This window comes from Macrotis lagotis, chromosome 2 (genome assembly GCF_037893015.1).
Source record: "Macrotis lagotis isolate mMagLag1 chromosome 2, bilby.v1.9.chrom.fasta, whole genome shotgun sequence".
Taxonomy (NCBI): Eukaryota; Metazoa; Chordata; class Mammalia; order Peramelemorphia; family Peramelidae; genus Macrotis; species Macrotis lagotis.
Window position 1 is genome coordinate 161,853,042 of NC_133659.1, and position 72,089 is coordinate 161,925,130.

The 72,089-nt window shown below is 37.2% G+C and overlaps 1 protein-coding gene across 1 annotated transcript; it reads right to left on the minus strand.

Annotated features, from left to right (window-relative positions):
• Positions 1–10,319: 10,319 nt before the first annotated feature.
• On the minus strand, positions 10,320–31,323 carry LOC141513400 (uncharacterized). Its single transcript, XM_074223151.1, has 5 exons — positions 31,036–31,323; positions 15,179–15,508; positions 14,196–14,312; positions 13,876–14,002; positions 10,320–13,238 (listed from the first exon to the last, which is right to left on the minus strand). The coding sequence occupies exons 1-5, from the start codon at positions 31,130–31,132 to the stop codon at positions 13,229–13,231; spliced, it is 681 nt and encodes a 226-aa protein (XP_074079252.1). The 5' UTR covers positions 31,133–31,323; the 3' UTR covers positions 10,320–13,228.
• Between the last annotated feature and the right edge of the window lie 40,766 nt (positions 31,324–72,089).

A 72,089-nucleotide genomic window follows, 5' to 3' on the forward strand; every position in this document is an offset into this window, starting at 1 on the left:
CCTTCTGTAAGAAAAATAATTTGAAGAATGTTACTAAATAGATTGCAAACTCCTGGGATTGCTCCAACAGCACAAACTTGGGGATTTATTTTGATCAGTTTTGTAGCCAGAAAGATCTCTCTAATGAGACTGGTATAAAACCTTACCAGTGGAAAAAGGAACAACTTTGGAAATGTACCTATTATCATGATACTATATGGCTTACTAAGGAAGACTTCTTGGAAGCAAAGATGAGTAATATTATCAGTTTGCTTGGGGTCAGAAACCTCTATTCCTGGAAGGTTAATCAACGTTAAAGGGACATTATAGGATTTGTGGGATCGCTGCATACACCCATCTGTGCAAGGGTTGGTCAGGGAGATATTATAGGCAGAGAGGGGATCAGTTGGGGGTAAGATTTTATGACTTAAACCAAGAGAAAAGAAGTATAGATACCTTGCTAACTGCAACTGGGGAATGCTAATAGTTGAGGAGATATATGACCTCCAGGAAAAAATCATTCAGAAGTATGGGCCTGCTAAGTGGTCACAGGATGGGAGTTGGGGCTATAAAACCCCAATTTATATCCTTAATAGACTCCTAAGACAGTAGTAGAAATAATTACCAGACAACTAGGACCTTAGACTTGCTGGCTGACCAAGCCACACAAACAAGAGAGGCAGTTATTAAGCATAGATTACCTGTTGGAAGGGAGAGTTTATGGTAAATTGAACCTGTCAAGTTACTGTCTAAAGATAGATGCCAATAGGCAAATGGTAAAGAGATAACCAGAGATATTAGAAAATTGGCACATTTCTTGCATGAGCTAGTTTACAGGTTCATGGTGGAAACAAATGTTAGATGTTATACTGCTGGTCCTGAGTGGGGTAAATCATACTACCTGTATGCCTCCCATGTATGATTCAATTAATAATCTGAATAAATAAATAAAACTGGATAGATACATGTCTCTGATAATGAGGAAGTAAAAATCTTGATAGAAAAAGTCAAAAGTACTGTTAGTGATGGGGTTGTGATTTGGTGCTAAGATGATTTGAAGGGAGAAACTGCTGGCAGGTATGGAAACCAAGTTCTAACTAAAAAAAGGGGGGAAGTGAGAGAAATTATTGGGTGTCTGTTTTCCACAAGATATGAGAGGATATTGCTAGGATTCCACGATTATCTGTAAGAACAATATATTATTAAGGCAGGTCTCTGGCTATTGATTAGGCTAAAAGGACACAAGTTTCATGCAGGAATATGGAAGTCAAACAAAGAGAAAGGTGATAAAAGAAATGACCCTGACCAATCATTGAACTTGAAGGGGTCCCCTAACCCAATGGGAAGCCAAAAACCAGCTCAAGCTAGTCCAGGGTTGGCCTGGGTCCCTGACCTTTGTAAGTGCTCTTGCTTAATAAATCTCATGCATATTAACATACACTATCCCTGGGACAATTGAGATTCATCAGCATAACATTAGACCTATGACCAGGGAGGGGGAAAGACTTTAAGGAGTGTCATGGGGTGAGTATCTTTTAGATCGTATCCCTAAGGACCGGGGTTTATCAGGACTCAGAAGGGAGGGACCAAAAAATCTTCCAAACCCATGATTGGACATTGCTGCAATTTGGGATGTCTCACACCAGGAAGCACCCCCTTCTTGCAAGAACTGTAAGACAAAAAAATTCTTTCACTCCAGAAGACTAAATTTCATTGTAGTCAGGTGATCCCACTTCAGAATAAGTGGACCCTGGGCTCTTTCATTTCTAACACATATGACTAGCAGAAGACACGATGTGAAAGGGAATTTGAAGGGGGTAGAGGAAGTGCTCTGTGTTTTGATATGGAGTCCAGTTTCTGCACAAGAAAAAGGGAAAGCTCATTTATCAGAGATCAGCTTTAAGAGGGTGGAGAGCGGGGAATGAGGACAATGGGTAGAATGCCATTCAAGAGGTTAGTAAAGAGAGAAGTAATGACATTTCCCTGAGAATTCTGAGGCAGAATTTACCACCGAAATACATCATCAGTGAGAAGCATGGATATATGGTAAAAAACAGTAGAAGGGGGAAAATCGTCTTTATTCCTTCATTATCTTGTGTAGTTCAACAGTCCTCCAGACCCATGTCTTACTCCTGAAACCCCCATGACTGAAGGAGAAAGTGAGGTTGATGAATGCATAGCTCTGCCTCACCCAAATCCCATTCACTTGTAAACCAAGACAGTGCCCTGCTGATGTCATTGGTCTACTTTGAGAAAATGAAGGAGGAACAGCAAGGCTCTATTTATATATTCTGTTGAGTCATTAAAAAAAATTTCAGAAAACCACACACTTTGCTTTAAGGTCTCAAGGGTGCTGATAAAGTATTCTTTTATTTCTGCATTTTTGCCAGAAGTTATTTTGGCATCTGAGGCTTCTGTCTTCATACTCCAGGCTCAAGAGAGAATCTTCATCTGAGTGGCTTCCTCTTTCTAATAGGATGAGGACTGGATTCTGCCATTATTGACTCTTTTAGCTTAAACTAAAAAAACTGTTGATGCAGCATAGCTATTTTAAAAGGCAAACAAGCTCTCAGGCACCTAATCATGATACTAGCGGGGGAAACCTTTGCTCAATTTTTTTTCCTCAATAGGGGGAATACATTTGATTTTCCAGTCTAGGATAAAATGGGAATTTCCTGTCCGGAAGAAGATTTCTTGAATGGTGGCAATCTCTTTGAAACAGAATTATCCTTTATACTTAGATACTTTAAACTTGATTCTATTCTTTTATTTTGATTTCCTGATCAGCGGGGCAAGTTCTTTATCAGAGGCTTCTCTTATTTAGGATTAGAATTTATTGCTGCATAACTTCTGATGGCGCAAATACATCTTATCATTGTCCAGAGGACAGCCTTCAAGAAACTGTCAAGAGCTCTCAGGATTGGAGCATCCTCAACTTTTTAAATCCCAAACTTATGCAAATGAGTTAGAGGAGGAAAAGATAAAGGAATAGAACAAAGACCAAGAGGTAAGAACATCTTTTTCCTGCCTACCCCTTAACAGGCCTCATTCTCTCTCTCTTTGAATACATATATACATCATATATACATATAAATATATACACATATGCACACATTTATACAGAACACATATATGTATTGTATGTATATGAAGGTTATATGTGCCTATGTATAAATATGTATTTCTGTATTTGTCATATCCATGTATCTTCATTCTATGTTTTTGATCTGAAGGGAAGATAGCTAGAAAAGTGGACATCTTTCCTCTAGTCTTTTTTTCCCCCCTGTGGTTCAGTACATTAGTAACTCTGGAGTGATTGTCAAAGAGCAGGCTGGTCACATCCCTTCCATGAAACTAGATCAGATGAGAACATGCAAGGTTCAGGGCCCATCTCTTCACTTCCTTCTCCAAAAAGGAAAAATGTGTTTTTCTGTCCAGTTTTTCTGTCTCACTCACAAGGACTGCCCAAGTCATAATCTCCCATGTCTTCAGATTATCTTGAATTCTGTAAAGGTAATTCCATTGTCTCCAATGGAAGACATATGCTGCTGTCAGGACTACTAATATTAAGACCCCACTCACAAATTCAAACAAAATCTACAGGTTTATAATGTCAAACTCTGCATTTACAATCTTTAAAACAATGTCAGAATCTTTAAGCATTAATATTACTAAGAAGTGAGATAGAGACCTGGAAAGGGGAATATATGAAGAAAGCAAGAGAGAGTAGGAAGAGAATAGGAAAGGGATTCAACACTTCATATAATTTTTTGGATATTTGGGTAACTCAGAAGAAAGAGGGATAGGAAAGTATGGAAACAAGGATAATTAAGAGAGAAAGGGGCTAGAAGGTGTGAACAAAGGATGGAGATACAGAGAAAAACAGACAAGTTATCATTAAATTATGACAATAGGCACTAACTGGAGAGTATCTCTTTTAGAATGCCAGTATTTGCTAAGTTCCTTCAGTTTCTCCCCACTTTACTCCCAGAAAGTCTTCCTTCTCTCCCAGTGTGCACTAGTTTCTTCTAGTGTACCTCTTTACCCCCTGTATCACACCTTTTCTCCCTCCTATGGACACTCCCATAAGAGGGAGACATTTCTGCTTCACTATTTCAGGAGCAGGTTCAGTCCTCAGGGATTGTCCTTCAGTGAAAGAAAATTGCCTGGAGTGGGGGGGGGGGGGGGGGGGGCGGAGGGAGTGGAGGATAGACTGAAAGGTTGACTTTTCTCCAGGAAGGTAGGTGTATACTTCAGTCAGACCTAGTCATTCACTGTGTGTGTGACCTTAGGATAGTCCTTCCAACCTCGGTTTTCTATGCTCAACTTTTGCCTTATGGAAGGAAAAAGTATCTCTCCTCCTGCTTCCTCCTCTAAGAGTCAAAGTTGGAAGGGAAGATATGTGTTGGAAAGGGCTTAGGGTAGGAGAGTAGAGTAGCCTTCAAAAGTGTACAAGTGTGATTGTAGGATGGGGTGGAAAGAAGATAGGTAGTTCATTTACCTGAGACAGTTAGGTCGAACTTCTGAATATATATGTTTTGGCTAGCTTCACCTTGGGACCCACAGCAACAACCTCCCTCCCAGAGGGGAGCTGAAAATAAGGAGTCAAGCCACCACTGCCTTATGCCTCCAGCTCAATTTTATTACTGCTTAGCTTTTACATATATACTGTTAGGTCTTCCAGGGTAGAACAAAGAAAATGGAGGGAATGGGAGTGCACAAGCAGTATATACGTGCAGTGTCTTGCACTACAGGCGTTACTTGGGGGGGAGGTGACAAAACACAGCTGTGTCCTGTGTCCTTGGGCTGTGGGGCAGAATGTCCAGCTCCCAAGGACTCCAGCACACCTTATCTCTCAGGGCAGCATGCCAGCTCCTGATACTGTCCAGGTGGCAGTCTGTTAGAATAGCCTATATACATATATATATATATATATGTATATATATATATATATATATATATATATATACATATATATATATGTCTCTTTTTGATAACATCCATTGTTTTCAGAGATCAGACTCATTCACTTCAGAGACTTATCATCTGAAGCAGTCTTCCATCATATTCCTTCTGGGGAATGATCCAATTTGGACTGGAGAGGAGCATTTGGGTTAACAAGAACCAGGAAAGGGATGGCTAGGTGGTGCAGTGGATAAAGCACCGGCCCTGGAGTCAGGAGTAGCTAGGTTCAAATCTGGTCTCAGACACTTAATAATTACCTAGCTGTGTCCTTGGGCAAGCCACTTAACCCCATTTGCCTTGCAAAAAACCCTAAAAAAAAAAAGAACCAAGAAAGAGGAGGTGGAGAAATATGGAATCAAGAGAGGAAAAAGGCTAGCAGGTGTGAAATATTCTCCTGCTGCTCTCCACAGCCAAAGTCACCAAGTCTGGATTCTTCTCTTTTTTCAGCACCTCTCATATGGACACTCAGGCTCTCTCCACCTCTCACCTGAACCACTGACATAGTCTCCTAATTCATCTCCCTGCTTCTGTTCTCTCTTTTCTCCAATCCATCCTCCACAGAGTTGACAAGTATTCCCAAGACGTAGCCCTGACCATTCCTATTCTTTGCTCAAAAATCCAGCAGTTTTGTTGTCTTTAGGATGACAATACAAACTCCTGGGGCTCCATAATCTGCTTCCTTTCCAGTCTTCACATGTTTTTTTCCCCCTTTATGCACTTCTCATTTCAGACAAACTTGACTGTCATCAGTTGTCCCCCAGAGTTTGCATTTCATTTTCCATTTCCATTCTTCACCCAGGCCAAATGATACACTTTGCTTGCATCTGAGTCTTTTGTTGTTGTTGGGTTGTTTTCCCTGTTCAATATTTTGTGTTTTCTTGGCAGCGATACTGGAGCAATTTGCTATTTCCTTCTCATTTTACAGATGAGAAACCAATGCAGCCAGGGTTAAGTGACGTGCTCAGGAATATTTCACTAGTTAAATGTCTGAGGGAGAATTTGAACTCAATATGATAGTTTTCCTGACTTCAGGTCCAGTCCTCTCTCCATTGCATCATTGAGCTGCCCCATCTGAATGTTTGCTTTTCTTGAAATCTTGGCTCATGTGGTTTGGTGTTATGGTGTATCAGAAAACGGAGTGCAATAGGAATCAGAGCATTAGTTTGGGGGAATAAGGATGCCATTCTCAGTGAGATGGGATGGTAAAGCAAGATCTCTGTGCTGGAACCAGGGTCTAGGTCCAACTCTACTCCATTCTTACTGTGTGACTGTGAACAATATTCCTTTCTAGTATTTCTCTTTCTCATTTCAAAAATGAGGCAGGTGAACCAGATGACCTCTAAAGTCCCTTCCAGTTCTGGGTCTATGATGCCAGGCAGCAACTTGGGACAAGGGAGAGTATTTCATGGGTTGAAATAGGGAGAGGAGCCTGGTAAATTTTGTTCATGTACATTTGTGTTTAACATAACTATATATTAGTCATTTTGTGATAGAGGAATTAGAACTCAAGGGAAAGGGAAAAAAAGCATGAGAAAGGACCTTCCTATTTCTTAATTTGCCTGCTTTTGTAATACTCCCTCCCTTATCCTTTCTTATTACCCTATTTTTTGATCTGACAGTCCATCCCTTATCTATTCCCTTGCCCATCTAGTTCCCCTCTTGAACCCAATTTTGATGAGAATGAGGTTCTAGCAGTACTAACCCTCCACTCTTATCTGCTTCCATAGAAACAGTTCTTCCATTCACACTTCATTTGTATGAGATAATTGCTACATTTTACCTCTCCCTACTCAATTTCATTTTTTAGGATCATGTGACTATGCCATCATACTCTACTCAACCCTAAGCCTTCTACATATATATGTATATATATATATATACATATATATATATACATATACACACATATGTATATGTATGAAGACCAAAATGACATCTCTGTGTAGTCTGAAAGTACTTTAATTAATAAACATGCTTTTTTCCCCCAGGATTACATTAAGCTTTGCAGGGAAGATTAATCTTTTTTTTTAATTTGTCATGTTTTTTTTTTTTGCAAGGCAATGAGGTTAAGTCACTTGCCCATGGTCACACAGCTAGGCAATTATTGTGTCTGAGGTTGGATTTGAACTCAGGTCCTCCTGACTCCAGGGCTGGGTGCTCTATCCACTGAGCCACCTAGCTGCCCCTGGGAAGATTATTCTTAATCCTTTGGTTTTTGGAATAAAATGTTCCATACGAAGTCTTGTGTTATCCTGACTGTAGTTCCACATTATTAAATTTTTTCTCATTTTTTTCCATATTTTTTTTTGACTTGGTAGCCTCAAAATTCATACATAATGTTTCCATGAGTTTTCATCTTGGGATCTCTTTCAGGTGATGATCAGTGAATTTCTAAGTTTGCCTTCTATTTCTAAATCTGCAGTGAAATTTTTCTTAATAATTTCTTGAAGTAGAATATCTAGAATCATTTTTTATCATACCTTTTAGGTAATCCAATAATTATTATTATGTTGTCTCTTTTCCTCAGTCTGCTCTCCAAGAGAGTTGTTTTTCCAATGAGATATTTCATATTCTATTTTTTCATTCTTTTTTTTTTTAGGTTTTTGCAATTCAAATGTGGTTAAGTTGCTTGCCCAAGGCCACACAGCTAATTATTAAGTGTCTGAGGCCAGATTTGAACTCAGGTACTCCTGACTCCAGGGCCAGTGCTCTATCCACTGAGTCACCTAGCTGCCCCCACTGCACCACCTAGCCACCCCTTATTCTTTTTATTTTTAAAAATCATTTCTTAGAGTCTTATGAAATCAACAGCTTCCCTTTGTGCAATTCTAATTTTTATGGAATTATTTTATTCTGTAAATTTTTGGGCAATTTTTCATAATTTTCTTCTATTGCTCTTATTTTTTCCTCCCATTTTCCCCTCTATCTTTTCTTATTTGTTTAAAGAGTCCTTTTTAAACTCTTAAAAACTCTTTTTGAATATGTAAACATTTTGCTTTTTTTTCTTTGAAGGAAGATTAGCTGTTTTGGGGTTTTTTTAGTTTTTTTTGCAAGGCAATGGGGTTATGTGGCTTGCCCAAGGCCACATAACTGGGTAATTATTAAGTGTCTGAGACCAGATTTGAACACTGACCCCAGGGCCAGTGCTCTATCCACTGCACCACCTAGCTGCCCCAAGATTAGTTGTTTTAACTTCATTATCTCCTTCCTTAAAATCCAGATCTTCTCTATCACCATAATAGTTTTTGATTGTCAATTTCTTGTGTATGTTCCTTTTTCTTTTACTTATTAAGTTTTTTTCTCAGTAGCTCATTTCTTGGCTGGTAACTTTATGTTACAGTCAGATTCTGGTTGTATTAGAGTTGCGGAATAATGTCTCGGACTTTAGATTTTTTTCTGAGCTCTACTGGAAGCCTGACCTCAGATGCTCCTCTCTTCTCCTGAGCCACAACTGGGGCCCCCAGCAATGCTGTTACCAAAGATGATCTTATTGTATGTAATACAGTAGCACCTTCTAAGAGGGCATAAAGAGAAAGGAGAGTCAAGAAAGGAGTTCTATAGGATGGGCTTACTGAGGCATGTCTATAATGCCTTTACCAGCCCTGTTTGGACAGTTCAACAACCAGACAGGTCATAGAGAATGACTGTGGATTACAAGAAAGTTTAATAAAGTAGTGCCCCCTATTCATGCTGATGTGCCATACATTATAGATATCTTGGGTTACCTGCCAAGGCACTTTGGTAAATAAAGATGTACTTAACTTGTCTTATGTCTTTTCAGTAGACTTTCCCCCAGAAGTTCCAGTCCTGCCTCAGGGCTGTTACATAGCCAACCATCTGCGATCTCAGTTTATTACATTTCCCTGAAGACATCTCATGGGCCCTCTCCATTGATAATACAGTGTCAATCTGTGAGACTATTTCTCTCTTAATAGGACATACTGCAAACCTAGATAGAATATCTTCAGGAAAGGAGATGGGTAGTGAATCATGCCAAAACACTGTAAAGTTCTTCAGAGTTTAGAGTAAAATGAGAAAAAGATTGTACCAATGACTATCATAGTTAAGACACAAGCTACTCCCTCCCTATCACAGTAAAAGTGGTTCATATGTTCATGGAAGTTTTGGGAGACTGGAGAGCATTTTATCCCCCTGGCTCAATGTTTGTGGTCCCTATTCCAGCTAATTGAAAACAGTGACAGGTGGGAGTAGGGAAAAGAACAGTAAGATACTGGTACAAGAGAAAACCCTAGGGGTCATATAAAAAGGAACCCCATCAGTCTAGATGATACAGTCACTGTGAAAAGAATGAGTTAGCACCTATGGCAAAACCAGAGGTATGTGGCCCAAGACTTAGAGCCTAAGTTAGATGATTTTTAACATCACCATACTAGCATTAAATTCAATAAAAAGAACACTAGTTCTAAAATCAAAATTTGCTGTTGCTCAGTTCTTTTAATTGTATCAGATTCTTGTGGATTGGGCCTCCAAATATGAGGAGGGGTACTCACTGAGTTTTGGCCTTGAAAAGAGATAATTAAATTAAATACATGTTAACCCCAGAGTTTGTCCTAATAAGATCCAAATGTTAACCTCTAGAATTTGACCTAAAGAAAGAGCAAAATAAAATTAGGTTAATACTTGTATTTTTTTAATATTTCTCTAAATTTTATAATTACACAGTCGTATTTAGGGTGTTTAATGAGTCAAACCCTCCCCAAATGGACTGCTACATTGGAATTTTTATCATTTTGACAAAGTGAAGGTGGAATCTGAAACATTACCCCCCAGCTTGTCCAAACAAAAGAGAAAACTGGGTTCTCTTGGGATGAGGCAGGCAGCAACTGAAGATGGGACCAGAAATCAAGCATTTCAGTAAAGGAGTGCCCCATCTGTTATGCTAAAAACCTTCACAAAGCACCTTCCTAGGTGCTATCTTTATGGGATTTGGAAGACAAGCAGGTAGGCTTTTGTTTCTTTAGCTGACATTTTTACTTTCAAATTTGTATCTCTTCTTAAAGGCAAGGTTCACCTTTTATAATTGCTAATTTGATTTGATTAAAAGGGGGCTTCCATGTAAAAGGTAACATTTCAATCACTTCTGTTCTTAAAGAATCAGAAAAATAAGTCAAATAATATAAACAGTGAATTTAACTTATATACATATATACACATATATAATTGAATTATATTTCTATATCTTTTTTTTTGGTTTTTGCAAGGCAATGGGGGTTAAGTGACTTGCCCAAGGTCACATAGCTAGGCAATTATTAAAGTGTCTGAATCTGGATTTGAACTCAGATCCTCCTGACTCCAGGGTCAGCACTCTATCCACTGCACCACCTAGCCACTCCTATTTCTGTGTCTTTAAAAGCAGTTGTGTCTGACTCTACATGATCCCATTTGGGGTTTTTTGGTTGAGATACTGGAGTGGTTTGTCCTTTCCTTTTCCAGCTCATTTTACAGATTGAAGAAACTGAGGCAAGCAGGGTTAAGATACTTACCCAGGATCACATAGCTAGGAAGAGTCTGAGGTAGAATTTGAACTCAGGAAGAGTTCAGTCAGACAATTTAGGATAAATTTCCTCTGATTAATTCTATGTCTTCAAGTAACTCACTTGATCTTCATGGACTTTAGTTTTCTGGGCCAAGTGAAGGATTTAGTTACTAGGGTCTCTGAGGGAACTATTGAAGATGGAAGAATTGGCTTCAGGGGAGGGGACTTAAGGATCTATGTGGGTTCCTTTTAAATAAACAAATCACTAGACTCTGAGGAGGTGGAAGAAGTACAGACTTTAATTCTCAAGTTGGAACAAAAGATTCACAAGTTATGATAAAAAGTTCATAAATTATTACAAAATGTTCATAAATAATTATAAAATATTCATAAGTTGTTACAAAAGATGTGGGAGGGGGATTCAGTGTTAACTTAAAAGTTTGTAGTCAATAAAGAGAGAACAGATTAATTATAAATCATATTTCTCATACTTCAGTTTCCAGTTCTGATGAGTTCTAAGCCTGTGACCCAAAGAACTCCAAGTGGGGCTGCTGTTGGCTTATAACAGAATTTTGACTTCATGAGGAAAAGATCATAAAGGTATACAGCCAGGTACGGAAAAAGGTAATAGAGGATTAGAAGTTTTTACTACTACTGAAGCACACTATCAATGTTTGTGAAATTCCTGTATAGAAAGGGGGCCCCTGACATCCTTCTGGGCCCAGAGAAATTCCTTAGGAAATATAACTTTGGCTAGGTGCCTTTGGGTCTGAAAATAGTCTGATAGGACCCAAGGAGTCATGGATATACCATAAAAGATTTACAAAGTACCCTTGTTAGCCTAATTATCTTGCTGTATCTGTTAAACTCCAGGACTCTCCCCCTTCCCCAGATGCGGCTGGAACCATAAGATAGTAAATTCCAGACTCCCTCCATCTCAGAAAATATGTTCAAACATTACACAAAGACCCTGACCCCTTCTCACCCCTATCTATATGGAACCCTATGTTTACATATTTATATGTCAAGATAATATATCTAACTGCTGTCTTTGCTTCTCTGTATCTTGCTTGCGCTCAGTAACCCCCCCCCAAAAGAAAACACTATAAAAACCCTATCCCCTGAACACTCAGGTACTCATTCCCCAGACAGTCCCCAGGAATAAAGATCTCCAACCTTATCAAATTCTGGTTTCCATCTCGCTCTTTGAATACAACACTACTACTACTACTACTACTACTACTACTACTACTAATAATAATAATAATAATAATAATAATAATAATGATGATAATGATAATAATAACAATAATAATAATAGCAATAATAGCAATAGTAATAAATTCATCCCTTAGATAAATTTTACTGACCACAGTTCTGGCTGGATCCTGTAATTAGATATACATAGTGATGAGTGATGATTCATGAGTCAGGTCTTGTCCTTTTAATATATAGCACCTGAGAGTAACTGTCACCTCAACCCCATCATTCACAGTGATCCAAAGAAGGGCACCTGAAGTTTAAGGGATGTTATTGATTCACAGTTACTCAAGATCACCAGCCTTCATAGGTGTGTTGACTTTTTCTAGGTATATATAAAAGCACAATTGGTTCAAAGAAAAGGGAATTAATCATAGAGAGAGGTAAATAGTTAACTTCAGTGCTCATTTTGAGCCACTCATTGCAAAGTGCTTGAGATATCAATAACAATACTGATAGTAATGATAGGTAACATCTAGTAGAACTTTAAGGTTTGCAAAGTGCTTTACAAATCTGTACTTCATATTTACAATGACTTTACATAAAGTGCTTTACATCTTCATATTGATCCAAGACTCAGGGATAAAAAAGGACTCTGGAAAAAAAAATGCTATCCACCTCCAGAGAAAGCACTGATGGCATCTGAATATAGAAGGAAGCATACTATTTTTTTCTGCTTTTGTTCCTTCTGCCAATTCTTTTTTTTGTTGTTCATTTTCTTCCACAAAATGACTAATATGGAAATATATTTGCATGATAATAAATATATAACCTATATCAAACTGTGTTTGCTGCATCAGAGAGAGAGAAAATAGAATTTGGAACTGAAAATTTAAAAAACCCAATTAAAAAACTTTTTTGTTATAATTGGGGGGAAAATATTTTAAAATCCTCAAATATTATAACATTTTTTCCAACTCTGGAAGGTAGGCACTATTATTAATCTTATTTTACAGATAAGAAAGTTGAGACAAACTGAGGCTAAGTGACTTGGTCAAGGTCACATAGCTATTGAGTGCTATGGAAGAATTTGAACTGCAGTCTATGGTTTATCTTGCCCTCAGATCAACTCACATGTGAACAGGAGAACACAATATATGAAGGGAAATTGGAATGAGGCTTTGGATTGGTGTGGAGCTGGTCTGAAATGGTCAAGAGTCCTATTTTTGTACAAGAAAAAGGGAAAGTTTATCAAGGATCAGCATTGAAATAATGCTCCCCCACATCAGGTAGGAGACAAGAAAATGAGGATGATGGGCAAAAAGTGATTCCAGAGGTTAGCAGAAGCATATTCATAGGCAAGCAACACACATGAAGAAGTACATACATAAAGATTATCTCTCAGGTCATGGCCTGGGAAAAATCAGCTTAGGCTTCCAAGAATACAGCAGAAAAAAATATCTTTTGTCAATCTTATTGACCTGCTCTTGTCTGTACTTCTCTCTGTTGCTCTCCTGTGATGTGCAGACTGCTTTCCTTCATTATCTTGTGTCACCAGTTGTCTTCACCTGTGTCTGGCTGCTAGACTTACATTACTCTGGAAGAGAGAGTAAAACTGATGACTCATGTAAATCCAGTTCACTTGCAAGTCATGACATAACCCTGTGGATGTCACTGGTCCTCTCTGAGAAGGAAGGACCAACACCATCACAACCACCACCAGCAAAACAACATAGCTGACAAAGTTCTATTGTACAAAATGTTCCATATAAATGACCTTTCTATTCTGTCAAGCCATTAATCAAAAATTGTGTCCATGTCAAAGAATCACATACTTTGCTTTAAAGTCTCGAGGGTACTGCTAAGGTGATCATTTATTTCTGTATTTTTGGAAGGAGGTAAAATCTTTCTCATAGGAGTAGGACTGGATTCTGCCCCATTGCTCTTTGAGCTTAAAACTCAAAAATGTTTTACCACAGCACAGTTACTTTAAAAAAATAAGAGAACCTTCAGTCACCTAATCATGATATAAGAGGGAAAAAACCCTTTCAGGGGCTCTCAGGATTAGGGCACCCTCAGCTTTTTAAGCCCCGAACCTGTGTAGGTTATACACTTGCCAAGAAGCAAGATCATATTCCACTGCCTACTTCTGACAGGCCTCATTCTTGGCTTTGATATTTATCTGTCTATCTATCTGTCTATCTATCTATCTGGCTAACAAAGAACTGTCTTACCCTTCTGTCTTTGATTTGTGTTTCTTGATCTGAACAGAAGTCAACTGGAAAAGTGCACATTCCTCCTGTAGTCTTCTTTCCTCCCTTTGGTTTGGTACTGGTGCTATATTCCATCTTCTGAGAATATCTAGAGATGAGAAGAGCGGTGTCCAAGAGCAGGTTGGTCACACCCCTGCCATAAAGCTAGGCCACTGATGAGAACATGCAAGACTCAGGGTCCAATTCCTTCCTCCCATCTCCCCAAAGAAAACTCAGGACAAATTATCTGCCCAAGCCCCATTGCCCCAGCATAGTCATAATCTCTCCTGTCTTCAGGTTACCTTTAATGAAAAGGCAATTTCTTGTTTGTTTCCAGAAGAATAGAAGGACCAGAATGGCAATGACAATGACAATGATCCAAATCCATGGGTTCTTGTTAGACTCTGTATTCACAGTCTCTAAAATAATAAGTCAGGATCTTTCATTATCATTCTGTCACTGGCCAAAGGGACAGACACTAGAAAGGGGACCATGTGAAGGAAGCAAGTTGGAATGGGGAGAAGAGAATAGGAAAGAACTAGCAGAGATTCTGCTCCTGATTGAATTTTTGGTGATTTAGGTAAACAAGGACCAGGAAGAGGGATGGAGGGATATGGAAAGAAGAGCAATCAAGAGAGAAAAGGGCCTCGATGGTTTAAACAGAGGGTAGAAATACAGAGATAACCAGATAAGTTAGCAATAAATATGACAATAGGAAATACCTGGAGTGTGTCTCTTTCAGAATGTCAGTATTTACAAAGCTGATTCAGTTCCCCTGTAATTTAATTTCTCCCTAAACATCCTTTCTCTCCTACTGTGAGCCAGTCATCTTCCTCTGATATACCTCCTTATTCTTTACATCACACTTTCTCTCTTTCTCTCTCTCTGTCTCTGTCTCTCTCCTAGAAGGAGACATAGGTATTACTTTACTATTTTAGGAGCACATTCAGCCTTCAGGGATTACTCTTCACTTTAGGAAATTCCCTGACTTTCACCTGGTTTTTCAAGGAAGGTAGATGTGTACCTCAGCCAATCCTAGTCATTCATCTAGACTGGCTCATGGTTGTGTGACCTTAGGACAGTCCTTGTAGCCTCACTTTTCTTTTCTCTATTTTCCCCTTATGGAAGGAAAGAACATCTCTCCTCCTTTCCTTTCTAAAGGGCAAAGTTAGAGAGGAAGATGGATTTTGGAAAGATTTAAAGATGGGAGAGTGAAAGGAAGTTTTTAAAATATACAAGTGTGTTAGCAAGGTGGAATTCAAATGGGGGCAAGTGGTTCATTTACCTGAGACTGTTAGGTTGAATCTTTGAATACGAATTTCTCCTGAGCTTGATATCACATGATTTTCATAGCATCCACTGTCCTCAGGGGTCAAATTTATTAACTTCAGAGATGTATCATTGGGGGCAAACAACCTATCCTCATATTCCTTCTGGGGAATGATCCAGCTTGGACTGCTCTTCCCTGGAGACATGGTGAGGAGAAGTAGGCTCCTAGATTCCAAATACCATCTCATTATCTGGGTCTCATTTCCTATTTGGGAATCTAGATGGAATACAACTTCATCTCCTCGGGTCCTGTTCAGAGAAGATACCATTTCTAGGTTGCAGTTGCCTGTAATAGGACAGAAATAAGACTCATAAAGGCACATGAAGGGTAGCCTCTTACTTACCTGAGGGAATTAAAAAAAAAACAGAAAGATCCCTGCCTGTACCAAAGGTATCTCAGATACATTATAAAATAAAAATTATTGTCTTTTTCTTCAAACCTGATCCTTCTCTAATTTTCCTCCTTTTGTTGAGGGCTCCACCCTGAGCCCAGTCGTCCCCCCCCCCCAGATTGGCAGCCTTGGATTCAGCTTCCACATTCCCTCCTGCTGATCTCCATAGCTAAGGTCACTAAGTCTTGTCTCTTCTCTCATATTTAATCTGTTCTTTTGGCTCACATGGCCACCCTTGATCAGACTCTCAATACCTCTCACCTAGACTACTGTTGTAGCCTCAGAATTCATCTCTTTATTTCTATTTTTCTTTCTCCCAACCATTCTCCACAAAGCTGACAAGTAATCTTCCCAATGCACAATACTGACCATTCCCTTCCCTGACTCAAAAACCTCCAGAGAGGAGTTTTGTTGCCTCTAGGATGAAAATACAACCACTGAGTCTCCCCCATCTGTTTCCTTTCTAGTCTTCTTACTCCAGACCAACTTGACAAACAGTTTTTCCTGAAAGCCTACAATCCATTTCCCATTTCCTTGTCCTCTCCTAGGCCAAGCCCCACAGCTGGAAAGACAGCTACCTTGTCTGCATTCATCTGAATATTTACTTTCCTACCTGTCTCAGCTCATGCGGTGGATGTAATGGTGCATTGGAAAACAAAGTGGAATTGGAGTTCAGAGTATTAGTTTGCTACCAGGGATTCAGGACTCCATTCTCAGTGACATGGTGTTCTGGTAAAGTGAGATCTTTGTACTTGGACCAGGGTCTAGTTCCAGTTCTGTGACTGTGAACAAGTCACTTTCTGTTTTAGGACTCCCTTTTCTTATTTCTAAAATGAGGCAAATTAGCTAGATGATTTCTAAGGTCCCTTCCAGTTCCAAGACTGTGATAGCAGGAACCAGTCTAGGACAGGGTAAAGTAATATTTCTTGGGGTAGGATAGGAAGGAGAGAACAGGGAGACTAGTCGACTTGTTCAAAGTCATACAGACAATACAGTCAATAAGTGGATAAGGAGTCAAAAAGCGCTGAGTTCAAATCCAGTTTTAGATACTTTCTAAGAATGTGGCCCTGAGGAAGTCACTTAACCTCTCTTTGCCTGCAAAATGGAGATCATCTATCTCACAGGGTTGCTGGGAGATACTATTTGTAAAGCATTTATCATTGTGCCTGGCATCTAGCAGGTGCTTAATAAATGCTTATTTCAGAGGTAGGGTTAAATTGATATGACATCACAGGTTAAACTGCCATAATATCTTAGTAATGGAAAGATTATTGACTTCAAAGACCAGATCATGAGGTCATTCATTTGCATTGAGGAGAGATAATAAAATGCATCTATTCCAAATCCCTTCATTTCACAGATGAGAAACTGGAGGATCAAAGTCTTTGAGGTGACTGAGAACACCCAACATAACGGAGGAAGAGAGGGCTTGAGGCAGATTCTGTCTCTGATCAATTCTTCAAGGCTTTGTGCAATGGTAAATAATTCTATGACCTCTTATTTTGTTTTCAACTGATCTCACCCAACTGCTTGCCTGCTCATGATCAGTTCAATCATATATAACCTCCTGCACTGGTTCTCCTTGCATTTACATATATAATTACATATAGTATATATGCCTATTCAGTTAGTGATACTCCATACTAAATGGTGAGTACTATCTCACCAAAGCCCAGTCCATGCCTCACATCCTACCCACACTTCCACAAGACATTATACATTGTGCTCTGACTGCTTTCTCTCTTCTTCCTTCCCCCCTGGAACTCTTTCCTCTTCTCCCCAGAGCCCTTGTTCCTAACCTTCATCTTCTCCCACACCCTCACCTCCAAGACCTCCTACTAAATGGTGAGTACTATCTCACCAAAGCCCAATCCATGCCTCACATCCTACCCACACTTCCACAAGACATTATACATTGTGCTCTGACTGCTTTCTCTCTTCTTCCTTCCCCGCTGGAACTCTTTCCTCTTCTCCCCAGAGCCCTTGTTCCTAACCTTCATCTTCTCCCACACCCTCACCTCCAAGACCTCCTCAGTTAATCTGCTTAGTTTTAGAATTCTGTCTTGGGTCTGACCTGATCATGTTTGGTGATCAGGTGAGTTCAAATCTGCCCAATGACCTGGGGAAATCAGGGAGGAAGCCCAGGAGAGGAAAAAAGAAGAGAAGATAAGCTTAGATCAACATAGATCAAGCCACTGTGGAGATGGGGCCATGTTGTTCTAGCCATGTGGCCAGATCATGGGGAATTAGAATGAGTAAGAGTAAGAGAGATAGAGTTCAGGCAGAAGTCCAGTCAAACACCTATCCTGTTGATGGGACAAACCACTTGAGGATGGGTGGCATATTCTGAAAGGCATATCCAAAATAGCTTAGGAAATGAAGAAAATGGAGAATCATTCTCCATAGTACAGAAAAGCCTCCAAAGACTACAGGGTTTTCTGTGCCTTGCTTCACATGTATAATCATGTTAAACTATCTGTAATCTCATCTTGTAATTCTGTAAACCAATCAAAATGATTAAGGAGGATTTAAATGGGACTGATCTAATCTTTTCATAATTACTGCTCTAAATGAATATAAAGAAGTTTGTAGGTTGTAAAAGTGAATTTGAAATTTATAAATGAGTAGACTAACTATCTGGACTTACTTGAGCTCCCCAGTTATCCAAGTAGCCAAGAAGAGTTCTCTGAGGAATAACTAGATAAATTAAGGTATAGGGTGGTGTGACATACCAGTAGTCCTATGCAATAAGAACAAACCCAACTAGATATGCAGGAAAATCAGCAATTCTGAAGCCAATTAAGCTCATACTGAAATAGAGGAAATATTGGATAAAGAAATATGTTTTATCATTATTAATCTGCATCTTCTGTACTGACCATGCATCTCTCCCCTCCCCCATCCCATTGTTCAAGCTATGAGAGAATTCAATGAACTTTTTTTTTAGGTTTTTGCAAGGCAAATGGTGTTAAGTGGCTTGCCCAAGGCCACCGGGCTAGGTAATTATTAAGTGTCTGAGACTGGATTTGAACCCAGGTACTCCTGACTCCAGGGCCAGTGCTTTTTCCACTGTGCCACCTAGCCACCCCTTCAATGAACTTTTAATAAAGTACCTTGCCCCTCCCAGGCAAAAGATGGGCCTCTATCAATTAAACAATGGATCCCTGTCTTAGTCTGAAGAGACTGAGCTACCTCCCCTCATCTGCAGATCCCTCAATACCAATTCAGAAAGTGGAAGCTCATGATTCTAGGAGACATCAAGCATCAGAAAAGAAAAGAAAAAAAATGAAAACATAGAAGAAAATGTAAAATATCTCACTGGAAAAACAACTGATCTGGAAAATAGATCAAGAAAAGATATGGTTAAGAATTAATGAGGGGCAGCTAGGTGGCACAGTGGATAGGGGCAGCTAGGTGGCCTCAAATCCAGCCTCAGACACTTAATAATTACCTAGCCCGGTGATCTTGGGCAAGCCACTTAACCCCATTTGCCTTGCAAAAACCTTAAAAAAAAAAAAAAAGAATTACTGGATTACCTGAACACCTTGATTTGCAAAAAGAGCCTGGATAACAAAGTTAGAATCAGAGGGTAAAATAGTCATTGTAAGAATTCATTGATTACTTCCTGAAAAAGATGCTAAAAAAGAGATACTAAAGTTCACAATGCAAATTCAGAATTATCAGGTCAAGGAGAAAATACTGCAGGCAGTCAGAAAGAAACAATTCAAATACCAAGGATTGATAGTCAAGATTACCCAGGATTTAGCAACTTCTACATTAAAGGATCAGGTTTGCAATAGGATATTCCAGAAACAAAGGAGTTCAGATTACAACCAGAAATCAATTACCTAATAAACCTGAGCATATTTTTTCTAGGGAAAAGGGCATTCAGTGAAATAAGGGACCTTCCAAACTTTTTGGGTGAAAAACAATGCTCAACAGAAAATTTGATCTTAAAATACAAAATTCAAGAAAAGCAGAAAAAGATAAATGGGAAAGAAAAAAATATTATTCAACATGATTAAACTATTTCATTCTTACATAGGAAGATGATACTTGAAATGCTTGAGAACTGTATTTCTATTAGAGTAGGTAGAAGGATTTCAAATATATATGCAGAGGGTGTGGGTGTAGGTTGATTATGATGTGATATAAAAAACTTAAGGGGTGAAAAAAGGATTGTACTGGGAGAAGAGGAAAGGGGGAGGGCAGAATAGATCAAATTACATTACATGAAGAGCCATAAAAGACCTATTACAACAGAGAGAAAGAAGGAAGGACATGTTTGAATATTAATCTCATTGGATTTGGTTCAAAGAGGGAATAACATACACACTCAGTTGGGTTTAGAAATTTATCTTACCCTATAGGGAAATAGGAGAAGAAAGGGGAAAGAAAAAAGTGGGGGAAGGGATGATAGAGGGGAGGTGGGATGGAAGAAGGTGGTGTTCAAGCAAAACACTGGTGAGGAGGGAAAGGATGAAGAGGAAGAGAAAAGTATAAACAGCAGGGGAAAACAGGATGGAGGAAATACCCAGTTTGTGATCATGTAAATGGATGGACTCTCTCCCATAACATGAAAGTAGATAGAAGAGTAGAAATATATTTGAAGCAAAGAGATACACACATAGCAAAGTTAAAAGGTTGAGGCAGAATAGATTATGATTCAGCTAAAGTTTAAATAACTTGGGTAGAAATTCTGATCTCAGACAAAGCAAAAAGCAAAAATCTAATTTTTTTTTTTTTTAGTTTTTGCAAGGTGATGGGGTTAAGTGGCTTGCCCAAGGCCACACAGCTAGATAATTATTAAGTGTCTGAGGCTACTCAGGTACTTCTGACTCCAGGGCTGGTGCTCTATCCACTGCATCACCTAGCGGCCCCCAAAATCTAATTTAAAGAGATAAGGAAGGAAACTATACTTAGCTACCATAGACAGTGAAGTAATATCAATATTAAACATATATGCACTGAGGGACATAGCATCCAAAATCCTCAGAGGAAAAGTTAAATGAGGTAAAGGAGGAAATAGACAGTAAACTATACTAGTAGGCGATCTCAAACTCTCTCTCAGAGCTAGATAAACTAACCACAAACTAAGCAAGAGTAATGGCTTACATGTGTATAAACTTTTAATTTAATTGGTCAGAAATTGTCCCGCCATGACATGCTGTCTCTCTTAAGTCTTTAAATCAGAATTTAATGACCAATATCCTTAGAATCCAAGATTATACACACACACACACACACACACACACACACACACACACACGTAAAACATCACCATAGAGAAAGAAGAAAAGAAAGATAAGAGAGAAAGGACCTAACTGAGGAGACTCCAACAAGCCTAGAAATCTGACTGGAGAAGTCCTGAGATGTCACAACACGGCCTCCAGGGTCTCAATTGGGAAAGTCCCTTAAGTGTACTCTCCAAAAGGATGGACTTTTAAAACCCACTTTCCCAAGTAAGACCTTTATAGTGAGTGCTCACATAAAAGTGGCACAGGTCCAAGGGTTTACAGGACTGAACTCAATGATCTGGGAGTTTCAGTCAAAACACCCTCAGATTCTGAGTACAATCACTTTCTCAAGGTGACTTGTGGTAAACACCCAGAGACAGACCAAGTCCCTAGGTGTGGATCCCAAAAACATTTTTACTAGGAATGGTCCCCAGCACTCCCTGTCCAAGACATGTCTTGATCAGTCATGCTTGGTTCAATGTGCTCAGAAAGTTCCTTCTCCATGGACATGATGGCTGATAGGGAAGATCTCAATTTAACCTTTTACCCTTCAGCAAGAAAGAAGTTAAGAATGTGAATAGAATTTTTAAGAAGTTATTTAAAATAGATCTCTGGAAAAATTGAATGGGGATACAAGGAATGTATCTTTTTCTTAATGGTTCATAGAACCTATGTGAAAATTGACCATGAATAAAAATGTCACAATCAAAAGCAGAAAGCCAGAAATATTAAATGCATCCCTATCAAATTATGATGCAATAAAAATGCTGTGTAATAAAGGAGTATGAAAGGAAACTAAAAATTAATTGGAAACTAAATAATGTGATCCTAAAGAATGAATGGGCAAGCAGTTCTTAGGGGAAATTTTATGTCTCTAACTGGAAAAAGAAATGATCAATGAATTGGACATGCAGCTAAAGAAGCTAGAAAAAGGACAAAGTAAAAATTCCTAATTAAGTACCAAATTATAAATCCTGAAAATCAAAGGAGAAATTAATAAAATTGAAAGTAAAAAATTATTGAGCCAATAAATAAAACCGAGTTATTTTTATAAAAAAATAAAATAGTTAAACATTTAGCTATTCTAATTTTTAAAAAGAAAAAATTACTAATATAAAAAAGAAATAAATTACTAATATAAAAAAATTAAAGGTTCGATTCACTATCAATGAAGAAAAAATTGAAACAATAATTCAGAGCTATTTTGCCCAAATGTATGCCAATAAATTTGACAATCTAAGTGAAACAAATATTAACTATAATATAAATTACCCAGATTAACAGAAGAGGAAATAAAATACTTAAATAATCCCATTTCAGAAAAACCAATTGAAGAAACTATCAATAAACTCCCCATGAAAAAATCTCCAGGGCTAGATGAATTTAGAAGAAACAATTAATTCCAATACTATATTAGCTATTTGGAAAAATAGATGATGATAGAGTCCTACTAAATTTGTTTTATGACACAAGTAAGATGCTGATACCCAAACCAGGAAGTGTTAAAACAAAGGTAGAAAATTATAGACCTATTTCCCTAATAAATATTGATGCAAAATTGTAAATAAAATATTAGCAAAGCAATTATAACAATTTATTATCAGGATAATATTCTAAACCCAGATGTGATTTATACCAGGAATATTCAATATTAGGAAAACTATCAGTAAACCATCAGCAAAACAAAACTAACAGAAAAGATAACATAATTATCTCAAAAGCTGTGCAAAAAGTTTTTGACAAGGGGCGGTTAGATGGTGCAGTGGATACAGCACTGGCCCTGAAATCAGGAGGACCTGAGTTCAAATCCAGCCTCAGACATTTAATAATTACCTAGCTGTGTGACCTCGGGCAAGTCACTTGACCCCATTGTCTTGCAAAACAAAAAAAGTTTTTGACAAAAAATAGTACCTAGTCCTATTAAAAACACTAGAGAGCACAGGAATAAAGGAAGCATTCTTTAAAATGATAAGCCATCAATGAGCATTATATGTAATAGGAATAAGCTAGCAACATTCTCAGTTAGATCAAGGGAAAAACAAGATTTCCTGTTATATCCATATTATTCAATGTCATACTAGAAATATTAGCTTTAGTAATAAGAGAAGAAAAAAATCAAAGGAATTAGAATAGGTAATGAAGAAACAAAACTCTCACTCTTTGCAGCTAATAAGATGGTGTACCTAGAGAACCCTAGAAAATCAACTAAAGAATCTACTGGAAACAATTAGCAACTTGAGTAAAGTTGCAGGATATAAAATAAATCCAAAGAAATCCTTAGTATTTCTATATATTACTAACAAGACACAGCAGCAGGAGATAGAAAGAGCAGAAATCTTATTTAGAACAATTGCAAACAACATAAAATACTTGTGAGTCTATCCGCCAAGCAGACTCAGAAACTTTATGAAAACAACTATAAAACACTTTTCACACACAAATAAAATCAGATCTAAATGACTGAGCAAACATCAGCTGTTCATGGACAGGCTGACCCAATGTAATAAAAATGACAATTTTACCTAAATTAAGTTACTTATTCAGTGCCATATAAATCAAACTTCTAAAAAGTTACTTTATTAAGCTAGGGAAAAAAATAGTAACTAAATTTCTATGAAGGATCAAAAGATCAAGAATATCAAGGGAATTAATGAAAAAAAAAATGCAAAGGAAGGTGGCCTAGACATACTAGATCTAAAATTAAATTATAAAACATCAGTCATAAAAAACTGTTTGGTACTGGCTAAAAAATACACTGGTGGATAAGTGGAATAGTTTAGATACAAAAGAATCAATATTGAATGACTATAGTAATCGGCAATTTGATAAACCCAAAAACTCCAGTTTCTGGGATAAGAATTCATTCTTTGATAAAAACTGCTGAGAAAACTGTTAGATAATATAGCAGAAACTAGGCATAGACTAATATCTCATACCCTATACCAAAAAAAAAATTGAAATGGTTACCTGATTTAGACATAAAGGGTGATATCATAAGGCAATTAGGAAAACAAAGATCAGTTTATCTGTCAGAGCTATGGAAAGGGAAACAGTTTATGACCAAAGAAGAAATAGAGAACATTATAAAAGACAAAATGGATAATTTCAATTACATTAAATTGAAAAGTTTTTCCACAAATAAAACCAAAGCAGCTAAGATTAAAAGGAATGTAGTAAGCTGGGAGACAACTTTTACAACTAGTATTTCTGACAAAGGACTCATTTCTAAAATATATAGAGAACTTAGTCAAATTTATAAGAAATCCAAGTCATTCCCCAATTGCTAAATGATCAAAGGATATGGAAAGGCAATTACCAGATGAAGAAATTAAAATCTGTAGTCATATGAAAAAATTCTCTAAATCATTATTGTTTATGGAAATACAAATTAAAACAATTCTGATGTATCACCTGAAACCTATCTGGGAAACTATTCGGCCATCACACCCAGTGGGAAAACTAGGGAAAATTAGCCTTGTTGATAGAGTTGTGAATCGATCCAACCTTTCTGGAGAGCAATTTGGAATTATGCCCAAAGGGCAAAAAATTATGCTTACCCTTTGATCCCTTTCTAGGTCTGCATCCCAAAGAGATCATGAGAAGGGGGTTTAAAAAAATCCTATATACAAGAACTCTTTTCATAGTGGCAAAAAATTAGAAATTGAAGAAATGCCCAACAATTGGGGAGTGGCTGAACAAACTGTGGTACATAAATGTGACAGAATATCACATTCTATAAGAAGTCATGAGTCATTTCAGAATAGCCTAGAAAGACTTGCACAAATTGATGCTGAGTGAAGTGAACAGAGCCAGAAGAACATTATACACACTAATAGCAACATGGGTGATGATCAGCTATGATAGACTAGATCGTTTCTGCAGTACAATAATAAATGACAATACGAAAGGACTTATGATGGAGAATGCCATCCACATCCAGAGAAGAACTGTGGAGTTTGAATGTAGACCAAAGTTTACTATCTTCAATCTTTAAAAAAAAGTTCTTATGAATTTTTTTCTCTCTAACTTTCTTTTCTGTTTGGATCTGATGCTTCTTTCACCATATGAATAATATGGATCTATGTTTAACATCTTTTAAAGGCAACAATGAAGTAAAAATTATGTTCAGTAAACATATAAACAAATATATATACTATATATATATTTACTTTGCTGTCTGTTAGAGTGGGGAGGGAAGAGAGGGAGAGAGAAAAATATGAAAAAATGATTGTTGAAAACTACATGCAGTTGAAAAAATAAATAAAGGGGGGGGGGTGGAGAGACTGGTTTGCCCAAGAGCAGACAAGTAAAATACATCACAGACAGGATTTTAACTCTGATTTTATTATTCTAAGCAGAGTCCTCTTTCTAGGCTTTCACATCTCAGTTCCTTAGTTTTTGCAACTATATGGGGAAAAGATGGAAATCTTTCACAATCTGCTTCAGATGAGGGGGATCTTGACCTTTTGGGATGTAGTTTCTTATGACAATGGCAGACATGAATGGGGAGGGAAAAGAAACAACACTTGCCTTACTGAGAACAGAATAAGAAATCAAAAAGATAGAAGATCTGCATGACCCCTTTCATCTCAAATTCAATATACCTCAAAGACAGTAATTATAATTCCTTCTAAACTTTGTCCTCTATACTTTGCTATTTCTGTTAAACCATCCTTCCAGTAATACAGGATAGTATCCTCATAGTTTTTCTAAACTGTTCTTTTCATATCCTAATCCTGCCCTCTATCCCCAGTATGTAATTGGTTGCCAAGTGTTACTTACCTTCCAGAAATTAATACAGTTGTCTAGTCAAATAGCACCCATTTTAGAGTCTTATGCATAGTTCCTCATTTTAGTTTCTTTCCCACAATCCATCCCTCAAGGAGCTGACTAAGTAATCTTTCTAAGGCAAAAACCTGATCATGTTATTCCAAACATTCAAAGTTTTCAGAGGACTTCAATGTATACTTCTCAAACTATAAGCAAAAATCTAACAAAAATTAAAGCAAGAAGGAAGTTAAGAGTCTGAATATAACTTGAGAATATTAGAGATAACAGAGCTCTGACAATTAATGAATGTGAAAAGAAATGATTTTATATATTTCTCAGCTATGCATTACTAAAAAAAGATCATATATTGTGGCTTAAAAAGTCACAAATGAATGGAAAAAAGAAATACATCCTTTAATGGCAACAATGAAGTTAAAAATTATGTTTAATAAACATATAAACATATATATATACACACACACACATATATATATATACAAACAAATAAATAAAACTTTATTGGAGACCAAATAACTTAATCCTAAAGAACTGGAGGATTAAAGAACAAATCATAGAATCAATACAAAATCTAAAGAAAAATGACAACAGCTATCCATCATATCCAAACTTATGTGATGCCACTAAAATATTCAGGGAAAACTGAATATCTTTATATACTTTCATCAAATAAAGAGAGATAGAACAAGTTAAATGGTTTGGGTCTGCAATTTAGAAAAGCAACAAAATAAAAATTATGAAAATCAAAGAAAACATTGATTAAGACTAAAAAAAATTCCTTTGAATTGATATGTAAAACAAGGAGTCGGTAACCCCCCCCAAAAAAATAATGCTGCAAAACAAAAACAAAACCCCAACAAACTCTAGCAAGTGAAAGAATTAGAAAAATAACCTGCAGACTCCCCCACTTCTTTCAGGGCTACAAATAAGAATAGTCAAATGCTTCAAGAATCTTGAAATAGGCAAGCCAGAGTAGGTACAAAGCAACCTAGAGCAACTAGACTGGGAGGGGCTGGGAAGAACCCAGTTGAGGGTTGCTCCTCATAGCCCTGTGAGAGTAGACAGACTGTTATGTGGCAGAAGTCCAGAGTGGGGGGGGGGTCACTCCAAAATTCACAGCAAGAGAAATATTACAGAAGAATCCATCTCAGGCGTTGCTCAGATCCCCTGTAGCAAGACTAAAACTCCTAAGAGAAAGGAGGGAGAAGAGCATGTGAAGTCCAGTGAGAGAGTAATATTGAGGCTCACCACAATGAGAAAGGAGCCCTAGGTGATATCTTTTGTAACCCAAGAATCTCCAGAGTAGCAGGAAAAATGTCCTCGGAGGCAGATTATGAGAGAAATAAACATTACAAATCATAAGTATGTGAATGAAATGAACTCATTCATCAAACATAAAAAGATAGTAAATGGATTAGAAAACAGAGTCGGGGGCGGCTAGGTGGCACAATGGATAGAGCAGTGGCCCTGGAATCAGAAGTACTCCGACCTAACTGTGTGGCCTTGGACAAGCCACTCAACCCCATTGCCTTGAAGAAAGAAAGAAAGAAAGAAAGAAAGAAAGAAAGAAAGAAAGAAAGAAAGAAAGAAAGAAAGAAAGGTCCAACATTTGCAGGGAATTATGGACACAGAGAAATACAGTAATTGCAAACAAATTTTGTAATCTTTTTGTTGTACTGTTAAAATGTTTAAATCCTGTATCCTATAATGATATGTGTGTGTGTGTGTGTGTGTGTGTGTGTGTGTGTGTATGGGAACTTCCCATATATACATATATATGTATGTATATATGTTTGTATCTGATTCTTGTACGCTTAAAAGTTTCCTCTTGATCTTTACTTTGCCCTGGCCATGCTTCCACCTATGTCTCAAACTACTTTCTAGATTAAGAAAACAAGATGGGGGCCTCATTTTACAGCCACATCTCCTGATGTAATGGCTCCAATATAAGATCCCAACCACTTTGTACAAAGACCCTGGACCACTCCAGTAGCAATCTCCCCCAACATAGAACTCAAACCACTCCTAAAACATTGCCCCTCCCATGGACCCTGAGGGGGCATTTAAAGAGAATCTGCCTAGTGCCAAGTCTCTCTGACCTCCTAAACTCAAGTTAATCAGAAGTTTCCCTGCCTACTTAAACAATGAGGCCCCAAATCCCCTGATTTTTGAAGAACTTTTAACTATTTCTAGCTCTCCCTTGATAAATCTTTGTTTTCATTTTTACACCTTCATTCCAGAACTGAATTTAATCATAGGAATCAACAACTTCTCCTACAACATAACATAATGCTCACAAAAAAAAAACCACAATTGAAACTTACAAATTCAGATAAATTTAAAATGAGGACCTGGAACAAATCTAATACTTCAGTTGAACTAAAAACAAAAAGGCTAGCAATCATAATTTCTGATAAGGTTATAATAAATATAGACATTATAAAAAGATATAAACAGGAAAGGTATAATAAATAATGAATCAATATCAATACTTCATATTTATTCATTAAATAGCATTCCATCCATGTACTCAAAGGAAAAGTCAGTTGAAATAAAGGAAATCAATTGAAAGAAGTCAATTAAATTAAAATACATAGTAAAAGTAAATTAGTGACAGATCTCAATTTTTTTTAGATAAATATAACCAAAAGATAAACCAAAAGAAGTTAAGAACCTGAATACAACTTAAGAAAATTGGAGATGATTCTCTCTGACAATTTCTAAATGGAAATGGAAGAGAATTTATATACCTCTCAGTTGTGAAAAGGAGATATGTGCCTTTTCAAAAACTGTAATAGAGCATAAAGAGTTCCCATAAAATTTGGAAAAGCAGAAACAATAAATATATAATTTACTGACTACAAAGGAAATAACAAGTGTTCAGTACAGGGCCTTTGAAGACAAAATATGAAAAAGTAATAGAAAGTTCATTAACAATTCTCAAGAATCAGTGAGTTTATTAGATCTAAATCCTAGAGAATAAATAAAGACAGGAAAAGGACTGAGACATACAAAAATGTTTATAGCAACATTTTTAATGATGGCAAGAAATCAGAAACTGAATAGAGATGATCATCAGTTCATGGATGGCTGAACAAATTATGGTTTGTAAATGTGATTCAATATTACTGACCTATAAGAAGTGATCAAGAAAATAGTTTCAGAAAAACATGAGAATAAAGAACAAAAAGGGGAAGAGGTAGGAGAACAATTTATACAGAAACAACAATATCATAAAGACAAAAAACTTTTAAAGACATAAATCTTAAGCAACACAAGGACCAACTACAAATCTAGAGAACTCCTGATGAATTATTCTCAATATTTCCTGATAGAGGTGATAGACTCAGAGTATAAATTGAGACATTTATTTTAGAATTTGTTTGATTACATGTTTGTTATAAAGATTTTATTTTTCTTGCTTTTTCAATGCATTGGGGGAAGGGAAAGTAGGAGGGACAAAAAAAGCAGATATTTGTGAAAATAAAATAAAATTTAATTTAAAAATTAAAAATCTTTTGGGTCAAAGGAAGAAGTATAGCAACAGATTTCATTAAATAAAATGACAATTAAACAGCATACTTAAGCCTATAACATACATATATTAAGATCCAAATGGTAAGAAAAAAGGAAGGAAAAAAGGAGAAATGAAGTTATCAATTACAGATTTCAAATTATAGTACAAAACACTAATTAAAACAACTGGTACTAGTTAAAAATTGAGAGATCAATCGGTAGATCAGATTAGGTACACAATTTGGAGAAACAAATGAATACATTATCATAGACTTTGAGTAAACCAAAGATCCTGGTTACTAGAGAAAAATTTAGCCATTTGATAAAAAAAAAACCCTGGAAAAACTGGAAAACAGTGGGACAGAAAATTAGGTATTTTCCAGCATTTCACCCTATTCACTAAGATCAGGTCAATGGATAGATGACTTAGACAAAAAAGTGAGATCATAAGCAAATTAGAAGAGAAAGGAAGAAATTTCTTTTCAGATCTATGTGGGAGGGAGAAATTCATGATCAAACAAAAGAGATCACAGAAAGTAAAGCAGACAATTTAGTTTAAATAAAAATGAAAAGGCCTTGCAAAGGCAAATCCAAAGCAATTGAAGTTAGATGGGGGAACAGTATCAGGGAAAATAATGTGGGACCTTTGCACTGTTTTTCTCTTATAAAGGTCCCACATCCAAATTATCTAATGAAATGTTTAGCCACACAGATAGAAGACTCAAGAACTTGAGAGAAGCTAGGTTTTTCTTCCATTGAAGAGAAAAACAAAGGGAGGGGGAAGGTTAATCTTGAGGAGAAATGTTAAGATGCTAAAGAGACTTTATTCATTATCTGAAGCGAGTTGATTAGGGATTATCTTTCCAGAGAGAACAAAAGACAATACTGATATTTTGAGCTAACTTTGGCCTTGACCAACATATTGTAACAAATGTATGTATACACACATATATATTTATTATTGTTCATTTGTCAATAGCCTATATAATTAGTGATTTTAATATTTAAACACAAATGAATCTTATTACCAAGAGGCAAAGAAGATTCTCTAGTTCATTGACTAATTAAGATATACTGTAATGAATTAGATAGAGGGCTCATGATAATTTATGAAGTAAGGAATGCATACTTATTCATGAAGAATAAATTGTTACACATATCCCTAGATCTCCATTGGTCTTGTAATTATGAAAGTGAACATATCTCAAGTGGCAGGCTTATGTTGGATAACCTACAAGTGAGTCATAGTCGGACATCATTTACAAGATCTGCAGAGATAAAGTAGGGAGATGACTTACTTAAGTTACTGTCTGAAAGAATTTGTCCCCAAAAATGACTATGGTCGATTGAATCAGCAGGTAGAAAACCTAGGAAATGATAGTAGTTTCTGTGTTTTCCCTAATCATAGATTATAGCTTCCAGATTTTACAGAACATGGTAAAGAATGTAAAAATAATAAATGTGAATGCAACAGGTATTGATGCTGTAAATTCTTCCTTCTCTCATATAGCTACCCCACAACTTCCTTTGACCAAACAATTTTGGAAGCCTGAAGAACCGGGCACCGGGGGCCAAGTCTATTGCAGAACTTCAATCTTGTTTCTAAGGAGCTACACACATAAGGGACTGTAGGACCGGATGCCGGCACACCGAAAGAACATTTCTTGGAATAGAATTGCCAGTTCTACTTTCTTCCCTTCACGAGAAAGCCTTTCAACAAGATTTAGGATTTGTACAGAAACAAAATAGACGCCTTTATGGGAAGCGAGATTGAAGAAGAAAGAGTGAAGCAGGTAATGACAGTATTGCCGACAAACACCCCACCCCCACCCCCGGTGCCTCTCCTTTAGGCCATCCCTAGAGGTCCCGGGATCACTCACTTGGGAAAAGCCAGATAAGGAGCAGTGGGTGGAGCCAGAGGAATCGAGACCAGGTAGGTCGAGGATGGCTGAAAGTGACTGCGGCTGGAATCTCCATCCTCTGACTCCCTGGACCTTTAACAGTTCGCCGTGCGGGGTTCAAGCTGGAGCCGTAAGTGGAGGGGTTCTGCTAACGTGCCCGCTCTGCAACCTGATGCAGATCTCTAAACTTCCTATCTCAGTTCCTTTTTTTCCCCATTGGCTCGGAATACTTTGCAAACCGCCTCTTGGAGATGGCTGACTCATACCTATGCTTGGCTTTTTTTATTCCTGTTGAGTAAGAGAAACCCACTTTATATTGTGTTTAGCTAGGTGACGCAATGGATTGCTCAACGGACCTTGGAGTCAGGAGGACAGGTTATCGGGTCTGTTCCCCTGATACTTGACACTAACTAGCTGTTTGACCCAGGGCAAGTCCCTTAAACCCCGATTGCCCGGCACCCAGGGCCATCCCCAGTCATGGACTCAATCTAGTTAGGAAGCTAGTTAGAGATCTCCCACCCTTGTTTTTCCTTGTCTTAATGACTAAGCCACATGTGGCAGAGGTGACTCAACTACCTGAAAAGTCTGAATTTATTTTTGTACCTCTGTCAATTTTACACACCCCCCATTTTTGGCAACCACAAGGGGATAATAATGCTTGGACCTCAATCTCTTTGGTCAGCCCCTTGCAAGGGACCCAAAAGAAGAAAGGTGAATAGCTGATCAAATTTTTTGCTGATGACTCTCCCTGAACACTGGCCCTTGGAAGTTGAATTCCCCTTCGTGCCTGCACCCAAATTCTCTGAGGCTAAAGTAAATCTGTTCAAAATTGGTTAAATCCGCCTTGATTTACCTTAAATTAATTTTCTTTAAGAAGGGTCCCCGATTAGACTAATGGGATGATTGAATTTGTGACTAATCTGTCTAAATTTCTAAGCTCTGAAGCACTCAAATTCAATTTTTATAATGAAAAATATATAACCATAATTTTAACTTTTTAAACATAGCCCATTTCCCCTTTCTGTTTTTCTTACTTTCATTTTGTAAATATCAGGGAGATTCAGCAATGGAATTGTTAAATTATAAAGTATTTATAAAGTATTTTGATGAATTTATGGGATACTTACAAACTGTAGAATTTAATGAAAACAACAAACAACAAAATTGACAGATCAAAAGGGACCTTTAAAATGTCTAGAGATTGATTTAAAGCTGAAGTTTGTATTTTAAGAACTCTTATATTAATCTCGAGATATGTTCAGGAGAAATTCAGTCAAGTAGAAATTTAGGGAAGTGATTAAAAATCTTAGAAATTCAACCATCCCCCTGGAGTCAGGAGTACCTGGGTTCACATCCGGTCTCAGACATTTAATAATTACCTAGCTGTGTGGTCTGGGGCAAGCCACTTAACCCTATTTGCCTTACCAAAAAAAAAAAAAAGAAATTCAACCATCCCATTAGTCTAATCGGGGACCCTTCTTAAAGAAAATGAATTTAAGGTAAATCAAGGCGGACTTAACCAATTTTGAACAGATTTACTTGAGCCTCAGAGAATTTGGGTGCAGGCACTGAGGGGAGTTCAACTTCCAAGGGCCAGTGTCCATACTGAGAATCAAAGTCTTGAAAGTTTAAATAATTTCATGATTTAGAATTTAAAAAGAAACACAATTGCTAAGCCTAAAGAAGTTTCAGCTAGTCAATCTCTAAGTCTGAAATTTGGGAATATCAATCTGTTTAATTGGTTTTAATTAAATGTAAAATAAAGGTATACTTTAAAAAACTATATTTTAAAGTTGGAATAAGTTTATTGAAGGAAGGAATTTTTACTATTAGAAGTGTGTGGAATATTCCCAGTAAAACCCTCAAAGGTCTAATATTCCTAGTGAACTCCTCTCAGGGTTAAGAAATATTAAGAAATACAAACTATAATTCTTAAATTATTCCTTAGAAGGCTTTCCATTCCAAATGAGACTTGTAATGCCACCTGTTTTCTCACTAAGGATATTTTTACTGTGAGGATAGTAGACTGTTACTAGAAAAACCTTGCATTCCATGACAAGTTCTTAATTTTATGATCAACCTATTTTTACTAGACTTAGACATTGTTTTATTAAAAGTTATAATCCTGAAGCTTATTCTCACCATTTGGGTGGTGAAATAATATTTTATGAAAACCTTTCATTCTTTTCTTTGTTGTTGTTGGGCTAGATTTTTTCCGAGTAGAATGTAACTCTGAAGATTAACCAATGAGATGACAAAGGGAGAGGATAGGGAGAAAGAGAGGATCACACTAAACCATATAATCTTGCTTGACTGTCAATTCAGGGCAACTCCTTGAGCTTCACTATCTTTGTGAGATTTGGAGTGTGCCCTCTGGAAAAAAGTAAATTAAAAAAAATTATTGGAATAACTGAAAGTCATGATCAGGAAAAGAGCCTTGACATCATTTTCAAAGAATTACTACAGGAAAATTGCCCTGATATCCTAGAAGCAGAGGGCAAAATAGAAATTGAGAGAATCCACTGATCTCCCCAAGAAAGAGATCCAAAAAAAAAAAAAAAAACCCAGGAATATTATAACCAAGTTCCAGAACTCACAAGTCAAAGAGAAAATATTACAAGCAGCCAGGATACAATTCAGATATCATGGAACTGCAGTCAGGATCACACAGGAGTTAGCAGCAACTACATTAAAAGCTCATAGGGCTTGGAATATAATATTCTGGAGGGCAAAAGAACTCGGAATGCAACTGAAAATCGATTACCCAGCAAAAGTGAATGTCCTCTTCCAGGAAAAAGATGGACTTCCAATGAATCAGGGGAATTTCAAATGTTCTTGTTGGAATGACCAGAGCTGAACAGAAAGTTTGATCTTCAAATACAGGACTCAGGTGAAGCATATAGAGTGGAGGAGAAAGGTAAAATATAAGGGACCTAATGATGACGAACTACATGTATTCCTGCAGAGAAAAATGATACTGATAATACTCATATGAATCTTCTCATTTAATTGAGCAGGTAGAAGTAGCTTTTATAGATGAAGCACAAGAGAGAACTAAATATGAAGATATAATATAGGGTAAAATAGGAGTCAATGAATAAAAGGGAAATGTAATGGGAGAAAGAAAAAGGAGAGGGAGAATAGGCCAAGATATTTCATATAATAAGATTTTTCTTATTACAATGAGCTATTGCAATGATATGGAAGGGAGGAAGGCAAGGGGAATGAGGGAATCTTCTCTCTCATCAGAGGTGGCTAGGAGAGGAAACAGCATATATACTCAATGGGGTATAGACATCTGTAGTAAGAAGGAGAGAAGGGGGAGGGGGGGGATGTGAGTGATGGAGGAGAGGATGGACCATGGGGGGAGAGTGGTCAGATATAACACATTTTCTTGTTTACTTCTTGCAAGGGGCTTGCAAGGGGCTGGGATTGGATGGCCTATCCAGGACCGTAGGGCCAAGTGGATGCTGGGCCTAAGGGGTGGTGTGTGGGCTTGGGGCCTCTTGGCCCCAGGGCTGGGGATCTGTCTGCTGTGCCACTGAGCTACCCTACAGCACATTTAAGAAGAGGGACAGAATGAAAGGAGAGAGAAACTATAGTGTATGGTAGTGAGTAAGTATGAGTGGAGGGAGTTGCAATCAGCAATGGCAATGGTGGAAAATATGGAAGTAGCTTTTGTGATGGACTTATCATAAAGAATGTGATCCACCCACAATAGAGCTGGAGGTGTTGGAACACAGCCTGAAGTACATTTATTATTATTATTATTATTATTATTATTATTATTATTATTATTATTTGGGGGGGTACAGGGCAAATGGGGCTGGGTGGCTTTCCTGGGGCTGCACAGCTGGGTGATTGTTGGGTGTCTGAGGCTGGATTTGGACCCAGATGCTCCCAGCTCCAGGGTCAGTGCTCTGTCCACTGCACCACCTATTATTGTTATTATTATTATTTTTATTTTATTTTATTTTATTTTGGCCCTTTTTTTATTTTGGTTTTTGCAGGTCAATGGGGTTGGGGTGGCTTGCCCCAGGCCACACAGTTGGGTGATTGTTGGTGTCTGGGGCCAGATTTGGGTTTGGGTGTTCCTGGCTCCAGGGCCAGTGCTCTATCCACTGTGCCACCTAGCTACACCTATTGTTATTATTATTATTATTATTATTCTTTTAATTTTAATTTTTTTCCTTTACTTTATCACTCATGTGAGTCTATATTTTGGGGGGGGAGAGGGTATTATGTTTACTCTTAAACAATATTTTAGTAATGTATAAAAATCATTTGTACAAAAATAAGAATAAATAAATAAATAAACAAACACATAAATGATAAAAAAAAAATAAAGTTACATTCACTGGTGCAAAACTGCTAACTTGCATCCTTCTTTGAGGATTTACAAAAAAAAAAGATTATTATTGTGCACAAGTTAGTCCTTGACTAAAGACCAGTTCTCTTTGAAGTATGGCCCACTTATCTATATGAACTCATTTGAGGGGAATTTCATTTTCATCCCATTGAGGTCTAGAAATAATATGATATTCTTCTTTTGGTTTAATTTGCAGACCAAGGTGTAAATGATAGTTGTGAATAGATGAAATTTATAAATAGTTTAAACAATTCTAGGTGAAATTTTGAGACTAATAAAAAAATTTTTCCTAGCCCTAAGTTAAAATTAGTGAAATTTTGAAGTTTGAGGAAAAGCCTTTGGGGACTTCAATTTGCTGCTATTCTGTCTTGAATCCGAGTATTAAATGTTTCATTTCACATAGGGCTGTTTGTTCATCTTACAAAGGAAATGACATATGCCCTTGCAGCCTGAAAACGGTCACAAGTGGATGTCTATCTCTGGGAAAATCCTTTGGAATTAATCAGAACTGCATCCTATTATTAACTCTGCCCTTGGAATTCTCTTCTATAGAGTGCGTAATCTTACCTCACTTTTCTTTATCAAAGAGAATTCCAATTTGCAGTTCAAGCAACACTCCACAGCTTTCCCTTTTTCCTCAAACAGTTAAGAATCTCCTATTTGCTAGGAACTCCTTTGTCTGAATTTTCCCTGTTGGATGAAATAATTTCTAAATTATTTCAGTTTAGGAGATTTATTTAGTTCTTTGCTAACACAGTACAAAGATGTGGGTGTAGTCCTCTTGGACTTGTCTTCTGTCTCTTTTTGTGTCAAGGACTCCTTGCCCAGTCTGGTGAAGTCTTCAGATCCCTTCTCAGATTGATTTTTTTTTTTAGGGTTTTGCAAGGCGAATGGGGTTAAGTGGCTTGCCCAAGGTCATACAGCTAGTCAATTATTAAGTGTCTGAGGCCAGATTTGAACCCAAATACTCCTGACTCCAGGGCTGGTGCTCTGTGCCACCTAGCCACCCCTCAGAGTGATTTTTTTTTTTAAAAAATCATAGTTGAAGTGCTAATTTTCAGTGAATAGTTACTGAAAATAAAGTTGTAGTCTTTATTCCAAAATCCTGTTTTCTTTAAAAAGAAGTCTTTCCCACCCCTTCTTGTTCCTCTGTGATTATCTTAAATTTTCCCAATTTAAATCTTGTTTACATGTAATTGTTTACATATTATCTCTACTATTTGGGTATGTGCTCTTTGAGTGTTGAAGCCTTGGTTTTGTTTTATTTGTATTTCCAGTTCTTATTACAGTGCTTAGCATAAGTAAGGATTTAGTAATTACTTTTGATTGAGAGAATAACTCCCTAGTTCTCTAATCTTCTTCACTATTCTTTCTTGCTTTTCACAATTATTGTCCTAGGTCTGAATTCAGGAAGACACAAGTTGAAATCTGACTCAGACATTTACTCACAGTGTGACCCTGGGCAAATCTTTTGACCTTTATTTAACTTCAGCTTACCTCAGTTTCATCAAATACAAAATGGGATAATAAAGCATATTACTCATGGGGTTGCCATCAGGATCAAATGATCTCATATTTGTAAAGTTCTTAGCATAATGAAATCCTTCCTTCCTTCCTTCCTCCCTTTCTTCCTCAGTTTGGAGTAGTCTAACCTGAGATCAAATCTGGCTTTAGCCATTTAATAGCTGTGTGACCCTGGATAGATCACATAATCTCTGTCTGTCCTAGTTTCCCTGTAAAATGAGGATTATAATAGGTTCTACTTCCCAAAGTTATTGTGAGAATAAAATAAGATAATATTTGTTTTAAAAAATATGCTTAGCACAGTTCTTGGCATGCCCAGCATATAGCAGGCCCTCTATAAATGTTTATTCCCCACCCAGTCCCTTTCTTCTGTCTCCTATTCCTCTCTTCCCCTGACCCTGTCTCTCTCCTTCTCTTATCCCCTTCCCTGAAAGCCCTCTTGAATCCTCCAAGAACTAACTGAGGACCCCTGTATGGCCTTTGTGGCAGGTGGCTGGGGCTGCTCACCCACTGCAAATCTCCAAGGCCCATAGAAACTTCTTGCAGAGTCAGTGACTTGGAACTGTGACCCCAACTATTTCTATTTATAGTATCCTCCCTAACTGATCTAGTCTAACTCGAGGCCCAATGGGTTCTGAATTGGGTAATAAATAACTCCTTGATGAGTAAGCTCATATAGAATTTTACCAAACAGTTGCAGTGTGGGAAATTAATGAAGAATATTGAGTGAGAGGAGTCAGTTTTGATTCTTGTTGATGCCCACTCTTACTTTTTGAGCAAGTTACTCATTTTTCTGGGGGTCAGTTCAAATATGATTACCACTAAGATTCTTTCCAAATCTAGGGGGTGGCTAGGTGGCGTAGCGGATAAAGCACCAGCCTTGGAGTCAGGAGTACCTGGGTTCAAATCCAGTCTCAGACACCAGACACTTACCTAGCTGTATGGCCTTGGGCAAGCCACTTAACCCCATTGCCTTGCAAAATCCTAAAAAAAAAAAAAAAAAAAAAAAAAAATCTGTCTATTATTCTACTCTAGATTTCTTCCTGAGGATGATCTTTTTTTTTTTTTTGGAGAAGTGCCCCTTTTTTTACTATTATTCCTAGGCATGACGAAGAGGTTACCTTTGATGTTTTGTCCAGATTTGTCACTCAGAAAGAATTAGGAAATGAGAAGAGAAGCCTCTTTCCCATGAAGCTAGGGGCATGTTTTTTGGTTTTAATTTGGGGGGGGGGGGGGTTTTGTAAGACATTGGGGTTGAGTGACTTGCCCAAGGTCACAGCCAGGTAATTATTAAGTGTCTGAGGTTGGATATGAACTCAGGTCCTCCTGACTCCAGGACTGGTGCTCTATCTATTGTATCACCTAGCTGCCCCTGTTGGTTTAATTCTTGAGGAAAGGTCTCAGAAGCCTGAAACAATAAATTCTTGCTTTTCTTTTGTCCTTTCCTTTCCAATAGTTTCTTGATTCCAGTATACAAGTGTTATTTTTCTTTTCTTCTCTTTTCTTTTAGGGTGGAGTGTAGGGAGATTGCCAAGTTACCTATTTAGACAGTTTAGGGAGTGCAGTGGGCTGCTTTGTGACTGATTTCTCCTTCATTGTGCACCAGTCCTCTTCCTCTAGTTCACCTCCTTATCCCTACATCTCTTCCCTCTCCCACCAGTATAAGTAAAATAAAAGTCACTCATCATCATTCTCTCCCAACCTCATCCTTCTCTAGACTTCCTGCCTTCTGTTGAGGGTCCCCTGCTCAGGAGCCTTGGATTCAACTCCCATATTCCCTCTCCTGTTGCTCTCCATACCTGAGGTCACCAAATCTTGTCTCTTCTCTCATATACAATCTGCTCTTTCACTCACATGTCCTTCCTTGGCCAGGCTCTCTCCACCTCTCACCTGGACTTTTGTCTTAGCAGTACTTAACAATACTTATTGTATTGTTAATACAAATGCCAAAAATTTCTGTAAGGAGCAGAATGGTCACTAGTCCCCCTCCCAGTCCTTCTCCTTTTCACTCACCCTTGCTTCCTCCACATTTTCCTCATTTCAGGCCTCTATTCTACTTCTCAGTAACAGTTTGATGCTGAATGACCCTGACTTAATGTTTTAGAAAAAAAGTAGAGTTTAACATGAACCCATGGATTTTGTCACTAATTTTGTCAGCCTGGTTGTAATACCATAGGTCTACTATCTGCAAAAAGTACAGGAAAATTGAGGTAACTTGAAGACGAGAGATTCTAACTGCTGCGGCACAGAATTGGGCAGAGAATTGCACTAGTTTTACTTTTTGGAGAAGGAAGGGAAGAGATGGCCACTGAATCCTGCAAATTCTCATTAGTGACCTGGTTTCATGGAAGGGAAGTGTCCAGTCTGCTCATTGGATACCACTCTTCTCATCTTCAGACACACATAAAGAAAGAAACATACCTCCAGTAATGAAACATAGAGAAAAGAGAAGACTAGAGGAAGGGTATACATTTTTCCAGATGACTTCCATCAAGGAAACGCAGACCAAGGTCCATGAGAAAGACAGCTCCTTGCTAGCCAGATAGATAGAAAAAAAATAACTTAAAAGCAAAAGTAAGAATAAGGTCTATCAGGGATAGGCAGGGAGAACATGAACTTGCCTCATATTCTTAGTTTTAGTTTTTTGCCTTTTTTCCCCTCTGTTTCCTTTGTCTATGTTTGGGGCTTAAAAAGATGAGAGTGCCCTATTTCTGAGAACCTTTGACAGTTTCCTAGAAGGGTAACCTCTAAATAGACAGTGATCATTTACACTTGAGCAATCAGAATTTCTAATCCTAAATAAGAGAAACCTTTGACAAAGACCTTGTCCCTAGTGATCAGGAAATCAAAAAAGAGAGCAGAATCAAATCTAAAGCAACTAGTAGAAAGGATAATTCTCTTCGATGAAAGTGATAGCAACTGGATCAAGAAATGTTCTACCTAAGAAATGCTCATTCTAGCAAGGCTGGGTAAAGGTAAGCACAAAAAAAAAAAAAAAAAAACCTTCGGCTATCTCATGGGAACACTTACATGTGTTCCTGGGCCATCCCATGTCTTCTTTGTTCTGTTTCTAATGTAATATTTGAGCTGACCTGAGATTGATGCAGGGATCAGCCACTCATTCTTGCTGCTGCCACAGGGCATGTTTCATGAGTCAAATATCCTTTTACAATCCAATTAACTTTAATAACACTAATATATCTACTTCTATAAACTATCCTGGCATGGTCAATTTTTTTTCTTTAAAATGTGAAAATTTCTAAAACTTGTCCAATCTGTAAGAAAAACCACTGAGGCAGAGGTCTGAACCATTGGCACTTTATTAAAGGGTCCATGGTCCCTCTAATGGAGTGAACCTCAGCTCTTCCTCATGATCTGAGATGCCCCCTTCCTCCATGGCCTTAGTTTTAGAGTTTAATACCTAGACAGCATAGGTGGAGCAGACTTAAAAATAGTCTTAATGGGGAGGGTGGGGAAGGGATGTGACCTTACCTAACTGATTAACAAAAGGGTTAGTGAGCAGTCCAATCATGACTTTTCAGTAGGTTCTTCCAAGCTGACCAGCAGACCTATGAGCTGGGCTGATAAACAAATGTCAAAACATCTTACATAGATGGGGATGATCCAGTTGTCGGGGATGGTCCCTTAGAAATTCTGACCTGAAGGCAACCAGTGTTATTGTTTGCTCTTCAAGCCAAGTTTGGAAAGAATGAATGACAAGGGATGGTTTCCAAATAATTAATTGAATCACCTCCTTTCTAACCTCTCTGACATTGGTTGCCATAACAAACAAAAGCCCTTGTTAAGGTTTCTGTTATTAAGCAAATGAATTTATAGCGTGCAGTTCACAATTCTGAGGCCTATTATAAGAATTTATGGAATCATATCAAACTAATTAATACTGATTGGAATAAAATAGGGTTCCAATAAAATAGGGGTTCAATTAATCATTTTTTAACTTTCATTTTTGATGTAATCTATTAGGTTAATAGTTTTCCTCAAGTTAAGGAAATAATTGTTTGAAATCATTTTTGGTTAAGTCTTTGTGATTTTCCAATTATATCATCTGCAAAAAAGATGATTATTACCTTATTTTGCATTCTGATTCCTTCTAATTTTTTCTTAATGTTATTGCTAGGATTTTCTATACAATATTGAATAATATTGATAACAATGGACATCCTTGCTTCACAGCTGATCTTACTAGGAAAGGCTTCTATTTTATCCTCATTACAAATAGTGTTTGCTGATAGTTTTAGATAAATTATTTTTATACATTTAAAGGAAAAATTCATTTATATAAAAACTTCAAGTTTAATAAAAATATGTTAAACTATTAACAAAAGCTTTTTCTGCATAAATTGATATAATCATGTGATTTTTCTAATTGTTATAATATTGTGTTAAAATAGTTTTTCTTCTGATAAACCATTCTGATATAAATCCCATTTGATCATAATGCACCTATTATCTTATCTTCTCCATTAACCCTTCCCTCTAAAAGTTACTTTCTTGTGTATTTAACCCAACTTCCTAATCTTAATCAATATAACATCATGATTTCCTGGGAGCAAACTAGATCTGACCCAAATTCCACTGCATTTTCTAAAACACCATAATACCCTTCACATGAGCTGAAACCAGAAGGAAAGCAAGCATTCAGATAGATGTAGACAAGGCAAGTGTGCTTTCCAGTTCAAAGGCCTGGGTAAAGATATCCAAATGGGAAATGATACATGCATATTAATATTGCCAACTCTTTTCACATACACAAAAAAGACAGAATAGCTGGTTATTTGCATACTCAGTTCTATTTGTGCTCTTAGGATAACCCTACCCTATACCTATTGATGATTATTGATGGACCCTGGAATCAACTAGGGTTCCCATAATGGAGACTCTACAGTCTAATGACAACCAGGCCTTTTACTCTCTGTTTATTCTTGTGGAGTGACTAGTGGATAGTTAGTGCATTTCATATCCTCAGGCAGCAACTCTTTTTTAATTTTTTATTGAATATTTCCAGTTTATCCTGAATAAGTCATTTCATTTGTTTGAATGCCTTGCATATTTTCTCCTTCATTAGACTTCCAACAGTGGGTGATCTATCCATTGCACCACTTAGTTGCCCTAAAGTCAGGAGGACCCTCCTGAGTTCAAATCTGGCCTCAGATATTTGATATATACCAGCTATGTGACTTTGGACAAGTCACCCTGATTGCCTTGCATCCAAGGACCTCTCCAGTTGTCTTAATTCATATCTGGCGCATGGAACCAGATGACTCCTGGGAAGACAATAAGGTTAATGACAACACAGCACTCCCCTCACTCCAATCCATGACTTGCTTGTCATGGTATCACCTCCCTAATGTTATGGTCTTCTTTGAGAAAGAAGGACAAACACGTCATCTAATAACTCTTTGAGAGACTACCTTTTGCATCCCTTGAACTTTGAATTTTTTATTGACTGATAGGATGTGGGCTGGAGTGAGCACATTCAGTGAGTGTGGTTGCAGAGACAGGGCAAGCTGTGTGCTTCTTATGGGAAAACACTATCAGCAACTCTTAAGAGTGTTAGCATTACTTGGGTAGTTTGAAAGAACACATGTAGATGGATGACTTGAATTTGATTTGAATATGCTGAGATGATCCTAAAAAGTGAAATTAGATCATGAAGAGGTCAAATGTAGCAATTTTCTCATACAAATGATAGGCAAATATAAGAACTGTTTCAGTGGAGACAGGAGGGAGTGGGAAGAGGCTGGTAGTGCTAGAACCTTTTTCTCATCAATACTGTATTCAAGAAGGAATAACATATACATCTAGATTGTTATAAAAGTCTTTTTTACTTGCAAAGAAATAGCTAGGCAAGGACATGGGATAAGGGAGTGACTCTCAGAAGTGGGTGTGTATCAAAAGTTAGGATGGCAAAAGGAAAAAATAAGGAAGGTATTCTTCTAAGGGAGGGCAAATTAAGAAATAGGAGGATAGGGGAGGCTAGGTGGTGTAGTGGATAAAGCACCCGCCCTGGAGTCAGGAGTACCTGACTTCAAATCCAACCTCAGACACTTAATAATTACCTAGCTGTATGGCCTTGGGCAAGCCACTTAACCCTGTTTGCCTTGCAAAAACCTAATAAAAAAAATAGGAGCATAAGGGGAAAGGATATAAGAGGCGTTCTTGAAAGGGTGAAGATTAGAGAGACAGTGATTAGATATAAATTAGATAATTAAGGAGGGATAGGGAAGAAAGGAAGGAGAAAAGAATAAGTCATGTGGAAAAATAGGATGAAAGGAAATGCACAACTAGTATTTATAACTTTGTAAATAGTAGAATAGATTTAAAAATCCTAATTGACATTATATTGTTTGCAAGAAACACATTTTAAAATGAGAGATAAAATACAGCCACAGAATAAAAATAAAGACCAGGAGTAGAATTTATTATGCTTCAGCTATTGCAAAAAAAGCAGTAGTAGTAAATCATAATCTCAAAGTTAAAGTAAAAATAGATTTAACTAAAAGAGATATACTGGGAAAATAACACTAAATTGAAAGGTACCTTAGATAATGAAGTAATTTCAATACTAAACCTATATTCACCAAATACTATTGCATTTAAACTTCAAAGGAAATGATAAATGAATTATAGGTGAAAATAGAGAGCAAACTTACAATAATGCAGGCCTTCACACTTTCCCTCTTAAAACTAGATAAATCTAACCAAAAAAAGAAATAAGAAAGAAATCAAGAAGATAAATAGACTCTTAGCTAGGTTTGATGTGATAGTTATCTGGAGAAAATTAAAAAGGAACAGAAAAGAATATACTTATTTTCTCAGCTGTACATGTTACTTTTACAAAAATTGACCATCTATTAAGGCTAAATATTTTATAGTTAAAACTAGAAAAATATTAAAACATCAAAACATAGGTTAGGTATAAATGTCCTCCAATCCCTTAAAAGTCCCATGATTATATGTACCTCTTTAACTGTGGTGAGAAGGGGCTAGGGTTTTATCTTATCTATGATAACTTTGAGTATGATTTTTGTCTTACCCAACCATACAACCCTGAAAAAGTTCACAGATATGTCCAGTCCTTGAGTTTTAGGTGGATTCACTATTCATGGTCTTCATTGAAGATATTTTATCCAGAGGTGCAATGTGTTCTGCAGTGAGAAACAATCCCACAGGTTAACATTATGTCATCAATATAGTGACTCCATGGGATATCTTTAGGAAACAGAAATAAACTGATATCCCTGGCCACCAAGCCGGTACAGATAGTTGGGCTATGTAAAAAAACCTGAGGCAGATCCTGAAAGTTTCTCTGCTGACCCTCCCAGATAAAGTCTTCTGGAGCCAGGGACTGGTATGAGCCAAGTCAAGTACTTCATGGTATGTACCAGGTGTCTTAGCAGGTACTCCAAGGTGTCTGTAATGTCTAGCCCAGTAGCATGAATAGGGGCATTTCTTTATTAAAAACTTTGTAATCCACAATTGTCCACTATTATCCATCTGGTTTTTGGACTTGCCATACAGGTCTGTTAAAGGCGCTGTGAGCTTACCTCAGGATGCCCATCCTATACAAGTCCTGTCTTGTCCTTCCTATCTCTTTATGCCCTAATTATGACTTGACCATCTGCTGAGGAACACAGGTTCCCATCTGGCCTGACTTCTCAGAATATGTTTTACGACTTTGACCTAGAACTTGAATTCATCTATATGTGTCTGCAAGGTCAGACCCTAAATAATGTCCATCCCCAGAATGTACTCATGAATAGGTAATGAGAAACAAATATTAGATAGGTGGGAGCCTCCTTATTTGCAGTTTTCCATATCTTATTGTGATGGTTCTGCCTCCACCCCAGTGTTAATAAAGGATACTACTCCCTCAGCCTTTGAAGGCAGGTGCTAATATTATCCCCATTGTATAGTGAAACTAGGCAAAAAGAGGTTAAGTTATTTGCCCAGAATCATACAGCTTATAAGTCTGAGGTTGGATTTGAACTCAGATCTTCCAGACCAGATTCAAGACTCTAGTCACTTCACCATCTAATTACCTCACTGAGAAATTAGAAGAGAGATTTGGTGTGGGGAAATGAATTTCATTTTAGAATATTGAGTTCAAGACATGTACAGGACGTTCAGTAAATTTTATTATCTACTTGAACATCATTTTTCTTTTATTTTTCCAAAATAAACAAATGCCTTCTAAAGGAACACTTCCAGAGTCCCAGTAGAATAGGAAAAAAAGCCTCTACATAAACTTTAAATCTCTATTATGTATTTTTTTCCTTTTTAAGAATATAGTAAATTTAATATGTAAATCTCAAAAAAAAAGGGCATTACTCTGTATTTATTGCTGGATGACCAATGGATGATCAGTTCTTCAGTCACATAGAGGGGGTGGGTTACCCTTTAATCTGCTTTTTCTCTGACTCTTCCCTGCATAGGAAGTAGACAAGACTAAAAGCTTGACCCACATTTCCTTCCAGACTTGATTCACTTGGGTCAAGCCCAGACATTTCTTATGGCTGTTTTCTTTTCTCTCTTTGCCTCAGGGATTCTCATCTAGGCCTTTGTTTTCAGTCTATCCTTAAGTAATTTACTGTCTCTTCAGAAAAAGTGCTTTGCACACCTGTGATAAACTTTGTAAGCCTGTGAGTAAAAATCCTGAGCTTTCATATCTCCAGGATCAGCCCACCTCCCATTACCAGGACCTTACAACAAGTCTGCTCAGGTATCTAGGATTCAAAACTTAAGGAGAGTGGGGAGTTGGGCAACCTGACTGTAAATCTGTGAATGTCAGAAAGGTTTTCTATATATTAATGGCTAGTCAGTAATTGAATGAAAAAGTAAATTCTGTTTTGAAAGTTTTCCAACTTTTTTTAAAATAAATTAACTATATGGGAATTGATCATCCAAAATTAACTTATGGATTCTTTCTGGGTCTGGGTAATGCAGATTTGAGCTTAAGATGTTTTCTAATAAGAAATGGGATTAAACTAAATCTTAACACCAAACTACTACATTTGCTTTAAATGTTTTAAAATGTGATGCATGAAATATTTGTTATGTGAATATTAACATTATTATTACTATCTCTGCAATTATGTATCTGGGTTTGCTCTGTTCAAGGTAATTTAAGAATACATTTAACTACATCAAAGATTTTTAGTTACTGATTGGCTATTTAAAATCTAAATATACAATATAAGGTACTTCAGGAAATTATAATTGACCTTAAAATCATTTTTGTGACCAGTCTTAATTCACATGATTCAAAAATAATAATAATAATAATATAATAATATTGATTGATTGATTGAATCAGAGGTCTCTGTGAGGTGTTTCTCCCAACAATTCTTCTCTCCTCTTCTGAAGAACTGAGAATAGGTCACTGGGCTTTTCTTGGGTTTTAGGAAGTTGACCAGAGTCCCTAAATCTCATTACACAAGTGAACCAATGTGCAATCTTTGTTCTACTGAGAATTGTGTTTATGTGTGTGTGTGTGTGTGTGTGTGTGTGTGTGTGTGTGCGTGTGTGTGTGCGTGCGCGCACACACATGTGTATATAAATCAAAAGATAAGTAAGGAAACCTTTCTGGATATCTTTTGAGGTTCATCAGTTCTTGTCAGTTATGGTATCTTGTAGATTAATTTCCCTAATTTACATAAAGTTCAGAAATATTGTACCTAAAATTATTTGGTTATCTTTAGTGAAAATGGAAGTTATTGGGAGTTACTGTAGTAATGTTTAACCCAATGAGAGGAAGTATCAAAGTAAATATCTCTGGGACTCCTGAAATTTCTAAACATTGAACTTAATTTCCCATAGATCTGCAAGTCTATGTATATTATAATAATGAAAAGATTATTTAGAGTAAAATCTAACAATTATGTGTTACCCTACTTGGAAGCCTGGTTGTACTTACTACTGTTTTGTTTTATTTGAAATTAATATTGTTGAAATTAATAATGAAATTATAATGTTGAATTATAATATTGAAAATTTAACCTAAGATGTTCTAATAGTTTAAAATAATTCTTAAAAGCAATGATTTGTATTTCTATTTTAAGCATGGTTAATAACTAAACCAGTCTACTGTAAAGAGTTTTTTTATTTTAAATATTTTGTTTTAGATGAAGTTTGGTCTTACTGTATTTTTACATCCCTAGTTTTTGTCTATTATATTTCATTTAAAGCACAGTCCTTAAGTGCATGTGCAGCAATTAATACAATTAGTTATAATTTTTCTCTGGATCTCTTTGCTGATATTGATTACAGTCCTAACATGGAACACTTTGATTCTTTAGAAGTTGAACCTACCTGAAACTCTGATTATATAGGAAATTGTTATATGGCAATATATTATTGCTACTAATTTGTCTGATATCAGGTACATTAAACAAAAAGACACCAGTGTGCCAATGATGCCATCAGCCCTACAGGGTTTAACATTTAATACTACAAATGGAGTGCTCAATGTCTGTGCCTTTGAGGGAATGGCCATCAACACAGCTGAGACAGGATTTCCTTAAAAAAAAAATGCCTCACCTGTCAGACCTGGAGCCTGGCTCATTACAACTGACTGTCTATATGAACTCTGTCTGGAACAGACATATAATTACAGACATCTAAGCACATATGTGCCCGTATGCTCTATGGAGCAAATTACTATAGTCATGCCAGGTGCTCATTAATTAATTAACAAAAAAAATTTTGATTTGGTGTAAGAAGGTGAGCCATTTGTTCTATCATCCTCTAAATCCTTAAACACCAGTAAGTACTTAGTCTTGGCTTTTGTTAAGGTTTGTGACATCAGGATACACACAAGTTGTTTTTAGAAAAAGAAATATCAGGGCGTCTGGGTGGAGCAGTGGATAAAGCACTGGCCCTGGAGTCAGGAGTACCTGGGTTCAAATCCGTTCTCAGACACTTAATAATTACCTAGCTGTGTGGCCTTGGGCAAGCAAAAACCTAAAAGAAAGGGGGGAAAAAGGAAATATCGGCGTGTTTAGTTATATCAGAAGAATGACCTTTGATCTATTTAAAATTGTTTTTAAAAGAAATTCATTCTTCAGCTAGGGATTTTTGTTTCTACTGAGTGAGATAAAGTCTGAGATTTCTTCAGTAAAATATAGATTGAATTTGGTTAACTATGTGCTCCTCCTCCCTTGACAAAGCAAACTTCTGGGATATTGGTGAAGAGTCAACTGACCTCACCTTATCTGTTGATATCCAGAGAATCATTCAGTTCCTGGGGCTGAAGAGATAATCTGGTTTTGTTCGAATTTTATGCTCTTTTCCCTAGATTATTTTGCCAGTCTAGATTATAAAACCACACTCCTCATTAACCAGGGTGGGTCAGTGGGGGGGCAGGAATCAAGTTAGGATAAATGAGATTCTTGGCCCTTTTTCTTTTGCCTCAATCTCTCTAATTCATTGTGGCCCATTCCTTGAAAAACAAATAAAGTTTTCTCTTCATACCTTGAGAGATCTTTGAAATTTATTTAAGTGGCATTTGTCCCACACAGTTTGGGGGCTCGTTGCCCGGAGAGCATGCCCATTGGGGACCTCGGCTTCTCAGGACTTGGCAAAACAGCACTGCTGCCACAAATTCTGGCAGTTTGTCATTTTCTGGGAAGCCTTGGTTTCCTCTCTGTGCAAATGACCCAAAGCAGAGAGACTCAGTAGGAAGAGAACAGCAAATCCGCAGCAAGAACCTGGTGTCAGTGAGGACAAAGAACAGTTTTTAAACTTCTGTGTACAAAGACCCAAAAGACAGTAAGCCTAGACCTTGGAATCTGAGGGCACTAGATTCCTGGAGGGTCCATTTACTGAAGGTTGGGTGTGACCCCTTCTGGTTTGGGCGTAAGAGACTTGGATCTAAGGGCACTTGATCCTGAGAGGTCTCTGTCAATATTTAAAACAGGAAAGACACTGTCCTAAGCCTTCCCCCATGGTAAATCAGGTAAATAAGACTAAAATATAAAGGAAAAGTAGATTGTCAGAAGAGAGGCTGAAATCTCCCCTCTCTGCATTCCTGAGATGTCAGGAATTTGCCATTGGCCTGTGTTTTGAAATTGTCAGTTTGGAAAATTCTGTTGCATTTTGTATGATCTGTGTTTGTGCCTTGTCTGTCTGTTTAGAATGTCTATTTACTTGTGTGATTTGTTAAACAGGGAAAGGAGGAGTTAGCAAGTTCCCCTAAAGAGTTCCTTGGGTAGCCTCATTTTGTTTTGGAATTTCAGGCAGTATTTATCTAACTCTCTCTAGCTCTTCCCTTGAGCCTGCTTTCTGCCTGTGTTACAATAGATAATATGATCCCTCCCTCCTCACTCCTAGGTTGTCTCGAGCACTTAAAAGAGGAATTTTTATTTTGATTAAAAAGGAATGGATTATGGAGGCCAAACTACTCACCCTGTTATTCTACCATTATAAGAAGGGCCCCCCTTTCCCTGTTTATGTTCCCTTCTCTTTCCAGTTCTCCATGATTCTGTGGTGCTAAAATATTTTTCCCTCACTCTCTTTTAGAAAAAGGACTAAGAGAGAGAGAGTTACCTCAGGAAAAATTAGTAAAATAAATGTTCAAAGGGACCTTATTTTGAAATTAAAGAAACAGGAAAGAGATAATGAATATTATCATAGAAAGAAATGCTATTTTTAATTTGAAAAAAAAGAAAAAAAGAGGTTGTCACAAAATAAATTTCAGAAAGACTAGACAGTCAGGTTAATCCCAAAGTATATAATGTGGTTACCAAGATATGCCAGTATAGGGGAAACTAAATAGTTAATCTTTTCCCAGAATGATATGGTAACAAAGCTTCAGGAGCTTATCAGTTTAGATTCTGGTAATGTTGGTTATTACAGAAAATTATGGGGCATGTAAGGATTTAAGAATAGAAGATCAACTGCCCCCCCACCCCCGCCCAGAGAGGATGTTCCTCTATAAAAGTTATTCAGCTTACTCTATTGAAGAAGGGGGGGGGGGGGGAGACAGGGAATATTCTGATTAGGCTAAGGGATTTTTGGATGACTGCCTTCTCCAGGGTTTTAGCAGTTATAATCAAGAAATGCTAACTATTAAAAGCTTGGGATGGAAAATGGATTGTGAAAAGTGGAATCATATCTGTGGTTTACATAGCTATATAAGCTATGTGATTCTAGTTCAGAATACTATGAATTAAAGTCAAGAAGAGCTAATGAAAAGGAATTAAATATGGAAATGGGTTGAAGCATGTAGACAGAAGGTTTGAGCAGGTTTGACTTTGTATACCAAAGTAGGATTTTGGGAACTTTGTAAAGTGGTTTACAAATCATTCTAAGAGGAGAAGAAAGTGGTTGTGCAGTAGCCCCCCACATGGAAATCAGCCCCTCCCTCACTGAGCCAGTGGTAGCTGTGCAGAGTTAAGGGAAGGGAGGGGGTTTCTTAAAGAGAAAATGTGTGGTTTGGGGAGAGTTTAGAAGAGTTTAAGAAAAGAAAGAACCTTTAAGGGGAAGATTGAGAAGTTTTAGGAGGAAAGATTTTTTTATCCTTATGAGTGTCTGGGAAAGATTCCATGCTTTCTCCCTGGGTTGGGGGAAGGGGTGGTGGGTTGGACACGTGGCAGTCTCAAGCCCATCCACCATCTTGTTAAGACTTGAGCCCTAGACCAGTCCACCTGAGAGCCCCACCCTTCCGTGGAGGGAGAGGGGATAGACAGGAGAGAAGCCTTAAAGGGAAAGAGATACCTCCACAGGTAGGATATGTGATTGGGAAAGAAAACAGTATATATCTAAGATCCAGGGGTTAAGAGACTCCTTTAGTGAAAGGAAATCAAGTTCAATGAATATCTGCTGGCCACGTGGCCTGAGTGATGGCTCAAATTGTTTCTAAAGTTTCTGACCTAGAGTTTTGGAAAGCACTCTGAGGGTTTTAAAAGAGGGATACTAGTGTTGTAATATTCTGACAAAATTTGTACAGAATGGAAGGAATTAAATAACCTAGATTTTTTAATTAGTTTGGGATTAAACTATTTCAACACTATTGTAACTTTTGCAAGGAGTTTGGGATTTTAAAACTCTATTGTAACACCTTTGGGTTAAAGAAAAGTGGTACTGGGTTAACTAAGAAGAGAAATACCTAGGTTATCAGAGATGTTTACTGATTTCTTTTGGGAAAAAACTCTTAATTGGTTTAATGTTGAATAATGCTAATAATTGTATTTTTATTTTGGATAGAGCTTTTAGAATGTGAGTGCTGGATTCTCTATATAAGATACTCTAAAGTTTTTATCAAACTAAACTGTTGGAAGTTAGTTGAATTGTAATTGCATTAGGTTTTTTTTTCTTTGTTTTTTAGATTTTTCAAGGCCATGGGGCTAAGTGGCTTGCCCAAGGCCACATGGCTAGGTAATTATTAAGTGTCTGAGGACAGATTTGAACCCAGGTACTCCTGACTCCAAGGCCAGTGCTCTATTCACTGCACCACCTAGCCGCCCCCTAAGTTGGGGTTTTAAATGTGTCATATGTATGAGACTGGATTCTGAGAATTTGGGTAAAGAGATATACCAGGTCAATTCAGGATTTCCCCCCAAGAGATCTCAGAATCAAAGTTCAGTTTCGGAATCTGGTTTGTGATGCTGGGGCACAGACCATCCAAAAGAAAATTCCCACTATAATATAAATGTATTATGATTCTAAAGAAAGAAGTTGACCATACCATCAAAGTTTACAGATATAGATTTATTAGGTCTGTTAGCTGTGATGGGATTCAAATAAATTAACAACTGGTTCTCTGTCCTAAAGACCATTTTAAGTATACAAAAAGATATACTGAGAGGTAGTTTAATATTTTGTGTTACTCAAATAAGAACAATAAAGGAGGAACATAAAACTGGATTATGTTATATTACTCACAGTAATCAAATGTATCCTTAAGGAGCAGAAGCAGTCATGTGACCACAGCAGCCAATGGTGGAACATATGCAGAACCAAAACCCATTCTACCTATTCTAACTCATTTTTTTCCTGCTTCCATGGCTTCAAAAATTGGCATGTATGAGTGGAAAGATATATTGGAAATAGAACTAACAAGTCTTGGCCCCTGCCTGGTAATAGGGAATTAGTAAAAGGGAAGAGTTTAGGATAACTCCAAGGTCCCAATCAAGTTCATTTAACTGATTTTTGTTTGTTTTTTGCAAGGCAATGAATGGGGTTCAGTGACTTTCCCAAGGTCACAAAACTAAGTAATTATTAATTGTCTGATGTGGGATTTGAACTCAAGTCCTCCTGACTCCAGGGCAAGTGTTCTATCCACTGCACAACCTAGCTGCCCCTATCAAGTTCATTTTAAAATGGTGCTGTATTCAACAAAGGAGGGATGTGCTTAGAAGGAAATATCCTGAGCTTTATTTTGGACATGTTGAGTTTCAGCTGCCAATGAGAAATCCAAGTAATGTCTAACAGACAGCTATTTAATGTGACTAGAGTTTGAGAAACTATTTCTCTGGGTAGTTTAATGTGACAGTTTCTGTCCAAAGATGAGAAGTCAACTCAAGTGAATAAAGAAACTTCCTAATGTTATAAGTGAATGAAAAGAAAAACCTGCTAGAGTGAGAGAAAATCGTACATTTATTCACAAACCTTGCAAGATACATCTTACAAGATACAGGTACCTCACCTAGGCATGAGGCATGAATTAGTCTTAGAAGTCAGGTAATTTATGGTCTTCAGAAACTCTTTCCCCTCCCTCTTGGATTTTCATAGGCTCTCAGAGTTTGAGTTACAATCTAAAAGGTCCACCCATTCCATGATATGCCCCTAATATGATCCCCCCCACATCATATGAGGAATGATATGCTAATGAATCCCAATTGTCACAGGGGGTGTGTGGGTTAATATTCAATTACCTAATTGCACAAACTCAGTAGCATTAGGTCAAGATCTCTAAGTCACTCTTGACTGGTTGAGAACGGGTTTGGGGTTTGCTTTCGCTGGAATGGGATTAGGAAAACTCTTCCAGTCTTGTGATTGACTAGGCCATTCCCCCTTTGTAATGGATTCCCTAAAGGCTCCCCTCCACACCCTGTGAAGACCAACACCCTACTTTACTCACAACTAAGGAGTATTTAAGGAGATAAACAGTGCTTTAGAAGTTTTCTCTCTTGAGAAAAGCACCAGACCTTGCGGAGTTACCACAGAATGAGTACAAGAAGATGAAAACTTTTCAATTTGCTTTCTCAGTTCTTTACTTTGAATCATAGACACAGAGTTAAAAGATATTTTAGGGATTATCTACACCAACCCACTTATTTAATAGAGGAAGTAACTGAGGCTCTGATAGATTCACTGATTTATCCAGTTTCACACAGGAAATAAGTGGCAGATTGGCTTTCAAACCTAGATTTGTTGATTACAATTCAACTAGTCTTACATTGAATATTTGTGATCCTATTGCTATATAGTTGAGGAATTATTAGCAACTTTGGAAGGAATCAGAAGCCAGAATAAGAGTTCAAGAAGTGAGGAAGTGGAAGCAAGGAGTAAGGATAATACTTTTTCAAAGTTTGATTGTGAAAGGGAGAAGAGATATAGGATGATAACTTCAGGAACTGGCAGAATCAGGTATAAATTCTTGTTTAGTTGTGTATATTTTTTAAGAAGTTAGGAGGCATCATTTTACATATGTGTGTATGTATATTTATAGACAGTGAGAAAGAAGTTAGTGAATTAAATGAAACTAAGTGAATGAAAGAGGGAATCATTGAGGATAATCTTCCAAAAGAAATGAGATGGAAGGGGTGCTATACTACATGGGAAGAAGTTGGATTTGGAAGGAGAGGAACCAATTATTAAGTGTCTGAGACCGAATTTGAGCCTAGGTACTCCTGACTCCAGGGCCAGTGCTTTATCCACTGCGCCATCTAGCCGCCCCGATTTCCAATTTTTTGCCACCACTAACAGAACTGCTATAAATATTTTTGTACAAGTGATGTTTTTACCCTTTTTTTATCATCTCTTCAGGGTATAAACCCAGTAGTGGTATTTCTGGGTCAAAGGGTATGGACATTTTTGTTGCCCTTTGGGCATAATCCCAAATTGCTCTCCAGAAAGGTTGGATGAGTTCAAGGTTCAACCAACAATGTATTAGTGTCCCAGATTTCTCGAATTCCTTCCAGCATTGATCATTGTCCTTTCTGGTCATATTGACCAGTCTGAGAGGCTGAGGCGGTATGGAGATAGCTTTCTAATGGGTGGGGGGAAGGAGGGATAGGAAATCACCTGACAACTGAAATGAATAATAGAGCAATTAGAATCTTTAGAATCTCTCTCCCTTAGAAGAATTTCAAGTCTGGACTAGTTTGGGGCTTTGAGATTCAGATGAAGGATGATTGACATTTCTTGAGACATTATACTTAGCACCAAAGGTAAAAAGTAAAGGTAAAAGGTAAAAAGGTAAAAAAAAAAAAGGTAAAATACTAGAAAGAATATTTGCTCTTAAAGAGCATTATACAGGGGATTACAACCTATATCCGTTGGAATATATACTAAATATGTATGTGTGTGTATATATGTTAGTGTGAATATATGTATGTATTGCCAAAGTGTAATAATAATAATATTAAGGTTTTTCACAAATATATTCCTAGAGAAAAAGCTGATTTCTTTAGAATAGTAGTCAACCTTTACTTTATAGCTATCTTTTTCAGTGAGGTAAGAAGCTAATGACTATCTTACCTTTATTAATTACAGACTTAGGAAGATAAAGATTAGGATGCTGAAATACTTGTTCAGCACTCCTTATATTTCAATCTTAAAAAGACCTCCTCACTTAAGTTAATAGAATGGCTTCCAGGAAAGTTTAAAGTTTAGGCTACTCTTGTTATGTATGTTCTGTCCCTCTCCCTTTGCTACTGTTTCAGGATATTGATCTCTCTCAGCTTGGTGTGGTCATTACTGTAATGACCTTCATCTATAGGTTAATGGCAAATCCCAGAGAATAAAACAATGTCTAACCTATATTTTCTGTTATTTTATTTTATTTTAGCCCTATATTTTTAAGGTTTATAGTTTTTAGGGTTCACAGTGTGTATACATGTTTGTATGTGTGTGTTAATACACATACTTGCCTTCTCCTTAAGGAAAAAAGAAGGCAGGTTTGGAGGAAGGATAAGGGAAGGCTACAGGAAGAAAAAAAAGCTAACACTTAAGGTAAACCTTGATGTGGATTCAGTTTCATGTCACTTCCTTTTCCTCCAACTGACTTTCCCTTTTCTACCTCATAACCATAACTAAATCATAACTAAGATTGTCCAAACAATGAATACATATCATCTCTGCCTGAAACAGAGACCTTAGGACATCCAGAGACTGTTATCAAAATGTCATTTCTGTGCAGAGTAGGGATGGAGCAGGAAAAGTATTCCATCCTTCCAAAAAAACCTCAAAGTACCATATTGAATCTGGGAGATAACTAAGGAATCATCAAGTATAGAAAAGGAAACTGGAGTCACAGAAAGAAGAAATGACTTTTCCCCACGTCACAGGGGACCTCACTGTAATCAGTCAGTCTGAAGTCAGAGGAGACCCAATTCTCAGAGACTCAGAGATTGTTCAGATTGTTAGGGACTTTGTCAAACCACCTCATTTTACAGAGATTCAGAGGGGATTTTAAGATTCACAATCCAAGACTATTTCATTCAAATTACTGGAACTTAATCTCCTTCCAGTCCTTGAAACTTTCAGAGCTTCATCCCCTCATCTCATGATCATAGTTATTTTATGAGCAGAGTTAGAGGACACCCCTCCCCATTCTCCCAGGCTTATCCTGTCCTCAAACCCACCGGAATCCTACAGTAAAAATGTGTGAAAAGTGAGGAGACCAAAATTTAGACAGGAAGTAAAAGTTTCCTAGGATGGGAAAAGCACCCTATGGCCCTCGAGCAGGAAGTAAGGTCCTTTTTCTCTTCACATGACCTTCCCCCTCCCCCTGGAATTTTCACAACTCACTCCTTTCCTAAATTTGACTAAGCTGATAGGTTAGGTTAGGTTATTTGTTATAAAACATGTTTGACTTTCAAGACATGTTCAACATTCATGTGGTAATAATAAACCCATATAAAATTTGTTTTTTCCTTTTTTGGTATCACTAGATATTCTAGTATTTTTTTTTAGATTTTTCAAGGCAATAAGATAAAGTGGCTTGCCCAAGGCTACACAGCTAGGTAATTATTAAGTGTCTGAAGTCAAATTTGAACCCAGGTACTCTGGACTCCAAGGCTGGTGCTCTACTGCACCACCTAGCCACCCCTATTCTAGTATTTTTAAACCAGAATTGTAGATATTTCTGTTTTAGGCTTAAAATTCTTAATTCAGTTTTCAGTATTGTGACATATCTCCTAGTAAGCATATTATTGAGATGAAAGAATGTTATATGGTGGTCTCCCTTATAAGTTAAAAATCCACTAGTTGTAAGGCTTCATGATCTCTATTATTTGAGATTTAAATTTTCCATTAAAAATAGAAATTTAAAATTATCTCTCACTATACTAGCATATATTACTTAATCAAAAATTACCAATAGGGTTCATCTTCTTTTTTCTTTTATAAAGATATAGAGATAGATAGATAGATAGATAGATAGATAGATAGATAGATAGATCTACATATATACATACACACACACATGTATTCTTGCCCTTATCAAAAGAATTTGCTATGTTAGGAGAAAGGCAAGGACACAAAAGGATTAGTTGTACTAACTTGTACACAATAACATTGTGGGGGTAAGTGCTCCAACATGGGTGCAAGTTAGCTAATTGGGCAGTGGATTTGAATGAAAGGCTGATTAAAAATCTCACTAAATATTAGTATTTATATGACTGATTAAAAAACTGATTAAAGATTTTAACAAGTTAGATGTCTTGCACATTAACACTGGGTGTCTGGCAAAATCCAGTCTTGCTTAATTAAATCTATTATCTCTTGCATACATACAAATTACTCTTATGAATTAAAATATATGCCTAACAATATAAGTTCTGGAAAAGAGAAGCCTATCTTTCTCAGCCATTTATCCACAAGATACCTATTTAACCTCGTTTTGCTGTCTCCACTTCTTCACCACAAGTTCATACACTGTAATAGTTTGTTCAAAATAATGGCATTAAAATATGCCAGTTATATGAGTTTCCAGATGATCCCAAATGACATTCTCTTTATTATTTATACCTTTCATTTTTCCTCTTTGGATGACAGATTCCTCAAATGGCAGTGCTATAGAGTTTCACAATACCTCTCAGACAAAGATATCCTAAGAAGACCTATCCTGTTTTCCTCCCAACAGTAAGTCATTTATTATTATTATTATTTTCTAATTTGTTTTAAAATATATTCTAATAATCATATGATAGATATATCTGTAATGCATTAATATTCAGATCAAAAAGAGAAACTTGATTTAACAGCTTCTCTTAATATTCTTGCATTTAAAACATGTCCAATCAGATGATAATAATTTAGCTGACCTTTCAAGCTTATCAATTTATAGAAAGTCATTTATCTCATTAACCCTAGCCTTTTGATGCTAATAATAGTAGATTATATAGTGTTAGTTTGTGTCAGACCTTTTCTATGTCTTGAAAGCTGCTTAAGCATATTTTAGTAACATGATTTTTCAATTTATTAATATTAAATGACAATCAGAAAAAGCACCTATAAATGAACTTTGCTGTATTCTTTCAAGATCTAAACACCATAGTGTTCATTCTTTACACAGGTCAAACACTTTGCTATGTATTCATTACTATCTGTCTCTCCCAACAACTCTAGGAGATAGGAGAAAATATTTCTTAATCCCTTTGTTTGTAAAAGGACTGATTAGATTCTCTAATTTACAATCATTACAATATTTTTCAACACAATCAGTTTTGATTTAAAATTACTAGTGGCAATAAATAAACTTTATTTTGCATAAGGTTTCATTATTTTTAGTTGGCTTAGATTTTAAAAATCATGATGACACTCTTGACTTTCCATTACTTTTTTGTTGCTTGAATTTACTGAGAGTCAAATCAATTCCTTTAAATTTTTCTCAATTACTAGTTCTTTAGCATGATGATTGAAACCAGAGAGAGGAAACATTCCTTTCCCTATCAACCAACTAATTAGCTTACATTTTATGAAACAGATTTTATACTCCTAGTAATTGGGGAACGAAGATATGCAGGGGTATTAATTTTTAAAAATTCCTAAATTTTTTTCTATTTCAGTAGGATTAAGACCTTTCTGAAAATGCCCTTTTCAAAACTATAAAAATCCTTTTCTTTCAAAATCTGAATCTACTGTGCCAGTGTACACTCCAACTTTCTATGCTCTTTAACTCATTCTCAATTTGTCTAATTTCCCCAAGCAATCTTATTTCTTAACTTTTCTACTCTTCCTTATGCAATACTTTTTCTACCTTCTACTTAATTAATTCCTTTAATTAACTTCTTTTAGGTTTTACTTTGGTTACAAATGCACAATTCATACCAATTTCTTTAAAAAATTTTGAGCAATTAGAATTGGTTACAATCACATCATTTTTATAAGCACAGATAAATACATCTCAAGAAATAACTCCCTTAACAAACAAGTTCTCTTTTCTAGGTTGTCCCAGATTTCAGTAAATAAAATTACTTTGGAAAAGCAATCATCTATGTTTTTCTCAAAGTTAACCTTTTTATGCTTGAAAAGCCTTTATCCAACTGATTTACAAAGAAATTCACTTAGCAATGACAAAGGATCATCTATGACTTAGGAATGACTCAGGAATTGCACTAATAAAAAACTATCTGATAACTGTATTTTTCTGAAGGTGTCAGGGTATAACTTTTTCTCTATTTCCTTTCAAATCTCTCAAAATTCAGTACATTTATTTTTTTTAATAATTTGCAAGTTCAGCTTTTCTCTTTAATTTTCAAAATTTTATGCCTTTGTAAGTCATGTGTTCATATTAATTCCATCTTTTCTAACCTGAGCATCTTTGATCATTTATGAGTATGATCTTTTTCATGACTTTAGACTGGGCATCCTTACTAATCAAAGCCACTATCACTATGAATTGTACAAAACAGCCTTGGTATGACTATAAGCAGCTCAAATACCATGAAGGCTTCTAAGGACCTTTTTCTCCTGTTTCCCCATCACTATTTCCCATCTCTGTAACTGGAATCACAGTGCCCTACTGCTCCAGTTACATGCAATATTTCCAACTATATTGCCCTTTCCCTTTTCCCCTTTTTATATTTTTAAGTTTTGAGAAATAGGGGTCCCTCTTTTGAAGAGTTACATGGTTCAGTCCCTTCAGCCTTTATGAGAGGCTTCTGGAGTCACAGACTTGGTGTTCACTCATAAAACTAAGGGATTCCCAAGGAGGCCCTATCTGGTAACACTCTCTATTAGTTGTGCATGCATTTCATTTATTCCTATAGCTATTCTTTTTTTTTTTTTTAGGTTTTTGCAAGGCAGATGGGGTTAAGTGGCTTGCCCATGGCCACACAGGTAGGTAATTATTAAGTGTCTGAGACCGGATTTGGACCCAGGTACTCCTGACTCCAGGGCTGGTGCTTTATCCACTGCGCCACCTAGCCGCCCCAGCTATCCTTTTTTTTTAAAAAAAGGATTCTTGTTTCTTATATCATGCTATCTTTAATGAGTCTTTCCTTAATTTACTTATACAATATTTATTTATTTATTTTTACTTATATTTACTTATTTATAGAAATTGAACTTATTTTCACCAACCAAATGATTCACAAATTTTACTATATTTGTATTTATCTAAATAATAACTTTTTATTTTTACTTTCTGTTCACATTTATCTTTTATGGAGATTATCTAAGATTTCCTTATTCTGCTTTTTATTAATAAAAATTCCTTCCTTCAATAAACTTATCCTAACTTTAAGTAAAAGTATACCTTCCTTGTAATTGAAAGCAAGTTTTAGTAATCTTTTCTACACTGTTAAAATTTTTATACTTGTAATCATATATATATATATATATATATATGCATATCTATGTATATATACATACATACATACACACATATAGGGAACTGATTTTTGTAATCTTCTCTGCATTATTAAAATGTTTCCTTTTGACCTTCACTTTGACCCTGGTCACATACTCACCAGTGGTCAAGCTAGATTATGCAGGTATGATAGTTTATCATCTTAAACCAAGTTTAAACCAAGTGCTCATCCTGCAGCCACACCTACTACAGGAAGCCTTTCTAGTACAAGATGTCTATCACTCCCCAATCATCTTCCCTTTTACCCATCCTGGGGGGGTATTTAAGGGGAGTCTGGCAAATGACTCTGGCACCCAAATCCTTTAAAGAATTTTTAACTTCCTCTTGTTTTCTCTACTTTGTATTGTACCAATCTTTTAATAAATCTGTTTTTTTTTCTTTTTATACTCACACTCTGGGGTCAAAGGGTCATGAGTTTTTCACTTAGACCAAACCAATCACACATCGAATTAAGAGTTTTATTCTATATTTTCTGTTTTTTAAATCACTTCCAATTTGACTGAATCCTTCCTGAACATATCTTATGACTAATAAGACAGTTCTTAAAATACAAACTTCAGCTTTAAATCAATCCCTGGTCATTTTAAAAGTCCCTTTTAAGGAATAACTATGAATTTTGTTGTTATTTTCATTAAACTCTATACAATCTGTTAGTATCCCATAGTTCATAAAAATACTTTACAAAGACATCATATTATAATTTAAAAATGAAAGAAATTTGACTATTCCCTTCCCCACAAAATTTAGTTTTCAGTCTTTTTTAAATATTAGTTTCCAATTAATTTTTTCTTAATATCTTTCTTGCATCTCATCAATTTCCAAAATGACCAGTGTTGGAAACAGAGTTTAAAAAAGGGAGATTTGTACCCTTTTAAGGCTTTTTTTATTTGAAAGTTTACCTTTTTTAATAGCCTGTTTCTTTTGGTTGCTCATGCTAAAAGAAAAGACATAGGTAAAAGACCTGTTAGCTATGGATTAGCACAAAATATGAATAGTATAATATAGTACAGACAACAGACACATTTCCCATTGTCTTAGAGATTTTTTTCCTGATTCTATAAGATCCCTTTCTATCTGAAGTAAAAAAAACCTAAACTTTCAAGATTTACAAAACAGACATAAAACACAGAACAAGACAAAACATTAAATCAGTCCTGAACTTCTCCTAAGTTTTTCCCTAGGAGATTTTGAAGTCAAGATCTTACATAGAGGACCATTAAGTATTAAATTTATGATCATCATGCATCTGGGGTTCTCCTGTCATCCTGAGATAATTCTTGTGTTTCCTAATTATGTGGATACTTTAAGAATCAATAAAACATGTAATTTTATTAGTAAAACAGATAATTTTGTAATAATATAAATTTGTCAATTGGGTTCACATATCTAAAGTGCACTTTAGAACAAGTCACTAAGAGATAGAAGGATTGATTAAGGTTCCATTCCTCTAAGATTTTTTTAAAAGTATAATCCTAATGATGGGGAAATTGGTGGTGCTGTCATAAAGATGAGAGTTCTTAAAAGTGAAAAACTCACTAGCCTCAGATTTGTAAAAGCTCAGGATTTATTTTATTTTACAAACCTACAAAGCTCACAGAAACAATATAGGCTAGGAAAGGATTTTGTTACAAACCCAGAAACAACATAGGAAAAAACTTAGAGGAAAGAAAAGAAAAGGAAATGTCAAGGAGTCCAGGAGAGAAGAAAAGCTTAGCTCAACATAAATCTGGTCACATGGAGCTGAGGTTACATTGCTTCAGTGGCACAGACCAGCAGCATGTGGTTCTAGTTTAGAGAGAGAAAGTGGTCATCCTGCAAAGAAGAAGAGAGAGGGAAAAAAGAGAGCTCCACTCCAGAGCACCTTGCTTAAAAACATTGCTATAGTGGGTTGGACAAGTGTAGTGCTTGGGGAGTAGTTTAGCATCTGCTTCTAGGTATTCTCCAATATGTATGCCATAGGGCCAGCTCCCCAAGGAGTGTCTAAGACATTGCACATGAGTAGTGTGCTATGCACCAGAATTTCCTGACCCAAACGGCATGACCTTAAAGTCCAACTTGGTGGTAGGGTAAGGTCAAGAAAGACTAATGCCCTTGTGAGGGCTGCTGAGTTCTTTTCAGGGATGCTTTCCACCTTTGATGTTCACCTGAGTCACCTAACTCTCACTTGTGTCTCCAAGAAGCTGTAGTATGCATATCGGCCACACCCCAGTAAACCATTTCTGAAGACCAAATCAGGTTGAGGGTAACTGAGGAAATCTCAACCCATCAGTGAGTTGTGCAGGGTATCTATCCCAAGTATGTGAAGTCTTCCCCTGGTGGAATGGGCAGATGAGAACATTTTGTTCCAATGAACATGAAGGCGATTGAAGCAGGTGCTTGCTTGTTTAGACATTGAAGACACCAAGGTCACCCACTGCATCTCCATTATCAGTTGTCTTGACTCTGTCTTGCTGAATCATGATGACTTTAGAAAGAGAGTGAGGTGGATGACTTAGTGCAACTCTACATCACTTAAATCCAATTTGCACATGCATCAAAAGACATCACCCATATTTTATCATTCCTCAAAGTCCTGTGATGACAGACAAGTGACTAAGCAACAAGTGCAGGTACACTAAGAGCTGTAGTCATAACCCTGCACACAAGCAACTCAGGTCATATGATCATTTCCCATTGAAAGCAGCACTGGGATTCAGCAGCCCCCTTGGAGACTGAGGAGCCCTTTTAAGGACTGCACTGCTCACCTTCTGATGTGAGGAAGGCCCTAAAAATTGCCTACTTACACTGGCAGGGATCCCACAGTGTGATCGAGACACAAATAAATCTACAAAAACATCTTCAAAGAAGATTCCATTCACCATTGGTGCATAGAAAGTGCACACACATTCATAGACAACACAGGATCCAATAGACCTGAAAGATGAACAGCTCTTGTTGCAAGAGAAATCAGCAGATATCACAGTCAAACTGCAACCCTGAGTGAAACAAGGCAAGCAAGAGCTCCATATATATTTTTCTGTAGTGACTGCAGTAAAAGGGAGCATGTGAAGCTGGGGTAGGTTCTACAATCAAAACTAATCTAGTTAACAGTCCTGAATGCCTACCTAAAGGAGTGAATGACAGGCTCATGACAAGGAGATGGCCACTTTCAGGAAAACACCATGCCACCATCATCAGTGCTTATACTCCCACCATGACAAACCCCAATGAAGTCAAAAATTTCATGAAGACTTGGAGACCTTTACCATCAATGTATCAAGAAAATATGCTTATAATTCTGAGTGAATAGAGTAGACTCAGATTTCCAGACACAGCAGAGAGTCCTTGAGAGGAATGGAGTTGGAAACAATAGCAATGGTCACCTACCACTGAAAACTTGCCCATCTCATGACCTCATCACAAACACTGTCTTCCATTTACCTAAAGGTAAAGGTAACAAAGATTCCTGAATGTACCCCGGATGCACCCTGGTAGCAAACATTGGCATCTAATAGACTGTGTGATTGTAAGGAGAAGAGACAGGTTGTGACAAAATGGTTATGTGTGGTGCAGAGTGCTGGACTGATCACAGACTCCTCCTCTCTAAGCTAAATATTCATCTTCAAACAAAGCAGTGGCCCCAAGGCAAAATGACTACTAGAAGAATTAATATCAAGAGATAGCAGTATCTCTTTGAGCAGGAGCAGTTTGTTGCTAACTTAGAGGAAAAACTGAGCCAAGACACAGTTGGTAATGGTGGAGCAGAAAGAGAGTGGACAAGCTTTCTGAAGTCTGGTGTAGAGCACTGCATTTGCTCAACTGGGTCAGAACATTTTCAAACAACAAGACTGGTTTGATGAAAATGATGGGAAAATGCAGAAGCTGCTAAATGAAAAATGGGTTTACCAGCAGAATAGTTCATCCATTGCTACAAAGGCAGTATTTAATTCCATCAAAAGTAAAGCACAACTGAAGTTTAGAGATATGCAAGACTCTTAGTAAGAAGGCAGATGAAATTCGGTTTTATGCAGATAGTAACAATCCAAAATGTTTTTATGATGCCCTGAAGGCTTTATATGGACCAAAGAACTATGGTGCATCTCAACTACTCAGTGTTGATGGATTCACATAGATCAACAATAAGGACATGATCCTAGAGAGGTGAACTGAAGACTCCCATAGTGTTCTTAACAGACTAGAATCAATCAATGCAGAAACCAGTGACCATTTACCTCAAGTTGAAGTCAATCAGTCCCTAGCTGAAATTCCAACTAAAGAAAAGGTTTTGAATGCTATTAGGTTCCTTTCAAGTAGCAAAGCCCCTGGTACTGATTCTATTTCAGTTGAGTTCTACAAGGTGGATGGTCCATTTCTCAGCCAGAAGCTGACTGAAAAAAGTTATATGGCATGAAGAGGTTATCCCCCAAGAATTCAAGGATGCCTCCATTGTCCATCTCTATAAAGGTAAAGGGTATAGATTGTCCTGTTACAATCATAAGGATATTTCTCTTTTAATCATTGCTGGTAAGAGAGTTGCCAGAATCCTTTTCAATAGACTGATCCTTCATCTGAAAGATGATTACCCCACAAGAGCCAGTGTGACTTCAGAAAGGCTCGAGAAAACATCAATATGGTGTTTGCTGACTGACAACTCTAGGAAAAAATGCCAGGAACAGAACAGAGGTCTATCAACAATATTTTAGAACTGACTAAGACTTTTGATACCATTAGTTGTGAGGGCTTATGGAAAATTATGTCAAAATTTAGTTGCCCAGAGAAGTTCTAGTGTACTGTATGACAATTTCACAGCAACATGCTTGTCTAGGTTCTGGATAGTGGATGATGCTCTCATGGTTTCCCTGTCATCAATGGAGTGAAACAAGGCTGTATTCCAGCTCCCATGCTTTTTAGCATGATGTTTTCGGTCATATTATTAATGCTTTCACTGAAGATGAATATGACCTCGAGGTCAGCTAACACATTGATGGCAAATTCTTCAACTTGAAAAGGTTACAAACCAAGACCAAAGTGGAGAAAGCATTGGTCTATGATCTTCTGTTTGTAGATGATTTCACTCAATGCAGCCTCTGAAGTTGAAATGAAAAAATATATAGATTGATTCTCTACCACTTGTGCTTATTTTGGTCTAACAATCAACACCAAGTGGGGCAGTTAGGAGGTGTAGTAGATAGAGCACCAGCCCTGGAAGCAGGAGTACCTGAGTTCAAATCTGACCTTGGATACTTAATAATTACCTAGCTATGTGACCTTTGGCAAGTTACTTAACCCCATTGCCTTCTATAAAAATAAGTAAAAAAAACAATTAACACCAAGAAAACACAGGTGCTCCATCTTCTAGCACCACACCATCCCTATGTGAAAGCATCAATTACAGCAAATGGAGAAGTTTTGAGTACTGTAGACAAGTTCACTTAACTTAGCAATGTCTTTTCCAGAGTGGTACACATTAACAATGCATTGCCAGAGCTAGCTCAGTATTTGGGAGACTCCAGAAGAAAGTGTGAGAGAAAAGAGGTATTACACTGACTATCAAATTGAAGGTCTACAGAGTCGCTGTGCTGACCTTATTACTATATGTCCATGAACCCTGGACAATCCACCAGCACCATATCAGAAAACTGAATTGCTTCCATATAAAAGATTCTGAAGATCACCTGGCAGGAAAAGATATCAGACACTAAAGGTCTTTTCTCAAGCTAAATTGCTAAGTATTACAACATTACTACAAAGAGTGTGACTACTATGAGCCAGGCACATTGTTAGAATGCCAGACATACACTTGTCAAAAAGACTGTTTTCTGGAGAACTCACATAGGGCAAGTACTCACGAGGATGTCAGAAGAAGTCATACTGAGACATCCTGAAGGTCTTATTGAAGAACTTTAGAATTGATTGTACAGCATAGGAGACACTGGCACACAAGACTACCTAGTATGGCATGCCCTCATCAGTGAGGGTGCTGCACTCTATGAGAATGGCAAAACTGAAGCAGCTCAAAGGAAACATGAAATACATAAGTTTAGAGTAAGCAACCCAGGTATGCATATGGACTATTTGTGCCAATCTATGGTAGAACATTCTGAGGTGATCTCAATCTATTCGGCCATAGTTGGACACACTGTAATTTATCTCAAATATAGTGATGTCATTTTGGTCATCTTCAATCATGAAGGACAAGAACCAACCAACCAGTCTTTCTTGTCCCAAAGGGTATGAACTTCAATCCAACGTGACCATTTCCTTATGACTTGCTTCAAACACATGAAAAAAACTGAGAATGATAAAAGAATATACAATATCAATAGTTCATATGTTCTAAGCTGATTTAGGGATATTATTCAATAATATTCCACACTTTGCTAAATAATCAAAAGACCCATGCTTTGACCAAAAGGAGGCCCAAAATCCTTTGTATTGTCATATCAAACTCTAATGACTTTATCTCTAAATATCCCTATTCCTGTACAAAGAATTCACCCTTTTCCTAGACTGTCAATGGAGATGCTGTAGGATACATTTATATCTGATTCCAGCTCTCCTGATGGGAGTCCCTGAGGGGCACTTATTCAGAGAAACTTTCCCTAAGAGAATTAGATCTTGAAACCTGCTCTGTTGGCTATTCTTTCTGAGAAGTTCCCAACTAAAAGTTCTGGGGATTACCTACCTTGAATATGAAGCAAAAAGGATAATTTCCTACCCACCTGAGACCTGCCTTATGGGCATCTTTCCTCAGCTAACACTAACATTCAAGTTTTCATTTTGACAATATTTCTAATCCTTAATTTCTGAGTTTAACCTCTGGGTCCAAAGACTTTTCAACTAGGACCTAAAGGTCATTTATAAGTGAATATTCAGCAAAATTTATACCTACCTTCCTTCACAATTTCCTGATTTAGTTCTAATTATAGTCACCAACTTAATTCTATGGAAATATAAGTGAAAATAACCTTTTTATTTTCTCCTCTCTATAAAATCAAAAGGAACCTTCTTATTGGGTTTAACAAAGAAAGGATGAGTGATCATAAGCCTTAATCACTTACTATAGAGGCAGGGAATCTCTTTGCTAAAGCTAGACTGAATTATTGCTCTCTCAAAATGGTGTCACAGCACTTGAATAGGGAATCACTCCCCCAAGACATACCCATCCAAGAACTAGTCATAGGCTCCTATAAAGGAGTTCCTTGTCTTTGTGAGTCATGGAAGTTACCTTTCAACCAATTTAAGAGATTTCTATACTAATGATAAAAATAATTTCATTACTCCTTTTTAAAAGAATTTTTTTCTTTTTTCTTTTTTCTTTTTTTTTATTACAGATATTATTTGAGTTTTACAATTTTCCCCCCAATCTTACTTCCCTCCCCCCACCCCACTCCCCATGGAAAGCAATCTGTCAGTCTTTACTTTGTTTCCATGTTGTACATTGATCCAAATTGAGTGTAATAAGAGAGAAATCATATCCTTAAGGAAGAGACAAAAAGTCTAAGAGATAACAAGATCAAACAATAAGATATCTGGTTTTTTTCCTAAATTAAAGGGAATGGTCCTTGAACTTTGTTCAAACTCCATGGCTCTTTATCTGGATACAGATGGCACTCTCCTTTGCAGACAACCCAAAATTGTTCCTGACTGTTGCACTGATGGAATGATCAAGTCATTCAAGGTTGAATCACCCCCATGTTGCTGTTAAGGTTATACAGTGTTTTTCTGTTTCTGCTCATCTCACTCAGCATGAGTTCATGCAAATCCCTCCAGGCTTCCCTGAAATCCCATCCCTTGTGGTTTCCAATAGAACAATAGTGTTCCATGACATACATATACCACAGTTTGCTAAGCCATTCCCCAATTGAAAGACATTTACTTGATTTCCAATTCTTTGCCACCACAAACAGGACTGCTGTAAATGCTTTTGTACAAGTGATGTTTTCACCCTTTTTCATCATCTCTTCAGGGTATAGATCCAGTAGTGGTATTGCTAAGTCAAAGGGTATGCTCATTAAAAGAATTTAAAGGCAAAAAAAATCTATTTTAATCCTACCCACAGGATTTATCTAGGTGACTGAAAATAAAGAACTAGCAGGAGAAGGAAAAAGAACTTATGTTTAAAGAAGTTACAATTATGACCATATAATTTTTTATTATAAAAATTGAATTTGAGTGTTCCAGAGTTTATAAATTTGACACAGATTAGTCACAAATTCAAAGAGTACCCAATTGCCCAATCAGTGACCCTCCTTAAAGAAAATGAATTTAAGGTAAATCAAGGTAGAGTCACCAATCTTCAAGAGACTTACCTCAGGCTCAGAGAATTTGGGTGTAAACAGTGGGGTGGAGTCCAATCTCCAAGAGCCAGTGACCATGGGAAACCATCAGTAAAAATTTGACCCTTATTAAGTCCCTTGCAGGGGCTGACCAAAAAGTTGTTGAGGCGCACATGCATCTCTATCCCTTCATGGTTACCAGAAATGTGGGGAATAAAATTGTCCTGCCTACAATAAAAGAGACTGATTCAGGGCTCTTATAGCTCCAATAGCACATTATTAAAAGGCCCATTGTCCCATCTAATGAAGTGAACCTTAGATGTTCCCCAAATCTGAGATGCTCCTTTCTTCTGGGATCTTGTTTTATAAGGTTTGATACCCAAATATGCAAAAAAGGCATGATGAAATATAGAATCCCATTAGACCTTACTCTTTTTTCTTTTTAATTAATTAATTAATTTATTTATTCTTATTTTGTACAAATAATATTTTTTATACATTACTAAAATATTCTTGTTTAAAAGTAAACATAATACCCCCTCCCCCAAGAAAATATAGACCCACATAAGCAATAAAGTAAAGGGGAGAGAAAAAATTTAAAATTAATAATAACAATAACAATAACAACAACAACAACAATAATAATAATAATAATAATAATTGTAGGTATGGCCAGGTGGTGAAGTGGATGGAGTACTGGCCCTAGAGCCAGGAGCACCTGAGCCCAAATCCAGCCCCAGACACCCAACAATTACTCAGCTGTGTGACCCCATGCAAGCCACCCCAACCCCATTGCCCCATAAAAACCAAAGAAAAAAGACCCAAAATAAAATAAAATAGTAATAATAGTAATAATAATAGTAGGGGTGGCTGGGTGGCAGACAGATCACTGACCCTTGAGCCAGGAGTACCCAGGTCCAGATCCGGCCTCAAACACCTAACAATCACTCAGCTGTGCGGCCACAGGCAGGCCACCCAGTCCCATTTGCCCTGCAACACCCCCCAGAAAATAATAATAAAAAATATGCTTCTGTCTGTATTCCAACACCACCAGTTCAGTCATGGGTGGATCATATTCTTTAGGATAAGTCCATCACAAAAGTTACTTCCATATTTTTCCACTGTTGCCATTGCTGATCGCAACTCCCTCCATTCATACTTCTCTACTACCATGAACTACATTTTCTTTCTCCTTTCACTCTGTCTTTGCTGTAGGGTAGTTGAGTGGCACAGCAGACAGATCCCCAGCCCTGGTGCCAAGAGGCCCAAACCCACATACCACCCCTTACCCAGCATCCACCTGGCCTTATGGTACCAGACAAGCCATCCAATCCCAGCCCCTTGCAAGAAGTAAAAAAGAAAATGTGTTATATCTGACCAGTCTCCCACCATGGTCCATCCTCTCCTCCATTACTCACATTTCCCCCTTCCCCCTGCCCCCCTTCTCTCCTTCTTACTACAGATGTCTATACCCCATTGAATATATATGCTGTTTCCTCTCCTAGCCACCTGTGATGAGAGCAAAGATTCCCTCATTCCCCGTCGCCTTCCCCCCTTCCATATCATTGCAATAGCTCATTGTAATAAAGAAAAATGTTATTATATGAAATATCTTAACCTACTCCTCCTCTCCTTTTTCTTTCTCCCATTACATTTCCCTTTTATCTATTGACTCCATTTTTACACCACAATATATCTTCAAATTCAGCTTTCTCTTGTGCTTCATCTATAAAAGTTCCTTCTACCTGCTCTATTAACTGAGAAGGTTCATATGAGTATTATCAGTATCATTTTTCTATACAAGAATACATGTAGTTCATCATCATTAAGTCCCTCATATTTTCCTCTTCTCCTCCACTCACTATACTTCACCTGAGTCCTGTATTTGAAGATCAAACCTTCTGTGCATTCCAACAGGAACATTTGAAATTCCTCTGGTTCATTGAAAGTCCTTTTTCCTTGGAAGAGGACATTCAGTTTTGCTGGGTAGTTGCATTCTAAGCTCTTCTGCCTTCCAGAATATTATATTCCAAGCCCTATGAGCTTTTAATGTAGTTGCTGCTAAGTCCTGTGTGATCCTAACTTCAGTTCCATGATATTTGAATTGTGTCCTTTTAATTGCTTGTAATATTTTCTCTTTGACTTGGGAGTTCTGGAACTTGACTATAATATTCCTGGGTTTTTTTTTTGGATCTCTTTCTTGGGGTGATCAGTGGATTCTCTCCATTTCTATTTTGCCCTCTGCTTCTAGGATATCAGGGCAATTTTCCTGTAATAATTCTTTGAAAATGATGTCAAGGCTCTTTTCCTGGTCATGACTTTCAGGTATTCCAATAATTTTTAAATTATCTTTCCTAAATCTGTTTTCCATATCTGTTATTTTTTCAATGAGATATTTCACATTTTCTTCTAATTTTTCATTCTTTTAGTTTTGAAGTACTGAGTCCTGATTTCTTGTAAAATCAGCAATCTCCCTGAGTTCTATTCTTTGTCTCAAGGATTTGTTTTCCTCAGAGAGCTTTCTTGTATCCTTGTCCATCTGGCCAATTCTGCTTTTTAAAGAATTCTTCTCCTCAATAACTTTTTGAACTGTTTTATCCATTTGACCTATGCTGGTTTTTAACATGTTATTTTCTTCAGCATTTTTTTGGATCTCCTTGACTAAGCTGCTGACTTTATTTTCATGTTTTTCCTGCATCTCTCTAATTTCTTTTCCCAATTTTTCCTCTATCTCCCTCACTTGATTTTCAAAGTCTTTTTTGAGCTCTGTCATGGCCTGAGCCCAAATTCTGTTTTCCTTGGAGTCTTCAGATGCAGGAGCTTGTACCTCCTTATCTTCAGATTGAGTGTTTTGATCCTTCTTGGGATCACAGGCAAAGTATTTCTCAATGGTGTTCCTCTTTTTTCTCTGCTTACTCATTTTCCCAGGCTGAACCTGGTTTTGGGGTGCTTCCTGAGCTTTTGGGATACCCCCACAAGGATCTCAGTGTGTGAGGCTCTGTCCTGCCTCCTGGTCTGTGAATGGCCATAAGTGCCCCTCTGCTATGGGGATGGGGATGAGGTGGGGGGGGGGTCCTGTTGTTCTATGGGGGGCCTAGACTGGGATCAGGATCTGAATGTGGTCACAACACCAGAGTCCTGTTCCAGGGGCAGAGGACAGAGCTGGGCAGTCTCTCTCCACTCCCTCCCTAGGCTCTGCACTCATGCCCTGGGGGCTCCTGCTTACCGGCTCCACCTGCTTCTGGTTCCTGGATCTGGGCTTCTGAGACCATGCTGCTTGCTGTGTGCCCTGAGGGCTGGGTTTCACGTGCTGGCTCTCACAGAGGTTCCCCCTGCTGTTCCCCCAAGTTGTGCTTGATGCTCCCTGGGGTGTAAATCAGGAAACTCCCCCACTGCTGTGAGCCATGGCTCCCAGCATCCTGGGGCTGCCTTCAGGAGGCTGAAGTTCCTTTGCTGTGGCGGGCCACCCCTACGACCCATGGAGCTGAGCCTTTCGGCTCTTCTCCAGGTTACCTTGGGTTGGAGAATTGCCTCACTGTATCCCTCTGTGGGTTCTGTCTCTCAAAAATGTAGTTAGAGTCCTTAGTTTATAAGTTTTTCTCCAGGGCAACTGAGAGAAGGTCCTCTCCTGTCACCATCTTGGCTCTGCCCCACTAGACCTTACTCTTGTGGCCAAAAATGACATATTAGCAGGGGGATCATAGTTTGGATGAAACATGGGGCATTTCCATTCATTAAGTAGTCCTAAGATAGTTATAAGATGGATAGGCTGCTTCTCAAGTTAGGCAGAATGAGATGGCACAAGCATCATTTGCTTGGT

What these genes read in the sequence shown, in the direction of transcription:
- LOC141513400 (XM_074223151.1), bottom strand. Translation starts at nt 31,132, where the DNA reads ATGGAGATTCCAGCCGCAGTCACTTTCAGCCATCCTCGACCTACCTGG. An exon ending in ATTCAACCTAACAGTCTCAG is followed by an intron (nt 14,313 to 15,178) that starts GTAAATGAACCA and finishes TTATTATTTTAG; the next exon opens with AGACTGTGAATACAGAGTCT. An exon ending in AAATTGCCTTTTCATTAAAG is followed by an intron (nt 14,003 to 14,195) that starts GTAACCTGAAGA and finishes TCTCATCTCTAG; the next exon opens with ATATTCTCAGAAGATGGAAT.